General features: G+C 46.8%; 4 protein-coding genes across 4 annotated transcripts; 2 read left to right on the top strand and 2 right to left on the bottom strand.

Annotated features, from left to right (window-relative positions):
* The first annotated feature begins 14,007 nt into the window (after window positions 1–14,007).
* LOC126540894 (translationally-controlled tumor protein homolog) lies at window positions 14,008–16,928 on the top strand. The gene is made up of 2 exons (XM_055076441.2): window positions 14,008–16,185; window positions 16,671–16,928. Exons 1-2 carry the CDS (start codon window positions 15,817–15,819, stop codon window positions 16,926–16,928), a joined length of 627 nt encoding a protein of 208 aa, XP_054932416.1. The 5' UTR covers window positions 14,008–15,816.
* A 13,456-nt stretch (window positions 16,929–30,384) lies between these two features.
* On the bottom strand, window positions 30,385–54,836 carry LOC126540893 (kelch-like protein 10). Its single transcript, XM_055076440.2, has 8 exons — window positions 54,570–54,836; window positions 52,264–52,554; window positions 50,776–51,057; window positions 47,112–47,304; window positions 42,130–42,299; window positions 41,549–41,657; window positions 34,608–34,940; window positions 30,385–30,993 (listed from the first exon to the last, which is right to left on the bottom strand). The coding sequence occupies exons 1-8, from the start codon at window positions 54,740–54,742 to the stop codon at window positions 30,715–30,717; spliced, it is 1,830 nt and encodes a 609-aa protein (XP_054932415.2). The 5' UTR covers window positions 54,743–54,836; the 3' UTR covers window positions 30,385–30,714.
* LOC126540331 (uncharacterized) lies at window positions 35,954–38,692 on the top strand. Its single transcript, XM_050187125.2, has 2 exons — window positions 35,954–37,001; window positions 37,420–38,692. Exons 1-2 carry the CDS (start codon window positions 36,325–36,327, stop codon window positions 37,997–37,999), a joined length of 1,257 nt encoding a protein of 418 aa, XP_050043082.1. The 5' UTR covers window positions 35,954–36,324; the 3' UTR covers window positions 38,000–38,692.
* On the bottom strand, window positions 38,028–40,217 carry LOC126540336 (uncharacterized). The gene is made up of 3 exons (XM_050187130.1): window positions 39,596–40,217; window positions 38,708–38,870; window positions 38,028–38,348 (listed from the first exon to the last, which is right to left on the bottom strand). Exons 1-3 carry the CDS (start codon window positions 39,838–39,840, stop codon window positions 38,043–38,045), a joined length of 714 nt encoding a protein of 237 aa, XP_050043087.1. The 5' UTR covers window positions 39,841–40,217; the 3' UTR covers window positions 38,028–38,042.
* Window positions 54,837–71,332: the final 16,496 nt, after the last annotated feature.

The following is a 71,332-nucleotide window of genomic DNA, read 5'->3' on the forward strand; positions in this document are numbered from 1 at the left end:
AGCTTTTACAACACGGCGTGGAAATGCTCTGCGTGAGAGTTATGATGCATGATCATCAACCTGGCTCTGGTGTTCGCCCTTAACATCATCTCAGGCACGTTCAGGTGCTGCCCCGGAAGTTTTCGGTGAGTATCTCTACGAAGAAACACGCAGGCCAACAATACATACGCAAACACCGAACGGACAATTCGTGTGGTCATTTCTTCTCGACGTCGGTTGGATGACGCAGGGCTTTAAAAAAAAGTGCGCCATCTTGCAAATACGCTTCTTTGTTAATACTTGAGCGACGATAAATGTGGTAATAAATAAATGTCATGATAAATGTGAGGCGACAATGCAAGCACAGAAAATATATCATAAATTCGGTGACGTTAGAAATAAGATGCCCTAGAACTTGAGAACCGTATACGTTGTTGCACTCAAATGCTTCGTTCACGTCAACGTAGCTTTCCCAACGTGCGATGAAACCCTTTGCTGCCGCCCTTCACGCTCATTCAACCCGTTCCTTTAAGGGCGAAGCTTTTGCCGCAGTATAGGCATGTACACGGCGGTTGAAACGCTTCATAACGGAGCGAATATTCCGCTGAGAAACGGCCCCGCAGCCATAAATCGTGGCTAGAATATGAAACGCCTCTTAAGCCTCCCCTGCCCTCTCTCTCTCTTCTCTTCCTCTCCGCGCTTTGCTAACTCCCCGACACAACATTTTCCTCATCTCACGCGCTCGCTTACTTCGACGAAATCATTCGTTGTTTCTGCATCTTTCGTTCTTGGTCAGTTTTCGTCATATCTTTCTCGAAACCTCCATGATAGTGTCGAATCCTACTTACGAGAAACAGTCCAACTTGGCGCCCCTGCGCTTTATTAAGAGGCTTTCCAACGTCTTCTCTACTGTTCCCTTTTTTGGGGGGGAGGGGGAAGGGGCTTTTAGAGGGTGAGGAGGGGTGAAAACAAGGGCTGTGCTGGCAAACAAGGACGAAAGAGATTGCAAAACCTCGTGCTTGTGAAAAAACATAGCATGGGGCGCAGAGGCGGAAAGATGAAAAAAATGGAGAGAGAGAGAGATGTGTTCTTTTCACTTTCGGGTTCGATGTCCAGCGCGATATATAAAAACCGCTCGGCGAACGTTTCTCGATTTCTGAGGAAATAACGGCGCGGCGCCCTTCGCGCACCCCGAACGAGGGCTCGCCTCTGGGGTCACGAGAAAAGCTCTATGCGGAGTCAATCATTTTATGTTCGGTTTGAAGCTTGTTCTTTCTTTCATCACACTCCCACCCATACACCTCCTTTATTTTTGTTTTTGGGTTATAAGCCTAGAGCAAAGCTGGCCCAGCGCTAAGGCCGCACATGCGCGCTTCCTTGTTTTTGTGTTACGGCGTGGCTTCACTTTTTTTTGCCTACCTCTAGAATAACGGTGACTAAAAGCAAGTACAAACCGACCCTTTCTACATAACCTTCTATTTATATTTGCCTATTGTAAAGATGTAAATTCAGTGTACCTTTTTTTTAACAGGCGTTCCCAGTATTTTGTTTCAAAACACCTCTGCTCACTAAGCGACATGTTTCGAATCCTGAGTCGAAGATCTGCATTGAAATGAAAGTTCGAGCCTCAGCATAAGAAGCTCGCACAGCTTCGCTTGGAAAGCGCCGTACATTGTTTTATGCGAGCAGCGATCGTAAACAGTGAGGAATGAAAAATTCGTTCCCATGGCCACATGATATGTGACGTCCCAGTTGCAGCTACAGCGCCATGCTTGTGGGAAGGTATACGGTTAATGTGTCACGTCCCCGTGAGGAAACGCTGAGTAATGCAGAAGCGTATTTAACGCTAACTCTAAGAAATCAATTTCAGCACATATTACCTTGGCCTTTCATTTTTTTATATACCGAAGCTGTCGAATATTCCCACAAACGGGGATAACGGCATATATGACACACCGCACCCTCTGGGCACTATATGCCGTTGCCAGGACACGCACCGCTCGAATGGTCCATATGCTGCCTCCTTCGCCGCCACCTTCTTTAAGTACGATCTGCTTTTAGTAGCCCACTGATTAGGCATCTTAAGTTGTTAAATAAATAGTAAATGCCTGCATCAAGTTCTGCGGCAGCATAAACCACATTATTTTACAAAAAGAATAAAGAAATGCTGCCGATGCTCTTGAAGGGACACTAAAGGCTAATACTAAGTCGACGGGGACTGTTTAAATACCATTCTAGAAACCGCGCAACGCTCGTTTCGTGCCAAGAAAAGGCTTAGTTTACGAGAAAACTGCATCTGAAAGGTGTAAAAACCTTTATTGAAATTCGAATCTCCCGCCACCCAACCGGAGGAGCGGTTACGTTGCATACGCTATCACCACCCTTTAAAAACGGCGCCCGAGAAACGGCGGTACCGAGCCAAGACAGATAAAGTTAGGGGGGCGGATTCGCCGCTGCCGCTGCAGCTGCTTTTTGGCCAAGTGGCGCAGACCGCTCGGGAATCCCGTGACATCACATTAAAAGTTGAATTTTCTGCTACTTCCCGTTTGTGCGAGTTTCGTGATCCAGCAAAACTAGCGCAGCACTACGTGATAACTACTAAAACGCGAAAGCATGGGCGGTGCGGAGTCGAGAGAAAACGAAACCGTTCAACCGCCCGCGTCGTTGTCAAAGGCAATTTGAATGAGTTCATTTCTCTAAACTTGAAACACCACTGGACAAGTAACGAGAAGAAAGGGGGTTAACCAAGAGGCCGATTTTTATTAGTAATATCATAAGAAGCCAACAAACACTGACACCAAGGACAACATAGGGGAAATTACTTGTGCTTAATAAATGAAATAAAAAAACGATAAATAAATGGAAATTAAAGTGGATGAGAAAACAACTTGCCGCAGGTGGGAACCGAACCCACAACCTTCGCATTCTCGATTATTGAGGCTGTGCTCGCGATAATATTGACACCTCAGAGATTTTCGAGCACTAATTTATCACTTTAGCTTGACTTAATGTTTGACTTTAGTGTCCCTTTAAGTCCATAACATCCCTTTAAGCGTGATTATGCGCTAGGCCAATCAAGTCCACAAAGAACCGTTGGTCGTTAAAAACGAATATCACTATACTTGCGCAATATATCAGCGAAAATTACTTCTACAGCGGCGCTTTCTTGCCGAGTTCCAGGCAATTTTTCGTGCGTATCAAGCCTCTAACACCGAAGGCGTGTTAAGGGATGGCGTCGTGTAAGAACGGTTCATAGAAGTAGCTTACGAGCTTACCGTTTCGAGCATAGATGTTCATACCATAATTACCAGATAGAACTGCGGCGCTGTTGTTTACGAGAGCTGCAAGCAGGGTGATTCAGCCTTTCTTGGGACTGTTGGTTAGTGCATAAATTTGGCTAATTTAGTCCTATTGGCGTCAAACGAGTTTGCAAGCTCATCACTTCCGAGCAAGTACGGTGTTATAACTAATTAAATGGACGTTCATAATATTGTCCTATAGCAACGATTCCAGCTTCCCTGCATAGTATGACAAGGACGACGCCTGCGCAGGCGCGCCCAGAAGGCACAGGGGGCCCAAGAAGTACCGTTGGCGTGACTCCAGCCGTGGCAAGCGCGCCTGGACGCGCGCGTTTGCTGACACCAGCGGAGCGTCAACGCAGCCTCTCCTGAGGGCACCCCCGGTCTCGCTTCAGGGGCCGCTCCCACTCAAGAGGACCTTCGCGATCCAAGGTGTGCTCCCAATGCTGGGCGCGCGTCCAGGAAGTGCCCTCGTGGGCAAGCCGACTTAAGCCGAAGACGGACAAGATGCCGAAAAGGTAACGCTAGTAACATTGCCAGAGCACAGGGAAGGCCCCAGAGTAACGCAGCTCTTGCAAGAAAAAGCTACCATCAGGGCAGAAATCGAAACGATGAAGGCCGATTTCGAGGCCTTTCGGAAAGCAAACCTTCGACAAAGGAAAGAGTCCTCTTCGGGAGACGGAGAAGTGCAGGCGCGTATGGTTAAACGTTGGCCCGCGTCCTCACAGGACGTAGCCGGTCAGACTGACACGATGAAGACAGCGATGCAACGCGCGCTGGACCGTTTACGAAAATCCGATAATGAATTGATCATCATCATCATCATCATTAGCATGGTTACGCCCACTGCAGGGCAAAGGTATCTCCCATACTTCTCCAAATGCCCCGGTCATGTACTAATTGTGGCCATGTCGTCCCTACAAACTTCTCTTAATCTCATCCGCCCACTTAACTTTCTGCCGCCCCCTGCTACGCTTCCCTTCCTTAGGAAACCAGTCCGTAGCCCTTAATGACCATCGGTTATCCTTCCACCTCATTACATGTCCTGCCCATGCCCATTTTTTTTTCTTGATTTCAACTAGGATGTCACTAACTCGCGTTTGTTCCCTCACCCAATCTGCTCTTATCTTATCCTTAACGTTACACCCATCATTTTTCTTTCCATAACTCGTTGCGTCGTCCTCAATTTAAGTAGAACCCTTTTCGTAAGCCTCCAGGTTTCCGCCCCGTACGTGAGTACTGGTACGACACAGCTGTTATACACTTTTCTCTGAATTGATAAATTGATCAAGGGCAATCAAATGTTGCTCATCAGAGTCCACGTTCTAGAAAACGTGCAGACTAAGCGCGCTGAACCAATCAGTATAGAAGTCGCTTTAGCGGCAGCTAGAGAAGCTACAGATAGCGTCCTAGAAGGCCCTCTCAACCCAAAACATTAACAATGGCGGGCCACACTAAAGAATTTATCATATGGCAGTGGAACTGCGCCAGTTTTCACAGGCGAAAGGCCCCACTGCAGAAGTTTATTGCGGCACTGGCGAACAAACAATATCTTATCTCATTACCCCCAAAGAACCATAACTGAAATTTTATAATTTCCATGTAACCGAGCCATCTCGGCAACCGCAGAGCGCAGACCCTGCGTGGCGGTCCTCCTTTCATTTCATTTTTTTTTTAATTTTCATTTTCATTTTTATTTTCTTAAAGACCCCCTGTAGGGGGTTTTACATAAAGGGTAGGGTTAACATGAGAAAGTAAAACATTTCTTTTTCACGATGACAGGTGGAAGGAGCATAAATTGCAATTGGGCAACACAAGAGCGTAGCTAATGCTTATCGAAATCATTCTAGACAGCTGGCTTAAAAGCAGCGTTGTCGTTCTAAACATTTACAGTTCCCCGGGAGACCATCGCCAGGTATTCTTGTCGATTATAGCCAAGGCGGCGGCAAAAGCAAAGGATGCTCTGCTTGTGGTAGCTGGGGACTTCAACGTGGCGCATCAGGCGTGGGGTTATGTTTATGGTTATGGCACTCCCCTAAAGGAATAAATCTACTTCAAGTGGTTACAAACTGCTCACTAGAGCTAGTTACGGACCCACAGTTTCCCACGCGCATCGATAATTCATTGTCGCGGGGCACCACACCATATCTGACCTTCATTAAGAACGCCGCCTGTGTTAGTTGACACAATAAGCAAGAAAATCTGGGAAGTGATCACTTTATTGTGGAAAATTCTCTGCAAGTTAGCGCAGCTCACCTTAGGGCGTTCAGCGTAGTTGACTGGGACGCCATCCGTAAACGCCGGGGAGAGGACTCGGAGGAGTACGAGTCCTTTGAAGACCTCTTAAAGAGATTCAAATAGGACGTCGCGGCTGTAACTAAAACAGTCGAAAGGGACTTAAAGGCCAACAGTATGGATACGCACTTGGCGCGCCTGGTATTGGCCAAAAACTCCTTATGCGCCAGATGGAAAAATCAGAGACTTTATCGGAAGCTGCGTAAGAAAGTAGCGATGTTAAATTGGGAAATCGAAGCGTATTACCAGGAATTGAGCAAGCAATAATGGGGCGAGGTTTGCTCGGCAGTCGACGGACAGGTGCGTACGCGAAGCAAATGGAACCTGCTGACGCAACTGCAAGATGACTAACAAAAGCACAGAATGTACACCCCCAATATAATGCGGCTAGGAATTCTGCAACACAAACCAGATGCTCAAACCATTACGCCACGGACGCATGCGTCGGCAAGCGGCATAGTGTGCTCGCCGACGATTTTCTTGCGGGCAAGCCAGCACGTTGAGACGCGGGGCTCGTTTCGATCCGCTGTTACTCTAGAAGAAACCGACGCATCAGAAACACCACGAATGGAACACGACACTATGAATCACCCCTGAAACCTTAAAGAAATAAAATATATGTAAACGTACTGCATGTAAATATGTACACATAACATCCATCCCTTCTATATTTCACGGCAAATGAAATCATTTCTTAATTTAAACTGAATTATGGTATTTTACGCGTCAAATCCACGATCTTCTTATGAGGCACGCTGTAGGGGGGGAATCGGGACTAATTTTCACCACCTGGAATTCTTTAACATGCACCTAAACCTAAGTACAAAGGTGTTATACCAATCCGGCCCCATCGAAATGTGGCCGCCGTGGCCGGCATTAAGGAAAAAAAGTATTTCTTCCTAAAGAATTGGACCGTTTAATACAAATATTCATACCTCGAAAGCAACACTTCCTATGCTCTCATGCACGTTTCATGAGCCAATCACACCAAAAATGCTTCGATTTACGTCAATATCAAACTGGAGTGTGGTGTGCCTGTTTTTCCTCTTGCTTAACCCAACCGCACTTCATTTCACAATCTCGTAAAATGTTTTAAAAGGGTGCCCACTGAACCGGCGATTTCTTATGGCTACCGAAATAGACTCATACGCTTCAAGCTCTCGCCTTGAATCCTGCGTAGTACCTATACGACAGTTTTATTCCGATCCAATTTTTAGTACACAAAGGCATTATTTTAGGTTTTCTTAGATTATTTCAGTGCGCACCAATCAGAAAAGTTTGATTTTCTTTGTGACTATAACACATGCTATGTATCATGGTCATTAACTTCACACGTATGTTCTGCAATGTAACAGCTGCCTTTCATGAACCATTGATTTTTCACCTTGCATTTATTTCTCTTACCGTAATCACTTTATTTCAAGCTATTGGGTGGTTGTTATTTGCAATTTGAAAGACGGACGATTCCCTTTCACGGCCGAATTTAATGCACACCTTCCATCCTTCGCCTATACAGAAAGCACTCCTTGTTCGAAATGTCTGGTCCTATCATACGTCTAATTGAGGTGAATTAAGCGTGGACACATCGTACGTACTCCTTCGCAGCGCTTCTATATGTCCGACTGCCACTGATTCTAATACTCTTAATAACCTCGCTACAGGACAAAGCTTACCGTATTTACGTTTATACAGCTGGCGTAAATTGCATGGTGTGCTTCCCGTGTCGCACCTATCAGCTGTCATCAGACGTGCACACAGCTACACTTGTCGAAATTTCTGAATGCGACATGAAATTAATCATGGCACAAGCAACATGGAGATAGGAATGTTATCTCGTCCTTTCATGAGCAATGCAAAGATAGTAATATTATTTAGTACACTGTTCGCTTTCTAAACCCTATCTCCCAACTCCAGTGTAGGGTAGCAAACTGGAGACTAACATTTGGTTAACTACCCTGTCTTTCTTCTTCATCTCTCTCTCTCTCTCTCTCTCTCTGTGTGTGTGTGTGTCTGTACGCGTGGTGTGTAAGCAGAATGATTTCAAACAGGGAACACATTCACGCGAAGTGAATTTTAGCTTCTTTCCATTGAATACATTGCCTCCTGTTCTCTATGGCATGAAATATTCAGCCCTGCAATCAAGAACGTTCCGTGTAAACTTACTTTTGCTGCGTATGGCACCGGAATTTCGAGGTGTTCGGCTGTATACCAATGTTTCCACTCAATGCAATCGGATGATGTGTCTGCAACATAGCGTGCCTTGGACGAAAGCCAGAGTCGCCTAATTGTTGGGCGAAAACGAAATGTAAATACGGCGTCACTTCGCAACAAGCACGTAATTAAGACCGATTAATGTATGAAGCCGAACCCTTTGACGCAGTTAACAGACAACAAGCGCTAGGTGTTACTTTTTCTGCTGATATGCCGTAGCGGTATCATATTGAATCATTGATGAAATCCTTATGACGTGCAGCTGACTTTCTTGTACAATGCACACAGTTTCTTCTTGAAAGACCTAAAGTCCAGATTTGTCATGCGCTCTTTGCTACCCACTTGCATTATTGTTTACTAGTCCGCGGCACCACAACTTTGCGCATCGTAGATAGCAGTCTACTATTGCGAAAAGAAAAAAAAAATAACAATTTTGCATAATGAGAACGCCCCATGCAATGGCTACACAGACACATAGATTTATCGTTATAAAATAAGTAGAATTGAGTATATCTTTCATTGTCGTTTATTTTACTCTTACTTCTTTGTTAACGAACAATTTACAATGCGTAATAAATGATAATCTGAAATACGAAGACAACACAGTGATCTACGCACCGGCAACACCAACAGGTGGCTTGTTCCGTGTTGGCGCACGGGCTATTTTCTAAGATCACTAAGGATTTACACTGCCATTTTTCTAAGCAGATGTCCACAAAGAATATTTCATTTTCCTACGTGCACCAGAAAAAAAATGTGTAACTTTTTTAACTCTTGGTAATGATTCTTATTCTATATTCTCCTACTACCATTATGATGAGGTGCATTCGAACAAGGAATACCGCTTTAAAGTAACATTTTAACAAAAGGACTTGTATTCGTCAGGGCAGTAATTGCTTTCCTTAGGAGCATCTTCATGCACGCGTAGCTTGCCCTCCTCCATCCCCAATGGGAGAGGAGGAGGAGAATAGGCCATGCGTTACGTGGCGTAGCTCACATTTTAAGAAAAACAAAGAAAAAGCTAGAAGGATCGGAAATGATGAACGCGATAATATCCACGGGAACAAACAGTTTAGCCGACTTCTGCAGTAATTGCTTCGCCATGCTTCTAGGTATGGCTACTACATCGAAACACTAAGCAGCTCAACATTGCAAACTGCTTGAACGCTGCTTTTTGTATCACACGCGCACAAACATGCAAGACAAAAAACATGGCACCGGAGACCGCATCGAAATTCGCGCCACCTGGGAGAGTTTCCTCCATGAACTCCTTCCATATTACGAACAGGTTAAAGCTCTCCCATTTCCTTTTCTTCGTGTTTTCGCAGCGACGAAGCACACAGTGTCTGTGGCAAAAACTGGGTACACGGAACCGACAACAAGACCAATATCACTAGTATAACAAATAGGACTCCATTAAAGAAATTTTGTTTAGGATTCCCGGCTTCTACTTCTACTTTTTTAGCTTCTACTCCCTGTCATCACACACATGCGCCTGCAGCTCTTCCTGGCCTCTCCCGACCGGTCTATTTCCCGTCCGTCTGTTCTGCGAGCGCTGATTAAAAGACGAGCTTTTACACTTTTCTTCATCCTCAACCTGGGGGACAAGGCTGACTCAGCGCGTACTCGAGTGGCGCGAGACCAAGCTAATCGCTCCGGAGAGGTACGTGTGGACGCGTAGCCGACGAGATGACCGGAACCATGGACGGGAATTGAACACGGTTCGGGACGCGGTCCCCACTTTCGTCCGTCATCGGGTGGTTTCCGGAAGGGAGGTGTCAACCACGCCTGTCACGCGGCACATGTGGTAAGCGCTTCGGCGTCGGCCAACACTTCGGCGAGCCGTACTCGCTCCCCCGACGCGAGAAGAGGAGCCAGGGTCCGACAGTGCGGTGTATACGGTGACTCACTCGCGAAACTGCGTGGGCCGATTAGCTTCGCACCCGTTTTCTCTTTCCCCCGCGTTCCTCGTCTTTTCCGGCAAAACATGCCCGCAGTGATAGTCGGCTGGAGAAACGCCGGGGTCCAATTTCGTCGGAACATTGGTCGGGATTTCTCGAAGCGATTGAACTCGGCGTCCAGTGTGAGGCACTAGGCGGGAAAAGTGACTCGCGGACAGAGCGGCTTGCGAAAAGATTGCTCCGGTGCCTCGCTCAACTATTTGGTCTGCAAAAAAAAAAAAGCAATGCTCAGACCGTGTATGACTAAGCCTGCGTCGAAGATCACGTTTACTAAGTCTTTCTTGTCGTCGCGCGCGTGAACAACTTACGTGGACGTGATTAAAATGACAGCCCATATAAAAATTCCTACTGCTTTAGGTATGTTCGGGTCGAGCAGCATCACGCTGTTCTAGCATAGCGGTTGCGGCGTATGTGCTCATGCGAGCGTTTCAAGCGCGACATCCTATTCTTGATTATGTCAACTGCTCGTATGGGGCTGCAACAGGTTAGCTGTGAGGGTGTGTCACATCGTTTTAAGTCTTATTGAATATATAATTATTCACCAGAAGCAAAACTTACTTACATTAGGCGTAGTTTACTGATAATTTCATACTTGCTGCTTTAGAAATGCAGCAAGCATGTCAACTGAATATTTCAAACCTAGGCATGTGTATGTCGCATTTGGAAGGCGCACTTGTACTGCATACCATTTATGCCCGACAGAGAGATACGGCTCATTAAAGTGTGGTGCGACACAGCAATGCGCCTATGACAGAGGCCGTAGGGAAATGATCCGGAATTGGGTTCTTTTGTAACACCCTACTGCTTCTCAGTGTGCACATAAATCTAGGTACGCGACTTTTTTAGTATTTTTCATCCATCTAACTGCAGCCTTATCGCCTGGAGTTAAACCTGTGACATCCTGCTTAACGGTCTCACTCGTCGATCCGCTATCTACTGTGCACGCGCGCTACTCTTGTGCCAATGCCAACTAGCTCCTTCATTTACGCATTGAATTGATTTCTGGAGTATTACGTGCAAAAACAACGACCTGGATATGAAGCACGCCGTAGTGGGGGATTTCGGATTAGTTTTGACCACCAGGAGATTTTTGCCGTGCCCCCGGTGCACAGAACACGTGCGTTTTTTGCATAATTTACGCATTTGCCTCGTCCAATAGCAACAAGTTGCTTATGAAAGCGAGAGCGTGCCAATTTCGACCATTTCTTTTCCCTCGTGGCAGCAAGCGGTTTGAGACGCTATGTTAGACGGCGCCATGTTCGGGATCAGCCCGCGTTATCGAGCCCTCTGTTTGAAGCAGTTAGCGCTACTTAGGCACTGCGAGACATTGCACCTTCTTCGGGATCCGCCAACATCATAAAGCAATGGGTTGCAACGTTCCCTACCGGGAGCAGAAGAATATTTATCATCCTGCAGACGCTCTCACACTGTCAGGGTCGCCATGTTCTTGCTGTTGTCGCCACAGACATGCTCATGCCAGAATCGCTAGTCTCACACAAGCATGATGGCTAAACTGGTGACACTTTGCAGAACTCTATATGATACTTTATGATAACCTGCAAAATTCTACGCGTAACGTCGATTTAAGCAGTGCGTGGGACCTGTATTATTATTATTCGCTTTTTTTGTTTACTGGCGCTCGATTCTACGATGAAAGCTCCAAACTCGAGTGGCTTTGCAGCATTGTCGTACCTTGCTCGACATGACGCCCGGCCGTAGACTGTAGACGCACGTCAGGGCACGATCAATGTGACACTCGCGGGTCTCACCTGTAGAGATGCGCATGACAGTCGCCTATAGGTACTGGAAGAGAGATAGAAAAACTGTACTGTTTCAATTGATTCGGCTCTCGCAAGTTTTCTGTCCTGAAATAGTAGTCGTTTCTTCTACAATCAGGCAGGAGATCACAAAGACGCTTAGCGAGGCGCGTACATGTCGTCGAACTTTCCTACGGTAACAGAAAAATGCGCGTCTGGCCAAACACGTCCAACGGTGATTGACCACGAGCCAGCACAGGATGTCCGCTAAAGAAACAGGGCCCCGCAGGTCCCCACAACTCCCTCTTCCTTTGGATGTCTACCTTCTAAGCTGATATCTTTATTCCACTCATCACTTTCACTCCCATCCCCCAACCCTTACACATTTTTTTTATGAAAGCGAGAGCGTGTCTTAATTTCGACCATTTTTTTTCCCTCGTGGCAACAAGCGGTTTGAGGCGCTATGTTAGACGGCGCCGTGTTCGGGATCAGCCCGCGTTCTCCAGCCCTCTCTTTAAAGCAGTTAGCGCTACGTAGGCGCTGTGAGACATTGTACCTTCTTCGGGATCCGCCAACATCATAAAGCAATGGGTTGCAACGTTCCGTCCCACTCCCAAAAAACATGTCTCAAACTCACAGTGAAGGGAAGGCAGAATAAACACCCGAGCAGACTATCTCAAACGCACAGTGGGACGGAGCTCGAAGTTGGTCTACGTTGATGATGCCCTATATCAGTATATATCGAACGCAGCAGCAGCCATGGTGGTGGACTCTTCTTACACAGAAGTCTCCAGCATCTCCATTCCGCACTGTACACTCACAGAAGCGGAAGCTGCGGCGATTGTATTGGCTGTTCAATACGGGGACGCGACCAACCAAAAACTACAAGTAGTCACCGATTCAACAAGCGGCGTGTCGGCTCCTCCTAGCTGGCAGAATACCTCAAAATTAGCTAGATTCACGACTAATCCATTGGCTACAAATTCATCACTCAAACATCAGATTACGTGGGCCCCGGGGAACTCGGGGCTGGAGGATAACGAGACCGCGGACAGGCTAGCTCGAGGTCACCTAAACAGCGCGGCGACAATCCTCGATTCCACAACCACCCTCTCCGTCCCCGCGGCTTACGGCGCGAGACTTCAACACCTGCGCAAACAACGTCGGCTTTACCCCCCCACCACACAAGGGGCTAAACGCACAGGAAGCGCGGGACTGGAGACAGCTCCAGACCAACACTTTCCCCAACTTACACACCCAAATACAGCATCTTAGAACACTACAAAGACGCATGCCCCTGGTGTAACGAGCAGCCCACTGTCTACCCCGTCACGTGGGGGCGCACGGGCCCCAAACCGCCAGACAAACAAACATAACAACCGGAGGAGCAGTGGGAGGCCACTCCTGTCCAGCCCAGACCTAGAGACTCAGCGCGGACTCGTAATCCAGGCGAAAGTAGCAGCCAAGGCCACAGGGGTTTTGAAATGAAGACTCCACTCGCTGTACATTTTCTCTCCATATTTTTTTCTTTCTTTTGTGAATAAACTTTTTTCTACTACTACTACTACTAGCTTGACAACGCGGACGTATTCCGTATTGCCAATGGAGAGGCGCCACGCGCGTTGTTTGCTCCTAGTCTGACGTATTTTAATAGAATTGACGTGAGAGTTCGTCCAAAGCACATTACCAGCCACCCTCAACACTTCACTGGGCTATTATACGAAGATGTCTTAATAAGACTTCTTGCTGTGCTAGTTGTTACATGCTTCATACACTGACAAAGACGCAAGACACCAAGAAAAAGCCAGACGAAACGAAAGTCTGTGAAGCGCCCTTTCCTTTCCTTTGGTGTTCTGCGTCTTTTTTGGTGCATGAATCATACAGAGAGTCTGGCAGCCACAATGTAATCCCACCAACCTTCTTTTTCTGGTGCCTATCATGCCAAGCGAGACCTCATTTCAATGTAGTATCAAGCTGCCAACAAAAACGCAGCCTGTGAAAACGAGTACGCTGGCCTCGGTGCTCGCAAACTACCTCACACGAATTCATGCAACTTCAGTTTCCAAGGTTCAACAGCTTGAAGCAAGTGTGCGAAAAAGCCAGTGGAAAAAACTGGAACAAGAGCGTTCATGACCAGTATTCGCTGACGCTCTTTGTTTTCCTGTTGCCGGAGTGAGAGTGAAAGGATGCACAGAAAGTCAAGGAAGGTAAACCATGGGTAATTCCAGTTGGCTAGCTTGCACGGGTAAGCTTGCACGGGGGGAACTGGTAAGTGGGATGCGGAGAGAAAGAATAGAAAGGCACAGAAAGAGAGAAAGAGAGACGAGCACAAGCTAACCGCGTTATATATCGGTAGGTAGCGGCGTTCTTGGAGTCTATTGGGAAGGCCTGTAGACCGCCGAAGTCTTGGTAGCCCGAAAAATCCTTCTCTGCGGAAGTTATTTGGAAGCGCTGGCCTAGAGCATTTATTTCCGATAGTGGACGATTGTTTAATTGATCAAGCACACGGCAAATCACTTGCCTCTCGGTGCTATAGCGCCTGCAGGCACAGATAATTTGTGCGAGTGTCTCATCCTAGCTGCTTGTATCGCACGTGGGGCTGTTGGCCATTCCAATAAGGAAGGCATAAGAGTTTCCAAATGCGACGCCTAGCCACAGTCGGTACAGAATAGTGGTCTGTTCACGTCGCGGTAGCCCAGGTGCCAGAGAGCAGACACAGCGGCCGCGCAGACACCAATCGGCGCAGCCTCGCCTTTCTTTAGGTAGCGCCAAGAAAATCGCTGCCTGTGTTCTTAGGGAAAATGAAACATAAGCAAACTGCGGGGGAAGGGTGGGCTAACAACTATCAAGCACAGATGGGAGAGGGCGAGCAGAGATCAACGCCTCCGGCCAGAAGCAGGCGCTGCACAGAGCAGTGAAATTGGATTGGCTTGCGGGTTCATTCCCCATCCGCCAGCTTCCCGGTATCTGTACTTCGCCGTTCGTTAAATTTTTTTTTCCATTTCCACACCACCTTTGATACCGCTGTTATTCCTTTCTTCTTTTGAACCTTGTGATTTGTTCTTGTTTTTGTTTTTTGTTTTTTACCTTGCCACTGTCCCTGTAACAGCCTCCTTCTTTTTCCGCCTATTCTATTTTCGGTTGGCTGTCACGACGTAAAAGATCCCATTAATCGTCGTAACCATCAAAACCTGTGCGCCTGTTATGCTCTACCGAAACCTTCTCTTTATCACGAAATATTCTCGCTTCGCCCCAACACACACCTCGGAGCAAGTACTTCGAGAGTAAGGAAGCCTAAATATACTCTGCACCATAAGCGGCAAGGATGGCTAAATGTGATGCCGTCGGGTAATTCGATTGGTAGAGCCGAAAGTGATCGAGGCGCTTTAATCATGCCGCCCGGACCTAATTTTAGAAAGGTATATAAGACAGCGGAGATGAGAATGCCTCGTGCGGAAAATTTCGGGGAACCCCGCGGTTTAGTTTACCTAAATTTCCGCCGAGTGCTGTGATCTGTTATAGCTACTGCTTTTATTTTCTTGCGATATTAGAGAATGTAGTTGACCTCAGGCTAAAGGTTCTCAATTCATTGGTGCCTCGACTTGCTTTCATATATGTATTTCCTTTCTGCTACTCCTGCCCCTTTCATAATTTTAAACAACTCCCACTCGCTAGAAGGCGAAGCACCCGCTGATTGCGTTCACCGGTGTTGACCTCACATCCAAGTGATGACAAAATTAGAGAACCTTTTAAACACATGAGCGCCATTCTACTATTAAAATTATTTTATATGAAATTTTTGCGCTTATGTACATCCGGTCTACTCATGTTCTGCTCAAGTTTCTTCGTTATGGTGTAAGAGACGTTTTTTTTAGAGCGATAAATTCTGCAGGGAAACTTAAGGCTGCGTGCATGTAGGAATTTGAGAGCATTATGGTCCCTTTCCTGAATTGTTTTTTTTTTTTTCGCTCATTCCTCGTCAGTGCGAGCTCTCGCCTGCGTTCTGACTACGCCTCGGCAAGGCCAAATCAAAATGCGTCAAGCGTCTCAACGCACACAATTGCCCGCGAGGAGTTCATAACTCGAAGGACCGCTCAGTGCCGTTCAATTGGACAACAATGCTTTTCATTTCATACAATCATTTGTACACTTATTACGTGACGCCACCTGCACAACATTAGCTGCGCCCTCACGTGCGCAATGACGCACGCACTAGGCACGCCTTTAGTCGACTAAAACCATGGAGTCACCGTGGCGTCGCGGAAGTGTACTGTCTTGTAGCAGCGGGTGCAATCCCACTTCATCTAAATAGCCATGCTGATTTTTAAGGATATCTCCGGCGATAAGATGTTCACCGATTCCAGCAAGTACAAGTTGATGGACGACTGCACCTTCGAAATTGAATGTCACCATGGTACCCACAAGCAGGGCGAAATGCAGCTGGATGGTGCAAACCGTTCTGCCGAAGAGGTTTACGAGGGCACAGATGAGAATGCAGAGAGCAGCCTGGGCCTGGTACTGAATATGCGGCTCACAGAAACCTGCTTTACCAAGGCTGACTACAACAACTACCTCAAGACCTACACCAAGGTGCTTCAGGAGATGTGGCAGGAGGAGGGCAAGTGGCCTGAGGAGATCGAAGATACCAAGAGCAAGTTAACCACTGTTGTCAAAAAATTATGCGTGGCTCTGCTATCGCAAACACTAGAGACCGGTGCAGCGGGAAGACTGCCAGTAAAACAGTGTCAAACCGCTGACAAGACACGAGCACAAGCAACGTGTCCCTACCGCGTCCGCCAAGGCGTCTACTACGGCGTCCACGATTCGTGTGGCCCACGCCGTTGCCTGCACTGTGTACGGAGCGGCGGGCGAGGAACACCTCGAGGCACCCTAGTAGCCGCCCGAGAAGAACGACCCTCCTCCCTCGCCTGACGCCCCTGCCTTGTGCGCTGGAGGAGACGGCAGGCATCCGGGCCGCGTTTCTCGCTCGCGTGCGCGCCGCTCCTTCTCCCCTGCTAGGCTCGACCCAACCTTGCCGTGCCGCTATGCTGCGCGATGCTATTTTTATACTCTGCTTTCACTCTCTCTCAGCTCTCTCTCCTCCAGCTCGGCGAAGCTGCGCACGTCAAGAGAAACACAGCGAGCTTCTAACAGGTCCAGAGAAAAAGTTCTTGTCCAAGTTGGGTGACTACCAGTTCATTGGCGATCCCTGCAATGCTCAGGGCATTGTTGGTCCCCTGGAGTACCGTGAACAAGATAGCGGAGGGGAGACGGCGGTGATGATGATCTTCAAGCATCGTCTGGATGAAGAAAAAGATGTAAATGTATCGAGAGCTGAGATAGAAGACCTAGTCTGCAGCGAAGAATGGCCAATCAGTGGCAGCAGAGGCGTTGACAACTTCGTCCTCGGAAGCCCTTGGCCCTGAACATTATCTTACTGAGAAAACAGTGCAAGTGTACCCAAGCTGGATGACAAAAGGAACCTCTTGTGCCACTTGTCATATTATGTAAAGCTGCCTACCTAACAGAGGAGAGAGAGAGCAGTGGCCCCCACCTTCCGGTACATTAAACACTATTTATTATGTGCTTTTGGAACAGCTGGGCTGTGTATGGATTGAAGGAGTTGTAAATTCTAAAAACAAAAAAAAATCGGAGAAGTCGCTGTGGCGTCGGACGATCGTGCTTGTCTTGCAACCCGTAGGCCGGGGTTCGATTCCCGCCCAGACTTAAATTTACCAAACTTTGTTTTCAAAGCCATTCATTTAATTTGTTTACAGAAACCTTCAGGAGAAATTTGACGTTAATGCAAGCATTTTGTGACGCGTTCTTGCGCCGTCGGCCATTCTTCGTACCATCTTTCGGTCACACCAACTACGCCGACAGATCTTCGCCAAATGGGGCACATAATGATTTCGCATTAATTGTTACTAGAACGCCAGTCTATTTCGTGGCACACTTGGCGGCCGGATATATCAAAAGTGTCTCTAGTTATTTGCATTTCTACTAAATTAGTGTGACTCTGCTGCTTGACAGAATATATTTTCCGATTGCCAACGTTCCCTGAACGTTCTTCAATAAAACAAAATTAGTGTAGCTTTGGTAACCAGCGAGCTAAAATAATAATTTGTCGTGGAAGTACAATGCAACCTCGACAAACACATTATAGCTGTAGATGTCCGATTGCTCAGACACGGGTATTGTTGTTACTTTTGTCGATGTTGTTCTTATTTTTGTTCGCAATTCTAGTTTAAAAAGTAGGCAGCACACTTCAGGGATAGCTCCTTCAGGGATTGCTCCTCATTTACTGCGGCTGCGGCAAGTTCTCGCTGCAGACATCACCACCTAACTTTCACGAACAAAACAGCGATACGCGCCGAGTCATGTTTGTCCACTACGGTGTACTGCCTCCGAAATACACGCAGAAGCACTACCACATACGGAGAAGATTGTGCCACACTGCGTGCCTGGCATCGAGGCAATGGGCGTTCCCCCCTGCCACCTTGGTTATCTGAAGTGGTTGCCCTTGTGCTGGGCTTCAAACGTTCACTGACGACCTTCAATGTTCCGAGAAACTGCCGACCCTTTTCTGTACGTCAGACTGAGGAGCCCGGAGACACAGAGCACAATGGCGAATCCACTGACAGCGTTCAAAATTCATCAGAACTGCTGTCCCATTGTCCATGAGACCGGTGGTATGCAGCTTCGGCTTATACCGCGACGAAAGAGGAAGGCGACACGGTTGACGGCAGCACCCTTCTCGTCTCGCTCCTGCCAAATAGATTTAAGACAGAAGCGGCCAATTGTTAGAAAGTCGCCACCAGCCGCCCCGTCGGTCTGGTGCGCTCTTCGGGCCCCGCTACTTGTACGCTATTATGCTATACGTACATAGTCTATAAGAGTTTTTGCCTCCTCTTCGTCCGCTACAAGAACGTCTCGCGTCTCGCGAGAGTTTTATCAAGAATAAAGGTCACAGTGACACTCGTGTATTCGAACACTGAACCCATAGTTTGCCAGTCTAAAATCCTACCTCTCAGCCACTACGCCGACGCTCTTCTGTTGTAGCCTAGTCAGAACAATGACCTACAAGGCACACGAAACAACACGCAGCGCTGAACGACCAGCTGCGAACAGTCGTTTTAAAGGTCGAAGTGATTTTATATTACAAAACATGCGTATTACTTGCTCCTGTTAAAGACTGGTCAATAATGTCGTAACGGAAAGGTTTTTTTTGTTACATCTGAAAGATTATGAGGCGCATGCCACAATACCCGGCAGGAAACAACCCTGGGAGTCGCACCAGCCGCATTGTTGAAATCGCTATAGTGTAAAATGAGCCCTCTAAAAATTAGCATTGCGACGCGTGCCACTGCACCGATTTCTATTGATCCAGTCGCAGCATGTGAAACAGGCTTGAGAGGGCACAGGAGGGAATGGGCTCACGTTGTGCCGCCTGGCATCCGCGTGGACGGTAGCACCTGCGCCTCCGAGGGGAGGCCGGGTGCCCCAAACGAATGGCGCTAGAAAGCCATCTTGCGTCTTTCAACGCCTGTACCGCTGGTGGTGTTCAAAGGTTTATTCACATGTTCAAAATTTGACAGCTGCTTGTTCGGAGCATCCTTGAGCCAGATGAGAAAGTAGGCGTGAACACTGCATCGTAAGCATCGTATCTTTTCTTTTCCGTATTTACATTTTCCCCTTTGTCCCTCAAATGTATAGAGGAGCCAACGGGGCACGTCCTTGGTTAACCTACCCATCGTGATTACTTAGTGGCTATGGTGTTGGGCTGCTAAGCACGAGGTCGCGCGATCGCAACCCGGCAACGGCGGCCGCACTTCGATGGGGTGAAATACGAAAACAGCTGTGTACCTAGATTTAGGTGCACGTTAAGGAACGCCACGTGGTCGAAATTTCCGGAGTCCCCCACTACGGCGTTCCTTATAATGCGATCGGGATTTTAGCACGTAAAACCCCATAACTTATTTTTTTTCTGGTTAACCTCCCTGATTTTCCCTTTTCCTCTCTCTCTCTCTCCCTCTCTTGGATGAGATTTCGGCCACTTGGTCGGTAGGTGCAATTACGCCACGTGCATTGTTTTTATAGTAATCTATGTTATAATTTCTCAGCGTCATCCTTACTTCGTTTAACTTACAACTATGTACAGACAAATCTACCGACAGTGACATTTCATCCTTTTATTTATTTAGCTTTCTGTCGCTCTTTTCTTAAACTCAGAACTGGTTCCTAGTCGAGTTATATCTTTTCGATTCAAAAAGTTAGCTCTCACACAGCCGAACCCCCTTTGCTTTCAGGAATCGTGTCTTCAGAAGGCGCTGCAGACGTTTCTATTCGCATCATTTCAATAAAATATTCCACAAGCTAAAGTGAACGCTTAAGTGTTGTCTTCTGTTCTCCAGATTTATGAGCCCCTCCGAGCGTAAAGGGACTTTTTCAAAACTCCGTATGCTACTTTTGACGAAGCGTCGTCTATCCCTCGCTCTTAATTTAGTTTATCGTCTGCTGGCACATTCCGATTGCCAGCAGCGGCTGAATCCGCATGCCCCCGCCCGTCTAAGTCCGCTATCTCTAAAGACAAAACACTGTCAGGAATCAGCTCAACCTTCTTGGCCGAGCCAGTTCTAAATAGGCAGGGTATTTACAGATAGGTGAAAGTTTCCACCAGATGCATATGAAAGAATTGTATGCGTGCCAATCCAAGTTTGTCCAAGCCAGCGCGAGGACGCCATTATTATGATGCACCGTTATCTTCGTAAGGCGGCTGCAGCTTTTTTTTTTTTTTTTTTTTGCATGAGCGATGCAGCGTTTATTTTATAGCGTTCTTCATCCTTCTAAATTCGTCCTTTTCTTGTTTGTGTTCTTGTTGATTTGATTCATGTACCCCTTCGTTTATTATTGCGTCCCTGTTTCTCAATAACGCTGTTATTTGGAGACAAAATATACTTTCTAGAGCAGAATCTGTGTAGAAGTACAGGAAGTAAGTAAACAAAATTTGGAAACTCTTGCCCCCCCCGTCCCCCGTCCCCCGCCAACGTCAGGGAAATAAACCAAAAACCAAGCTTTCTATTCAATTGCCTATTCAGCGGGGCGTTTTTCTTTTATTTCTTTTCGAGAGCTTGCGTGAGCTTCTCTAGAACTTGCCTTTTGTGCGCTCAAAGCAAGGTTAGCTTCTCGGCTTCGGATACGGCTTTGACTCCTCTCGCTTCCTCGAGTTGACGCGCGTTCTTCAATGGCAAGCGGCGGCGAGGGAGTGCCCGCTGCTTTCGTCGGAGAGCGACGGAGCCAGCGCGACCCTCCGCTCGCCGTGCCACTCGTGGAGATCCCGAACTCTCGGGGTTCTGATCCCGGTATCAGTGCGCGAACAGAACTTCTGTCAGAACAAAGCCGATCCAGAAGAGGGCGCTCCGGGCGCGCGGGGCTCGCGGCCTCTTGTCCGCGCTCGCTCGGTTCGGCCGAATACTTCTTTAAAAGGGGAGACGAAAAAAAAAAACTTTCACGCCGGGAAGTACCTGGATTCTTTCTCGGTGTTTGGCTAGGTGCTTGTTTGTTTTGATGCCGCGCCGACTTCTGGTGCGTACTGCTCCGTGCGCGTGGCAGCTTCCTCCGAGAAGTTCGATTCAGCCGCTCCACCTTCTCCTCTGTCTCCAGCCTTTTCCGTCGGTGCCCGCCGTGGCACTTGTGTGTGCCGGCTTAAATTTGGAATTAAATTTATACTCCCTTCTCTGGTCTCGATCGCTTCAGAAGTCGAGTGTCGCGTTGCAGTGGAGATAAATCCAGTAAGTGAAAAGAAACAGCTCTCTAGAAATGAGACAGAAAGACTTCTTAATATTGGATCTGAAAAGAAAAAAGAATTATTCTACAGAAATAATGGCAAACTTGAAGATACGCCGTCGCGCATGCAAAACAACATGGTGACCTGCAGCAGCCAGATGGCAATTTTTAGCGGTAATTTTATTGATGTTGAAATGGGAAGCGACAAACGACCAAGGGTGCCTTATTTTGACGCACATCAATCGAGTCACGTCGGGCTCAGTTACTGCCAGTTACGGGCTCAATTTGGCAAAGAAAAGCTGCACAGACCACCCGTTTCTTTTCAATGTATGGTAATACTGCTTATTTCTTTATTCAAGCATTGATATCACGCAGAAACGTGGTTGGACTAATACTTTCGACAAGGAAAGTTACACGGCAACGGCTACAGCATTGCAGCGAACCCTACTCTACTGAACAGGCCATGACAAACACAATAAAAAGTTATAAACAAGATCAGGTACCATCCTCATTTATGCCTGCTCGCTGAACAAACAGTTCGAGAAAATCCATTAGAATGAAATAGCTTGTCCTTTACTCTGCGCAAATCGAGACCAGCTTCTTATTTTCAAATTACGGCAATAAGTGCAAATCTCCCACTGCGAGAAATCTTTATTGGCATTTACCTGCCGATGGACGCGCTTACTTACATTAATAACGCAGAAACTAAGCGACACAGCACGAGAGTCCGTGTTCCTTGTTCAAGAATTACTGACCGTGCAAGACCAAACCAAGCTAACTCGGTGCAAAAATAAGGAAGACCACAATGAAATCACGACACAATTCATAAGTCCTGATGGAAGACCGAAACGAACTCGGGAACTCCTGACAAGGCAAATACAATGCTATATCAACTGGGATTCAGAAAAACCACGCAATCGCGGGCGCACCAACGCCCGCACCTACGCCATTCCTTGAACTCCAAACTAAAGACAGAGCACATCTTCCTTGTCTTCAGCAGCACAAGTTTACTTGCGTCGCACGTAGAAGATCTCGACGAGCCTAAATTCTTGTTTTCAGGAAGAAGGAGAACCGCGAACCGCTAGTTTGCTAATAATGGTTAGTGGCACAGTGACTTCCGCTAGCTTGCATCGTTATTCTTGCCTTTCATGTCCCACGTGAAAGCGGACGCTACAGTCCACAATATGCTGCAATAAATAATCCGCGGAACACCTTTCTTGCTGTTTTCGAATTTAAGTAACGCCTTTTAAATGATAAATAGACTGCCTGAACTTGAAAAGAAACGTAAGCACACGCAATAAAGTTTAACGAGAGCACCGCTCAATTTATTCCATGGCGCGGTGGCCTTATTCGGACGTCGTTCATTTTCGCCAGAGAACAGCTCGAGCCGTGACGAGGGTGTTACGCCTTTGATATTTTACCGTCCTGGTAACCACAGCGTCCGCCCTGGCGTTATACGCATGCAGAGCGGCAATTTCACATAGGGACTGAAGCAAGGAGATCAGACGATTAGTTGGGAACGCAAGCTGCATATTACCAACCGCATCAGCAATAAATCATATCTTTTTCGGATTTCCAATGCATCGTCAGTGAAGGAATTAGTTTTCGCTCAGAGGCCTTAGGAAAAGATTTCGATCGTAGTCCGCTTTCTCACTCATTCTTTGACTTGAGGAAGGAGGCCGATGCCCGTGCTTATTCCACTCCTTATATCATCGGTTATGTAAAAATCTTCCGCCAAGGCTTTTGTTGCTGGGTGGTTGTCGGTGACATTAACGTACCTAACAGCGCTATAACCTTGCGAGTTCTTAGAAAATGCGCAACCTGAAGAACATACAAAATTGAGCGCGCGCATCCGCCTATGTATTTCTTCGAACATATTATTACAAGTCACTGACCATTCGCAAAAAAGTACAAAGTTTCGCGTTTCGGGATCTGCGTAGACCTCTTGTTCACAACGAGTCGGCCATTACAGGATTGGTATATATGTGCTTGAGCACTCGTACCGGCGTACAGGTCATCCAGGTCATCCTAGCAGCCTTGCGTCCCGTTGAGCGTGTGGTCAGTGGTTTGTATGACCAGCGATTCCAAGTGAAGCGTTGCTGACAAGTCCCTTTCCGTGATAATGGCATTTGGCTCGTCCCAGTTTCCCGCGTGGCGCGTGCTTTCAGCGTTCTCTGAGATGGTATTTCAGACGACGTGGTTCTTGGTGACGTCATCTTTGTATCGTTTCAGTCACCTTTACAATTTTTTCGTTTCTCCGATGTATACAGATTTTCAGTATGCGCAGGGAATGTTGAAAACACCTCCAGGAAACTTTGATCATGGGGAGGAGCATTTTAAATTGACGTGCTCAATCCTTAATTTGATCGTGGACACATGCGCAATCGGGACACCGTGTTATCCTAAAATATATTTACATCTGTTCGGTAATACCCTGAATATAGACAATCGACGCGCGACTTGGTTTCAAGAATCCTGGGGTGTGTTCTGCTTGCTCTCTTGGTTACTGGATTCTCGATTTGGCGCACGGTCTTCGGAATAAAACGCCTCGGTCGTCGCGGACTGTCTCGAGCTCCTGCTTTAAGGTTGCAGCCGTGAAGGTAGTCTCCATTAAGGGATGTTTGACCAGCACCGTAAATGACGGAACACTTTCAGGGAATACCCCCCAGAAAGCGGCGGCTTTTTCCAGACGGAGAAATTTAGACCGGCGTCCACGCGCGAAATCAGTGTCTGGCAAAGAAACCAATTCCACTAGTTTTTTCTCTAATGTGAATTATATGGAAGTCTTCATACTGTTTAGATGGCAAGTAATCGCTGAACGTCACCCTTCAGAATACAAAAGCATCCGTCCAGGTACCTCAGGAAGACTTTAGGTCAGGGCTTGAAGAAGCTCAGTGTCCTGGATTCGACAGTCTCCATCGTCAGGTTTACAGCAGATACAGAAATGAAAGAACCCTTTGCAGTTCCTTGCGTCTCCTTGTAGAAGTAATATTGTAGATGAAATATGTTTTCTCCAAGCAAAAGCGCAGCAGGCTGTAGAGTTCCATCGTGGAAAACGGGCCCTGTTCCTTTAACATCAAGCCGACGTTCAATGCCGTTTTTTTCCTAATTACGCTAAAACGAAACGTCCACACATTCTAGGCCCTTGTTGAAACATCTGTAGTCATTTTCGTGATTCGGTTGCACGAGTGCCTTACAAACTTTTCAACATTGTTTTAGTATGGCTATATAAATATATATCAATGTCTTTTAGCCTGTTCGTTCATTTCGTATAATCATCGCACATCCACTTTTACCTTTATTCCTACAAAAGCTTAAAAATAAGTCAAGTCAAGCATAGGCCATAGACTCTAGCGTGAGGAAAATCTAAATATAAAAACAATTCGGCAGGACGATTCACAATAAATGTCGACGTTAACGTGATCAGCATTGAAACAATGTGGCGACACACTGCAGTGTCAGCGTCGAAATTTCTACACAGCCCGGGTGCTCTGTCGCACCTCGCACTGCCCGCGCTGCGACTTCTAGCGGTGCTGCTGGGCGGACTGCGTGTACGTGAGTGCTCCCTGATGCGAATTCTCTGATGCTGTGCATCAGATAATCTTAAAAGATCATTTTCGGCATTGTAGAGCGGCACATCTCCAGTCGCACATCGCTAGTGACTCAAGTCGGGGTCAAAGGGGTTCACTGAAAAGTGTAACCTGCCCAGTGCCACATCTCCAAACCCCCGGTACCCCAAAGCCGCATCCCCGGTAACCTATACTCCGGCGTCAAAGAGTGCAGAATGACAGAGTGACACATACTGAGTTACCCAAGTTGGTCCGGTGGATGTTTTCCAACCTTGTTCCCTCAGCACAGTAGACCGATACACTACCCGTTCGACCATCGACTACCCGTGATCCTGTCCGTGAAAGGCACCATGTTGTATTCTTACTTTCTTTTTTTCACACCTGCTCCCCATATTGCTTTATGCTTCACGTGCGCGATACATTCGTTCATGAGTTGCGTCCAAAAGCACCGTTGGGGCTACGAGAGAGCCGTAGTGGATAGCTTCGGGGGAACTTGACCACGTGGGGATCATCAACGCGCGCCTCAATATAGGTGCGCGAGAGGTGTAGGCTGCTGCCTCCCTAGGGTGCGGCCGCGCCAGGGCTGGTAATTGCAGCCCAACGACATAGCCGCTGAGGGCCGAGGGACGCGTTTTAGTCGCCCGCCTGCTAGCTTAGCTCCCTTCCCTCCCTCTTCGCCGGCTACACGCGAATTAGGAGAGTGATACCACGTTTACTGAAGAGAGGATCCATTTGGTATCAGCGTACACCGCTTTGCAGCTACTCGTACACAAAACTGGCCTGTAGCCGCCGCGAGTATCCATGCTGCTGTAATTAAGAACGTTGATCGGGTGCATCGTATTAGTGTTTCTGCCAGACGCGTTAATGCGTCGCCTAAAGCGATCCTGTTTATTGTGTCGTTTATGGGTAGTCACCAGACGGGCGGCACCTCTCTCTGTCAACACATGGCGTCACATACATTCCTGATAGCTTTCCTACTTTCTGCTTTGTCAGCAGCGCACGGAATAAGCAAAAAAGAAGTTGAGTTTCTGTATGTGCGAGCCGTTACAAAAAGGAACGAGAAAAAACAACATGATCACGTCTGCAATTTAATTGCTCTGGTTCTCAGTCACTTTTCATTTCTAAACATGATTAGTAAAATATATGAAAAAGAAATCGTAACTTCGGAAAATCGCAGTTTTCGTGTGTTACCAATAATCTATGAAAACAATAAAATCACAACGCCACCTGCTCGACAAGCCAACATAAATTTACGGTGATTTATGTTGCAGGTGAGTAAGTAACGTAGATTCGAAGTACGGAAGACGCCGTATAGGGCGAGCAGCGTTCCAAGTCGGACTTATTTAACGCTACAGCGAAACAACGCCTTTCTTTTGATTATATTCCTGCGAGATCTTCGCCTGTGGACAAAGGGCGCCTTCGATTTTTAAGGCAAAGACTTGTTTAGCGAGTTTCCCCATCGTTTGTACGAACTCCGCAATCGCTTCATCAGAGATCGCGATCTTTGTTATCAGGCCTTTTGGGAATCTCCTCACGTCTCCTCGAATACGCTGCGCGCGACGGTATCCCCCATCCGTCAACTCGGGTGTACAGGAACTCCGAGACACAGCGGCGATAGCCAGACACACCCCTTCGACTAGTCAATTCGTTATTATCGGGGACGTTTGTTCTCTATAGAAAAGGATTTCACAATCGAACAACCTTTCCGTATAGAATCATGACGCCACAAAAGATCCTGATCTACATTGCTCTATGATTTCCTCTCTTCTTTTTTTTTTTCGGGGGGGGGGGGGGGGGGCGCTTGGTTGAGGGGCAATTACTACGCAGGATGTACGTATGCTTCGCTACCTCTTCTTCCCATACATCAACACGTGGGCGTATAACGAATAAATTATTAGCCTAGGCTTCGCGGGGCAGTCGTTATCTTTCAGATCATTCTTCTCATCCTTGAACAACCGGCACTTCGTCTCCTCGCATGTCCCGTCGTCAATGCATCCTTCGTGACCCAATTCGTACTAGTGCGTAAAAGGGGTGCGTAAAAAATATTTTATATTTCTAAGAGCTGCCATTCTTTTACGTCGCAGCATTATTCCACGTCGCTTTTCAGACAGCCCAAGGTAAGAGCGCGCACCTAATTGTCATAGGTGTCCTGCTTTTTTTTTTCTTCATGCATTCCAGTACCATTCACTACTGAAAGCATCCCTAAATTGCAGCTCCGTGTGTATGCCATATAAAGCGCCGCGCCATCAAATATGTCGGTCATAAATCGCAGTGCCTGCGCCCGTTCCCAAAGCGTAGCAATCATTGCGCGATGACGAAGTGTTTCTGCGATATCACGTTTGGAGAAGCTACGGGCAGGAATAGGCCTGCTTTCGTTCGGGTTTTTCGTTGACTTTATTCTGCTTCTGCGATTGATCTTGCGTTTTTATTTACTGCTGCTAGATTAAGTCATTTACGCTACGCAACTATGTCTCTGGACTACGTGCTATAAAGACAGCGAACGTGTGGTAACACCACAAAACAAGAACTCTGAATTTACAGGGGCGATTGAATTAAAGCCCATAAATATAAACTGTATACAACATCGGATGTGTACCTGCATGAGGGGGTTAAAGGGAAGCGTACGTCAGGATTCCAAGTCGGTGGTATTGAATGACCTGAGACTACGTGAGCGTAGATACGCCTAAACGTGATTACTAAACAACGGGACTGCTTGTATGATGATGATGATGGTGATCAATTGTCGGGTCAGTGAAGTTTAATTAGGTAGATGCGGCTTCTGCCACATGGTGAGGAACAGTTCGTACGTTGCAGTGATTCGAATTAACAGGCGCCGGCAAATTGTTATGGCGAATAAAGCAAATGATAACGGCAGTTCTTGTAAACGAAAAGCTTTGCAAGTTCAGTGCCGCCGCTCTGCCCAATCGTAAACTGCGAGCCCCAAATATACCTGGCACACCGACCTTATGGGTTAGGGTATTCATACACCTCAGAGATTCCTGAGCAAATTGACGGGGCCGCAGTTGTGGTACAACATATAAGGACGATCATCGTCCTCTAGCGTGTCCATCATGAACACTAAAAAAATGTTATTTTCCTTGTCTCCCTACGACACTTAACTGTATAGCACTTTATTTTCATTACTGCTCATTTCTCTCACCTAAGCGCCAAACTAGCTCAAATACGAGTCTCAGAGTTCTAAGCTTTTCTTGAAACATCATTCTTTCATGAGAGGCTAGGTTTCTCGCCCAGTGTACTCAACCTCACTTTTTAAAGATAAGAAAAAATACTCACCGACGACTACGATACTCCCTAAGGGGAAATGTGAGCGCAGCTTTATGCGTGTTTTCATTTCGTGATATATCGGCTGGCGCGGACAATCTGTCTTGTGCGGCACGTTGCAAAGGGGGCGAAGTGCGGTGCCACTGCCTCGCTAATTGGGAGATCGCGAAAAGCAGCGCGTGGATGACGCCTACGCGCAATGCACAACAGCCACCGCCAACAAACCTCCACTCATGCAGCGCTTTGTTTCCACATTTCTGACGCGCGCTACTCTGACGCCATTACCCGCCGTGGCTGCTTAGTATAGGTATGGTGTTAGGCTGCTAAGCATGAGGTCGCGGGATCTAATCCTGGCCACGGCGGCCGCATTTCTATGGGGCGAAATGCGAAAAACACCAGTGTACTTAGATTTATGTGCACGTTAAACAACCCCAGGTGGTTGAAATTTGCGAAGTCCCCCACTACGGCGTGCCTCATAATCAGAAAGTGGGTTTGGCACGTAAAACTCCCTAATTTAATTTTTACTCTGGCGCTATCTCCTAGTGATTGCCACCGCAGAGCCCTTGTTGCACGTCGCTAGGATTTTCTTCTCACGCTTTCGCCATACCCTCCTCATAGCAGCACGAGCGCTGAACAGATCGCAGAAGCAGACGACAGCGAACAGGCTATAACTAGCGCCACTCTGCTCGTACGTTCGGTCCCTAGCGGCAAAGGGGCGAGCTAGACCAGGCGTGCTGGAGCAGGGAGATCTGTGCAGGTCTAGAGTTCAGTAGGTCGCGAGCGCGTTATCATATGTCTGACACGCGCTACTCTGGCGCCATCTTGTAGCGATCGCCACCTCAAAGCCCTTCTTGCACGGCAATACCATTTTCTTCTCACGCTTTCGCCATACCCTCCTCAGCCGCTTCTCGTCTCCGCTCTCTTCGCTATCGCCGTCTTTCATCCACCGCTGCACTCCGCGTTCGCTGTTTCATCCTTCGCGGTGCTCGTTCGCTCCGTTACGAAGGATTCCGAGGGACGCGGAGGCACGCCAACGTTCAACGCAGGAAAGGAAGCCTAAAGGACAAACTGCACGTACGTTTGCCGGCGTGCGAAAGCTGGAGCACACGCGCCCCGCGCATGCGCAGATGATGCAAGACAGATCGTACGCGTCGAAGTGCGCCCAGATATCTTCTTCAGAGAAGTATCCGTGCTCGCGCTGCCTCAGAAAAAATACAACACGACAGCCACCAAGGCGTAAATAGGGAGCCAAGCGGGCACGCGCTGGCGCGTCTCTTGTAGGTCCGAACCATCGTTACTCGCGTAGCGCGGTAAGCACAAGGCGTGTCGGCGCAAGCCTCCGCGCGCTCGTGTAGTTTCGAAAAGAAAAATAAACCAGCGTCCGGCGGCGGGACGTGAACCTCGACCCAATAGTGCAGCAGCCCGATGGTCTCACCATTAAGCTGTATGAACGTATGTATACTTTAATAGTGCCAACACCAACTAGCTCTTTCGGATAGTCGCCACGTGTTGATTATGATCATGATTGCCATACCACGGCACACACAAACCACAGCAGGTCGGACAAGAGGCGTGTCTGCATTTTGATAATGATAATGATGATTTCCATACTGTGGTACATAACCAAAACGAAGGATTCGGCAAAAAACGTGTGTTCGCGTGTTTATTACGATCACGGTTTCCCTACTGCGGCACATAACGACAGTGCTCGATTCGCCGAGCCAGAAGCAGGCAGTATACATTGTGCAACCAAATATGATCACTGCGTGTTGTTGACTATAATTTCCATACAGTGGCACATGCCCTACAACGGGCGACCTGTAAAGGAGAGAGAGAGAGAGAGAAATAAACTTGCGTAGCACGGCTGCGTAAGAGCGCATGTGCGCGCCAGTTTCCCTTGCGCGAAAGACGCAGGAACGAAATGGGCCAAATTTATAGCATTTCAATACGCCCTTCACGAAAGCTTCGCTTCACAAATTCCACCATGCGCGTTCCATCTTCATACCTTTGTCTTTTTCCTTTTTCTAGATCGAACAACTCATGGTTACTTCCTCATTAATTTTATTATCATTATTTGTTCAAACGGCCCCCGTTGGCGTAGAAGTAAGAAACGCCACATACATGGTTATAACATTCCGCTAATTTTGTTCAATTGAACTGTGCGAGTCATAGATGTATATTTTTCTTAATTATACGTTATTTTGTAACAGTACTGACAACAACTCTTATGAATCCACCAGGCGCATCGAGCGTGAAAACGCTTTAATTTCATCATCAAGAAATCGCTACGGAAGCCGACACGTGTATTTCTACAAATATAAATGGAATAAATACTAATTTCGCGTACCGTACACCGGCGGGAGTTATAAACGCCATATTCAATCGACGTCCAAGTTTTCAGCCCCACCGGAGAAATGGCGTCCGCAAGTTACGTCACTAAAAGCAACGCGTAACTAACGCGTAAGTGTCTTCGCACCAACGGAACAAACTCGTAGCTACGACGAGCGGAGCGGCGGGCGTCAGTTCTCAACCTCCGTCCGTCCCTCAATTTCTTTTTTTTCTTCATCTTTTTCTTCTACGCGTTCTTGTCGTCACGGTTCACGTGACGTGTTCGGTGCTTCAGGATGTCGAGCATCTTCTGGCGCTTCTCCTCCATCAGGTTGTCGCGGCGCTGGTGGACGTACTCGCGAATGTTGGGCAGGCCGGAAATGACGCAAGCGGCAAGCGCGGAGCGAGACTCGTTCATGTCCGTGGCCTCGTACCACTGGTCTGTGGTCGGGTCGTAGCACTCGGCGAGGTTGGTCGTGCTCTCGCCGTTGAAGCCGCCGATCGCGAACACCAGGTTGTCGATTATCTATTAAAAGTCACGCGACACGCGCAAGAGAAAAAAAAGCAGTTAGCGTTCTCGATAAGCACAGGTCGTCAGTTCATGAACACCTTCTGAAGTTCGATAAAACGATGCACTAAGCGATTCCTTGTACGAAAGCTTAACGTCAGCTCCTTGACATTAGTATTGACATGGCATCTTTGACTTTGTATTTATTTATTTATTTATTTATTTATTTATTTATTTACTTATTTATATATTTGTTTGTTTAGTTACTGCATTATATAAGGGTCCAATCCCTCTTCACTCATAAAATATTACTGGCAGGTGGCGGAGCACACCCAATATTTCCTCTACGCACCAGTTTCGGTTTCCATAGGCTTACCTTTCAGGTGTCGAACCTTTACAGCCAGCCTGAATACTATACGACGTGAGCAAGCTTCCAACTTAAAGACGACGAGAAAGTGGTTCTCGAAGACCTATGTCCTATAGGTCTTTTCCAGCCTGCTTAATTGCCACGTGTCATCGTTTTGGGCAGGAAAAGCGTGTGGTATACTACTTCTACAACCTTAAATATGTGCCAGCCCTCTGCCGCCCAACACAGCAGCACTGCGTGTCATTCTTTCTCGTTGGCCAGCCAAATGTACTGAAGCGCGGTAGACAACGAACGGAGAGAGAGACCACTCACGACATAAGCACCCAGATCGAATGCGTGAATGCTGCTCCTTTACAAACAATAGGTTCGCCGCATTCGCGACCAGGAGGTCTTGCATACGTCTAAGGCCCCACATATTTTCCTCGAAAAACATCACTAGAAGGAACTCTAGCACTGCAATCGTTCTGCTATACTAGGGGAATGATATCACACATATTTGTTTATAACGTTTTCCCTTGTGGCTTCAAACGTTCTTCCGACGTCATTCATGACGCTTTAACTTGCAAGTTGTACCGCCGTTGTTTTCAGCATGACCTTCGGCGGACAAAGACAATCCCATTTGCATCGACGGTCATCACAAGGTTGACATGCCGTCACACAACACAAAATACCCGCTTTTATCATCAGTTGTTGCCTCGTGCCTCGCAGTAGCGGAACCGCCACAAGTTCGGTCAAGTCTTAGCCATCGTTCTATAATTATGGGCTTTTGTGTGACTTAAGTGTATGCTGAGTGATTTCTGCTTATTTGCTTCATAGATAAACCACCCTCCTCTACATAATAGGCAATTAGGTTTAAAAAATGTAGATACATATATAAGCACTCATACTTCTTTAAGCACAGCAAGCCAGTCGCTTTTGGCCAGCATGCGTAATGAATGCGAAATGCTGCATTGTCTAACATGTTTTATTTCCTGCGTTACATAGCCGTTTCAAGCTAGAAAAACAAAGCTTAGGAAAACGCACACGATGCCCATTATCTCCCGTGCTGGCTGAACCAGCATATACTTACCACTCCCGTAGACACTAGCACGAATATTTCCTAGAGCAATCTTTGCAGCGAAGACTATGTCACGTCCCAAACCTTCGCCGTTGTAAGCTTACTGGTGGCAAACGCTACGGATCCTGTTAGGTGGACGTGGAAAGCAACGGCAAATGGTACCTGGCGCTTCACGGCAAGCTTTCAAATCTACTAGCATTTTCATTACACCGGCCTTATGTGAATGAATCGAAAGTTTTAGCCCGATTAAAGCCTTTCGGCAAGAGCTTCCTTCGCGAAGTATTGCACTTATTAACATGGTTCATACTGGGTGCGGTATACTGCTATCTGATCTCTTTCGCTATTGTAAAGAGCCCATAGAAACCCTAGCAAATATGAACGTTATGGTCCTGATTTAAGCTCGCCCCTTCGTACGTTTACGCGTTTTGTGTATCGCCAGTGCTCATGCCAAGAGTGCACGTAATAAAGAAAGCATAAGTACCTATCGATGACTGTAGTGCCAGGCATAGTGAAACATTGAGTAAGTTACTATTGTCGCATCAGTCACCTCTATCCCATCCAAAACAATGTTGCTCTTTTATTACCTGGACTGTAGGAGTTATCATCATCCTTGCAACAGTTCCCAAGAGCATTCGTATCATTTCATAACGTATTTTTATCCCATAAACGAAAATTTCGCAGCTTTTGGTGAGCTCAAAAGCAACGTTAGCAGAGGGCTTATGCCACTCGTTGTAATTTTATGGTTTGCGGAATAACGATGCACCACAAGCGTAGAGCTACAGTGGCAGCCCCTTGGAATACCGGGCGCTCGTCCGGTTGACCTCCATGTCCTTCCTGTCCTTGCTCTCTCTCTCTCTCTCTCTCTCTCTTAATTGGTGACAACACGTTAAATATATTCCTTCCACGCAAACGCGCTCTAGTAAACAAACAAATTTAGAGGGCACAATGCACATATCGAACATATAGTGGCACATTTTTACGCCAGCAACTAAAACCCATATGTATATGTGATGATACTTGTGCATAAATGTGCTTAAATCCAAAGCAAATGTAATCCGATTCATTGGTAATGACGTTCAATAGATCAAATGAGCATACATTCTTGCGGTACCACGTACAGAGCAAACGTTATAATTGCTTCCGAAACTTGGTAATGACTATGAGTTGAATGGGACAAATCTGTCACAGTGGATGGGGAAACCATTATATTGTAGCAGTATACTTACGTTAAATTACTTCATATAGTTATGGTAGCCATCTAAAATTTCCATGTCACGTTCCCACAAATACGTCAGCGATATTTATCCATACAAACTCACAATTTATGAGCCGGGTACGAATCCATTCAGTTGCGTACAAACAAAACGGACGCAGTACCGGATCACGAATAACACTCACAAGTGCTTATCTATCACTGATCAGGTAAAGCTCATAGCAGCTTAGTATTTGAACAATAAACGCCCGCTGGAAAGTTGCAACATATTATTTCAAATGTTCTGCCGTATTTTCTCTGCTTGTGTTTGTGACACGGGGCTCTTCCGTACAGATTATATATGTTAGGTACTGAAACACATTCGAATGAATTGCCCTAAATTCAAGATAGTTTGATTGTGAGTGGTGCTATCGCCTAATGGTTATAACTATCACCGTGAAGCAGCAAACTACTGATATTGAATCCGAATGTAATTCCATTATAATGTCAATCTATTTTTCGTTGTGACCGGCATCACGGCAAAGTATCAACAAAATATCATTTCTGGGGTTCGTCCATAAATAGACCTTTGGTCACAGTTTTTAAGAGTACGAGGGAGTGTTTATTGGAGCACGACGTGATAGAATGGAGAGACTGCAGTCAAACATTCTTTCCAAGTACTCAACTCCCGTTCGGCTCAAGGTTTTCACTACAACAGCTCAGCAAATGTATCTTATACTCTTCCCCAAGTTCTAGCGTACGAACACCGCGAACTTTAAGAGAGCTTAGAGGGCTCATAAGGGCCTACAAAACTGCAGCATCAAATATGTGACAGTTTCTTGCGGCCTGCGCTGGCGAAAAAAGCGACGGCATCGTGATAAGAGACGAGAGTGCAACCTCTCATTTCATTCGTACATGCTTTTGTTTCCGCAAGCACAATATTTGAACCATTGCATCTCGCGAATTAGCGTAACGCTCGATTATTCTTTGCGAAGCGTGGTCGTGTCGCTACTCACGGCCACGGCGAAGTTGCTTCTGGGTGTGTACATGTTGGGCAGACTGGTCCACATGTTGGTCTCCGGATTGTACTTCTCGGCCGAGGCCAGCCTGGTGGTCCCGTTGAAGCCGCCGATTGCATAGACGCAGTTGCGAAAGCCTATGCAGCCGACCCCGCTGCGCCGGAACCGCATGCCCGAAATCGTGGTCCACTGGTCGGTCGTCGGGTCGTACCGCTCGGCCGAGCTGAGGCACTCGTTGCCGCTGAATCCGCCAGTCACGTACACGTAGCCGTCGTGCGTGGTGGCGCACGCGTCGCTACGTTGCATGTTCATGGGCGCGATCATCGTCCACTGCGAGTGACCAACAAGTGCAGCGCGATCGCAAAGGGGACCGCCGCCGGCCGCGGTGGTGTGTTGTTCATGAATGAAAACCCAGACCGCAGATAACACGAAAAGGGGAGGGTATTTAAAATGTAAACGACTGCGGCTTACGCGGTCTTTATCGAGGCTGAATCCCCTGAGACTAGCGATCGCGACTAATTTGTCTTCGTGGCTCGCTTTTAGATAAAACCACTTCACATCGTATCTGTAAGACGAGACTACAGGGAACAAATTCCTAAGATGGCATGCCGAACTTCTTTACATTTTTCCAAAGCAATCCAAACTACTCCCCCCGAATAACACATTTTACTGCCTGATTTGCTTGGGCTTCTTGTGGAATGTGTGCAAGTCCATATTGAACTTGTTCTCAATATAACTGATTAATAACTGCCCAGAATCTGAACCATTTGCCCTGGTGATTTCACTGTACTGTTTTTTTTTTCATTAATGCTCTACTTACTTGAGTAAAAATGTTAGCAAATTCATTTTTTTAATTTTCTATTTGTTTTTCACGCGTACTCCTGACTGTTTTTCGGGATTGTGGTTTCACCACTGATGCGTTGTGTAATATTGTTAGCCCTTCTACTGGCCTCAACCACAACTAAACCTTCGTACATGAGGTCCTGTACACAGTAAGCATCTGTACAAAATGCAGTTACTTAATGAATGACACTAAATCCGGAATCATTCCCCGGCTTGCCCTGTGCAGTTGTTTCCATTTCGCTTTATCGACAAAGCCAGGCACCATGGCCTCCGAGATCTCCGGCATGACCGTTGTCGGTTTTAGCGCACCCAATTTCGGAGGGTGTGCATAGGCAGCTTTTTGCACCCGTTCACTCTCGCGTGTTGTCACTGCGTTAGACAGCCTGCTAACCCACCTGCTATACCACGTGCCCTGACGAAACGCGAGGGAAAAGCCAAGATAGCCGAAATATACGCACGAATGCGCACACCGTCACTGGCCCTTAAGGAGACTAATACCTCTGTCACACAAGCACGCAAAAACTCTTTTACCTAAGCGGTCCTTTACCGAGTTGAAAGACCTCTAATTAAAAGGAGTTGCGCTGCAGACACACGGCGCGGGCGATCTCCTTTTATCGTTTCCTTCCGAACACGCTATGGAAAGCATGGCGCTAGATTCTGAAACAAAACCAGTTAGAATAAACCAACGTATTTCAATATAGAAATTAGAAACGTACTATAATATGCTTGTTTTAGTGAATTTAGATACAGTTTATTCGAAAAGGTTAAATTAAAGAAGATTTAATAAGGTAGCTTCAAGAGTCTTCGCAGAAGTAGCAAATTTTACATGTTCGTCTAGCAACCTTGGGCCACTGTTTACATCGGAGTCAACATGGAGGTCGAGAATATGGGGGACTGCACGGACACGAAGGAAAAAGTCGAAATAGCATGCATTTTGGCAAGGATTCTTGCTGCAGAGAGCGAAGCAGACGCCGCAAAGGCAGTCAAAGACCGTATTAAGCGGCAGTTGCTACTCAACGGGTGTACATTTTATGCCTTGGCGCTTCCCACGAGAGTCTGCAACCGATCGACGTGGGCTTTCATCCGCCACGAAAAGTGGTTCGAGGAGACTGTGCCTCACCTCGGTGGCCACAACTTCAAGCAGTCGTTTCGAGTGAACCCCTCAACGTTCCGGTTTCTCGTGGAAAGTCTGCGCCATGTGCTCGAAAAACAAGTTACCAACATGCGTGACCCGATCACTGCGGAAAAGCGTGTCGCCATTGGCCTCTACAAATTGTGCTCTTCTGCCGAAGATAGAACTGTGGCAAACCTCTTCGGCGTTGGGCGCTCATCCGTCAACGTCATTTACAGAGAGTTTTGCGCAGCTGTTGTCTCTGTGCTCGAAAGTGACTGGATCAGAATGATTACTGAAGAGGAAATGCCTAGGCACATCCAAGAGTTCGAAGCCGTGTGCGATTTCCCTCAAGCTGTCGGTGCCCTTGATGGCTGCCATTTCCCTATTTCGCCTCCAAAGAAGTACGCCACCGACTACTACAACTACAAGGGTTGGTAAGTGGCCACGATTTAACTTATTTCATGTAAGTGTTCTGTTTGGGCCCATTTTTATAGTAGTAAAAAAAAGTAACTGACTGACCCATATTTTATTGCTAAGTAAAATGTTATTCAATTTTACCAGCAGCTCTTAAGAAAACGCGTAATTTGGTTCGCAGTCTTGCAGTGTTTAGCAGCGACAATTTTAATGCGACGACGAAAAGAGTTCTCCGCAGGACTGCAACTCCTATACGATGTAGAGTACGCTAACAGCGACCGGTTGTGGCATTATGTGAAATAATGTAATCCGAGCTGCACTCACAGCTATTAATAAAAGCAAACTGTAAAATCGCATCACAGTAACTAAAGGCAGTGAACTCAGCAGTGCCATGCTGCACTAACCTTTATTCACTTTGCACTTTGTTTTTTCTTGCAGGCACAGTATTATCCTACTAGCATTGGTCGACCACAAGTATCGATTCAGATACTGCAATGTCGGTGCCCCAGGACGCTGCCACGACGCACATGTGTTTGGTGTTTCACGGCTGTCGAAGATTGTCAACAGTCCCCTTTTCAAAGCACCTGTTGCCGCAGTGGGTACCACAGCAGTCCCACCGATAATATTATGCGATCAAGCATTTCCACTAACCCCAAACCTCATGAAGCCATTTGGACACCGAACTGTCATCAGTGAAGCTGAAAGGAATTTCAACTGTCATTTATCTGGAGCAAGGAGGATAGTTGAAAACGCATTCGGAAGGCTAAAGGCCCGGTTCCGTTTCATTGCGAAAAGAATGGAGTGTTCTGTTGGCAATGCCCGTTTGGCTATACGAGCATGCTGCGTGCTCAATAACATTTGCGAGCACTTCAACGACAGTGTCCACCCACAGTGGTTAAGTGAGGTGCAGCAGTCCAATGCTACATTTCCACAGCCATCACGCAGAACAGAAGCTGAAATTGGAAATGCATCCGCCATCAGGACAGCACTTGTGGAATATTACAAGCGAAGGAACTGAACGCAAGAGTCCCAAGAATCAGCAACAATTGTGGAACACCATGTCAGTTTTTACTAAAAAACTTCAACATTGCATCTACAAGTTTCTCTTGCAACTTGAGCCCCTCTTTACGGAGATCCATTTCCATTTTGTGCGCATCAGCAAACTGCTCTCTCTGCCGTCGCTGCTCCTCAAGCATCCTTTCTTGAAAGTCGCCAGCCGGTTGCCTTCTCTTCCTGCGGGCACATTCGGAACTGCCACTTGCGAGGTTCCTGGATTCAACCTGTTGTACTGGCGACTCGGAAGGTGAACAATCTTCGGCGACGTCTTCACAAGAAGCAGAGCCGGAATCAAGCATGTCGAAGATCAGCTGCGTTTGAAGAAGGGATCCGAAATACATTGACCACATTAGTTGATGTGTGAAGCGGTAAACAATTAGTTCAGGGTTTTTACTTGCAAGAGAGCTGCCTCTCCTTGCGTGTATGTATTCACGTTTTTTTATTTTAGAGTCTGCATTTTTTTTATTCTCCAAACAGCGCACTGCCAAGCTTGCAAAATGAACAGCGCGTGAGCACAAGCAGAAATGAACCACAGTATTAACAAGAGCAGTCCGCTACACTGCAGGGTTGTGCAGATTATGGGCTTGGCAGCACAGCTGATGCTACATTATGTCTTGAAATTTAGTTGACTGTAATAAAGCATATATAGTCTCCACTATGCATTTCTTACTTCTTCGACGGAGGCAGTGCTGCTTGTTGTGCTCTCGCTGCACCCAGCCTCTTCCATTAAAGATGTATCGTGAACAGGCAGGGATCCTAGAAACCTATGGACTTCGGAGAAGAATGGCCAGCTCGGCGGTGATGACCCTGTTGTCATGTGTTTCAGGCAGCTCCTGGATAAGAAAACGAAAGAACTAAAATTTTATATACTCAAAATGTAAAGATATACACAGAGCAAAACGTTTGCCGATAGATACAAACGCGACTTGATGGTACAGAAAGCCTGAGAAGCGAAGGTAACCCTTTTTACTCGAAAAAATTTAAAGTTTCTCATGTTTTCTTGTCTGAGAACAACGCTTGCGCATGGTCCGAGAAAAATGCAAACCGTAGTCACATCTGCAGAAATGAAAACATGCAGACGACTTCCTGCTTCGTATTATATGTTGCCGTGAGAAGGCGTACAATATAATGTGAAATGCGCCTGTCCATAAGTTAAGGTTCCCGTTATCTTGTGACGAACGAAATCATGCTATTGACGACCTGCGCGGGTTGTCATTCTTCGCCGCATGTGAAGGCGAATTTGCGTTTACTCAGACCGACTCGCACTGTAAAGGAATTGCAGAAACAGCCTTTAGCGCGTCGTCGACTTTCGTGTGTGCAGGGCGCAGTTCAGCCCTGCAAAATTCGACGCTAGCTGAAATGAAGGGTCTCTGCCTTAAAACCTTCGTTACTACGGCTCCGTCCGCTAGATTAGGGTTCCGTCGCTGCCTACTACGGAAACAACGTTCGATGCTGAGGTCGCGACACCACAAACGAGAGCTTGCAGCTTGCGACCACAGCCTGAAGCCGCTTCAAGGTAAATTTAGCGCTCACAGCTTACTGCTGTGCTTTGTCTTACCTGTAGGTCTGTCCCAGGTTCTCTATCTTGCTGTGCACTTGCGCCTTTGTGCGAGGTACACCCATGCTCGTCAATGCTTGTGCAATGCCATCGTAAACGCCTCCGTTGTGCTTCTGCGCACGCAGCGAGGGCAGGTTGTCTTCCCATAACTTGATTAACGCCCAGGTGTCTCTCTCCGACCACTGTACCCGCGGTTTTCTTTGGCGTGCCGGAGGCTGTTCGTCGGTACCGCTCGCCGTAGCCATGGTCGCAGAAAATGGCGCGAATTTGCATCGTCTGTTAGCGTCACGTGATATTTTCGAACTGCTTACGAGAGTGCCGTGCAAAAAGTGCAAAACTGCGCCTACTTAAGGTTCAACGAAAGACAAAACCCTTTTTTGTGATGTGTACACTTGAAATAAAAATGCACTTTTGCTTCGTTTCTTTATTGCATGATAATTACTGGTGCCCACTGCGTTGGAGGCTACGCCTTTCCAGCCGTAAAAGAGATCGGTGATCTCCGGTTTCGGAAAAGACCGCTTCTGAAAAAGAGATTAAACTTTGGCGTGTGTCTGCGGATGCAACTCCTTTGTGTGAGATGTCTTTTTCTTCAAATGCCTTTAAAGTGCTCGTGTGACAGGGGTATAAGATTGTGGTGTTCTCACAAGCCCTAGCAGAGCTTTAGTAGCCGTATGTCTGGCATGTGTCCTTTCGTATCCGACCGTCAGTTAGAGCCCACTCCTAGGCAGGCTGCGCTTTCTATTATTTAATTGCTAAACTCCGATTCATTCGATTCCCGACCGATTGCCTGATACTAGCTTAAATAATAAAGAACCACCGGAGCTAAGATCTGCGACCACTTGACTACTATAGCAAGTAACTTCTACTTCGTTATTCGTCCCGAGTGCAGTAGTGCGTCCGTGCAATCTCCAGCTTAACCATGCCATGAAGTGTGACAAGTGCGACCAAAATCTCCCAATCAAAGGTACTTTGAAATGCCACTAGGTACTTCCGTTAATTAAATACAAAAATGCGATGGAAGAATGCGACTAGCAAAAAGAGGTGTGTGCGAGTGTGTGGAGGTGGGGGTGCAACGCACAAATCTCTGCCGAATGAATCATCGGTATGCACAGGCCGTGACCTGGCGTCTCAATCAGCCAAACCAATATTCTCAACACGTCATAAACGATCAATGAGACTGCATGGCTTTGTATCGCGCATCTTTACCCACCATACGCCAATTGCAGTGGCGTTAGTTGCCGTAGCAACATCCATCTAATGATATCTGACCATATTTTGCAGGTGGTTGTTAATACGCAGTTCAGACAGTGGCCCTAAACCAAACTACAGAGAAACCAAACTTAGGGTTTGGGCTCTCATTCGTCCCTTACCCAAAATTTTAAGTATAGCTTGGGCGCCTATAAGCTCTGAGTTAAAAAGCATGGAAACACCGACAAAAAAAGGCGGTTTTCAAATTGCCCCAAACCTTACCTGAACTGAACACTCATACGAGACGAATGGCGATTCATATATTCTCACATAAATGGAAAATATTCAACCACAACTCGCCGCAATTTTCGAGGCGGCTTGTCGATGTTCGTACTACTAAACCGCAAAACATTTCCTCTTGCGTGCCCTCATCTGGATTGTCTTGACTTCAAACATCTAGGCGAAACTATTTACCTAGGGACTATGTCGTTGGCAATTATCACATTTCAGTTAGTGGTTTAAATGTGTAACCAGTTTAACGTAGTGTCATAATTGATTATTTTGGCCCTCAATCACTATACCTAAAATTTTCGTTTGAAACTCGAGGCGCGATGCAAGCGCACGGCAATAACGGAAGCCAGGAACAGAAGGGATATTCCGGGAACGTGACACGGTCGCCTTTCAGGGCTAGCCCCACGTTTTCAAAAATATCTCTTAGCGAAATGCAGGCTGAATGCCTGTAAAAGAAAATCGAGGTCGTGTTACCTGGTTTGTGAGGTGGTCGAACTTCTCTGCTGTGTTTTGCCTGTGACGACCGTCGTATCCGCCCATGGCGTAGATTGTCTCATTCAGCACTGCCACGCTCACATAACACCTGGGAAATCGGAGTGGTCGTCTTAGCCTTTGAGTATTTAGCGCAGATTCGATTTCCGCAGCATTTCTCACAAGCCTTTTATTTCCACACTTCGAGGTTACTGAATAGCTGCTTTCCCTCCATGCTTTTGTACTCAACTGATGGGGACGGAATGCAAACATCCTCGTATAAACATAATTAGGTTCTCCTGGAGAAACTGAAATGCTCTGACAATTTAAAACCCTCCTCTATTGCGTCCTTCATGAACCACAGTGCAGATCTATGGTATCAAACTTTATATAACGTTTTTTTTAGCACGATTTGAGCTTTAGCTACTTTGATTTTACTCATTTTGCAGTCATTTTACGACTTTGTTAAATTCCTAACTAGTTTAATGAACCGCTGTAGACTTCTAATGCTACCCTTAGTAGGCCGATTTTTGAGAACTTCTTCGGATGTCACTTCTTTCGGATGTCCCTATGCTGAAGCCCACCTCTTAACGTGCATCGGTGTGACAGATCGCCATTTCTTTGTGTGCGCGTTGAAGCATCGCACGCTGCTGAAGTAGTCCTCGCCGTTGAAGCCCCCGATGACGTAGATGTCGTTGCCGATGGCCGCGCACTTGTGGTACGCCCGGGGACCCTCGGGATCCACGGCCTCGACCTGTGCGTCCAGAACAATAGCAACGACTCCTTTTTGGATTCCTGTGGTGCTTTAAGGCTCCACGTTGGCCTGTGCGGAATGAATTAACGGTCTCGCGATAAAGCAGAAAAAAACCAACGTCAACGACACAGCATTTGTATCGTGCCTTCCCCGCTCCAATTTTTACCGTCGCAACCGTCTGCGATGGCTGATCTATCGCGAGTGTGTTATTCGCCAGAGTAAAGCTGACCTGGAGTATGCCACGAAGGAAAACAGAGTTGCCGATAACCTCATGCATGAATGCGAAGTGTCTGCTGCTACTTGAACCGTTGAGCAGACCAAGCCGCGATTCCTTTTGATATGAAGTGCTTGGAAGCACTGTGTTAACACGTGTCAAACATGATTCGTTCTCTTGTGTTACGTCATAGGCAAGCAGCCTATATATATAGTTCGCTGTCTCTGAAATAAAGGTTGTGCGTTTGCTGTTGGGCCGTCTCCGTCACTCTGCCACCCGCTACAATAGTGGCGACGAGGCTAACCACCCCACGGAGCCCCCGCCACCAACAGTGGCGTCTCGGTAGTGCTGGGAGTCCGGCTGGGTACTGGACGTAATCGAGTCTACGGAGCGTCGGCGGTCATGGCCCTGGCTATGAACCTCGGTACCCCAAGTTTCGACGAAAATCAAGATAAGTTGGACATTAACTTTACTCGACTGGAAGCAGTCTTTCAAGCGAGTTATATTATGACAGATGATAAGAAAAGGGTGCTCTTGGTTTCGACACTGTCAACGAAGACGGTAGGCATTCTTGTTGGATACTGCGCCCCGGAAAGTAAATGGCCTGAGTTACAAGGAAGCAGTTGCCTTCCTAAATTACCACTATGCGCCGAAGTACAATGAGGTTGCCGCAAGTTACAAGTTCTCTACAACGTACCAGGCTGCAAGCGAATCTGCCCAGGACTATGCTGTTTTGCTACGCAAGCTTGCGGAAAAGTGTAACTTTCTGAACCAGTGTAACCAGCTTGAACCGCATGTTACGGTACCGCATTGTTTGTGGCATACGAAATCATGCGGTGAAGCAGACTCTTCTTGAAAGAAGTGAGCTCATACTTGCCCAAGCTGAAGCGATTGCCACAGCGACAGAGAAAGCCGCACTGGAAGTAAGCGCCATGACCAAACCTGATAATGAGGTAGTGGTGTGCAGTGTAGCGAGGAAATCTCGCCCATATCAGACCTTCACCAGAGATAAGCAAAGCCATACCGATTGCGTACGCTGCGTAAACTACGATCACGAAGCAAGCGACTATCCGCACAAAAGAGCGCAGTGTTTTCACTGTCGGAAGACTGCTGCTCATTTCGCAAGGAAATGCCGCTCCCAATCGGTGCTCCGGGAAGGTTGTGGGCGCGATGACGTCGCTAACGCAGTTCATTGTGAGAGCGCTGTATCAGAAACGGAGGAAAGCGATATTTTAACAGTATTCACGTTCAACGAATCACGACAGAAGAAATGTTTGCTCCAGGCGGTCCGCAGAGTTATCCGCTGGGGTGGCGTGCCCTTGAACAGGATTAGTGACGCGGCATCACCATTTTCTATCCCTCTGCAGGAAGTAAAGCACCGTCTGAGTTGGCCACGCTTATCGAAATGCAAACACACGCTCAGCTTTTACATGGGCAAGCTACCCATTGTCGGTGAACTGCACCTTCGAGCCCATGTTGCGGGGAAGGCTGTACCTGCCACACTGATTGTTATAGGCTGTTCGGGTCCCAGCCTTTGCGGAAGGGACGTATTTCATGTGTTTCCACTTCAGCGGCCCCGTTTTCTCGCTACAGTTCAATCGACGTCAGCCGATCGCGACAGCCTCAGGACCGAGCTTTCTGCCCTTTTCGAGCCAGGGCTCGGAAACATTCAGGGGCCACCTGTGAAATTCCACATTCGAGAAGGCGCCCAACTGAGGTTCCACAAGGCGCGGTCAATCTCTCATGCTATTTGTGCAAAAGTGGAAATGATGCTGGACCGTTTAGTGGAGCACGGCATATTATCGCCCATAGCACATTCTGATTGGGCGTTGCCAATCATAACAGTACTGAAGATGGGTCCCTTCGCATCTGCGGCGATTTCAAAACCACAATCAATGCTGCCTGTATAACTGAGCAGTGCCCTTTACTAAACATTGAAGACATTTACAACACAACACTGTTTTTCACAACACTGGACCTTAAGGATTCACATAACCAAGTCCCTTTGGATGACGAGGCAAGGAAGCTGGCCGTGATAAAACCTCACAAGGGGTTGTTCTGTTAGAACTGTCGTCCATTTAGAGTTGCCTCGCTCCCGCGATTTTTCGGCTGCGCATGAAAACGGTCCTGGCCAGCGTTCCAGCCGTGCAGGTGTACTCGTACGATGTATTGATAGCGGAACGTCAAGACGATAACGGCTCAGTGCTTCGGGACGTCTTGCGCGGGCTTCAAGAGAATGTATCAAGCTGAAGGCCGAAAAATGCCGTTTTTGCAAAGACACCATCGTCTACCTGGGCCATCGAATCAACAAAGACGGCAATCAACAAATACGCGACTCACCACGGCCTACGAATGGGAGCAAACTGCGCTCGTTTTTGGGTCTGTTGACTTATCACCAGTTCTTGCCACACATGTCAACGATGTTGGCCCCGTTGTATCTTCTGCTTGAAAAAGAGCATAAATGGCACTGGGGAACGGCGTGGGAAAGTTCATATCTCATGGCGAAACAAACACGTCTGAGTTCGTCTGTTCTGACGTATTTCGATGCCAACCAACCTGTGCGCTTGGAATGTGACGCGTCGCCTTCGGGTTTGGGTGCCGTAATCTCGCAGCGAATTCGAAAATTGGATAAGCCCAATGCGCCTTCCGTTCACGCACGTTAACACACGCCGAAAAGAATTATTCTCAGCTCGGGAAGGAAGCTCTCGCACTGGTGTTCGGAGCAACAGTTTCGAGACTCCCTGTTTGTTTCGAGACTCCCGCGAGTTTGTATTCGTCACGGACCACCAACCACTAGTGGGACTTCTACGGCAAGACCGACCTGTGCCCCCAATGACGTCGGCACGTTTTCAGAGATGGGCTCTGTTTATAAGCCAATATCGGTACCGCAGCTTGCCCGTGCCAATACCAGATGCTTGTCGATCGGGCACCTTACCAGAATACGTGCGGTCTTTAGAGAACCTTGACAGCTCGTTCATGCCAGCGGGTGCCACACTAGTGCTGGCGATCGCAGATGAATACCTCAGCGTTGTGCAGCACATTGTACTTAATTGATGGCCTAAACGCTTGTCGACGTGTCACAATCACCTTCAACCTTATTTTTGCAGAAGACTGGAGCTGTCAAGCCTAGGCCTGCTCCACTGGTGTCATCGCATCATCGTACCTTGCAAAGCGGGAGTCTCCATGCTCGCTGAGCTACGTCGGTTACACCAGGGTGTATCTGCGATGAAAAGACTGGCTCGGACGCTGTTCTGGTGGCCTGGGTTGGATGGTGAGATCGAAAGCCTTGCACGTTCGTGCATCTCATGTGTACAAGCGCAGCCAATGCCACATTGCCAGGGATTGGCTGCGTCTCCTATCTGTTGGCCAGAAACGGGGACCATGTGGTCACGGCTTCACATTGATTATGCCTGACCAATAGAGGGACGCATGCTCTTGATAGTCGTCGACTTGCACACTAAATGGATCGAGGCAGTTCCCGTCAGGTCGGCGACCACGCAAGTCATAATCGCGCGGCTTTGCGAATTGTTGGCTCGTTTTGGCTTGCCGCAAATGGTTGTATCAGATAACGGGCCTTAGTTTGCAAGTCAGTTCCCAGTTCATGACTGCAAACAACATAACTCATCTACGCAGTGCGCCGTACCACCCACATTCTAATGGTCTGGCAGCGCGCGGGGTCCGAACAATAAAGGATGGCCTTCTCAAGCACTCGATGGGGAATATTCTCGAAACAGAACTAGCGCGAGTGCTGCTAGGCTGTCGACGTACACCACTACCGTATGGCGAGTGCCCTACAGAAATGCTCCTGACCTAAGAAATTATTTCACGCTTGGATATTTGTGTCCCTTTTCTACCTAGAAGTTACTCGTAGCCTCCCAGATTTCAGTCCGGTAACCAGGTGTTGGTGCGCAACTTTCGCCAAGGGAGTCGTTGGCGTACAGGCATCGTCAAGAGCACCGAGCGTTCACGGCTGATAATGATCGACACTCCAAATGGCCTAGCCTGGCGTCACTTGGACCAAATTTTCCGTCGGGTGCCGGTGTCACCCATGACCCCACAAGCGGAGGCTCCCGACTGGCTTCAACCCAGCGCGTACAACAAGAATCGGCCGACGTCGACGCGAGAAGGCCGGCCCAGTTCGGTCACTCCCGAACCAACTAGTGCCGTGCCTGTTCCTTCGACAACACCTCCAACATCCCTCCCAGCCGAACAGACTCTGTCCCCCCAAGCCCGCCGGTCTTGCGGAGGTCTACCCAACAAAGACCCGTGCAAAGACTAGTTATAAAAAAAAAGAGGAAGAAGTGATACAAAATGCTTGGAAGTGCTATGCTAACACGTGTCAAACATTATTCGTTCTTTTGTGTTACGTCATAGGCAAGCAGCCTATATATATAGTTCGTTGTCTCTGAAATAATCATTGTTGTGCGTTTGCTCTAGGCAGTCTCCGTCACCCGCTACAACGAGCGCGTTCGCCAGAGTAAAGCTGCTCTGGAGTATGCCACGAAGGAAAACAGTTACCGATAACCACCTGCATGGACGCGAAGCGTCTGCTGCTCCTCGAACCATCGAGCAGAGCAAGCCGCGATGCCTTTACCAACCTTGATCCACCTGTCGGCCTTGGTGTCGTAGCTCTCAATGTAGGCGGTGGGTCCTCCCGCCATCCAGCCGCCGATGACGAACATCACCTCGTGCGGTATGCGCGGTCGCGCGAACATAGGCGTTGGCACTTCGTCGTTGTGCACCACCACGTCCAGGTCGTACAGAAACCGCAGCGTGTCGATTACTAACGGCCTGTGCGAGAGATGAAGGGGAAAAAACGTCGGGCTACCAAGCCCGTCACCCTAACGTAAACTCACGGACTTGACATTCACCGACATCAGGTGCGGTATAATTTGTAACTGTCAAGAATAGTAGCGTGAGGACCACGACACGGACATTGAACTATTTGGTGGCCATGGCTTGCTAAATTACCGGTTGCTATCCGTTAATTAAAATTACTTTTGGGGGCGCCCTGGCCCTCTCCGAAATTAAGCGGCTACGCCCCCCACCTACGCCACCACTCCTCACACCCGTTCCTAAAGCTCCGCAAAATCAAACTTGAGACTTGACAGCTATTTGGAAGTCAACATTTCATGCCTTTTTCACTCCTTTTAGGTGGCGGTAGTTATCGGCACCTCCTGGGGTGTGAAGGCCAGTTTTCTCCTCGTTCGGTGCCCGCGCGATTAACTCGAGATGCGTTCAGTTGTCACCATCTATTCGACGGTCACGCGCATCGTTGTTGCTTCGTTAGTTAACCCTTCCTTGTTTTAACTGTTCCAAGAAAGGGATTTGTTTCGTGGTCAGCTGGTCTGTGTACTCGTAGCACCAGTTGTGGCGAGAGAAAACAGTTGCGTTTAACTTTTCCTATCGCTTCCTTATTTCCTCGAGTGACAGCTCGCCGCGACGCTGGCAGATACTCAGGACCGTATACCCGCGATACCGGTTAGATAAAGTGGAAAATAATGCCAGGCAGCGTCCATGATCAAACCCTGCAATAATCCTTAAACCCACAAGCAATATGACTATCGCCCGTTACCTCGTCTGGTTTACCGTAATTGTACAGCACTTTTCGCGCAAGATTGGCGACTGCAAACAGTTGCCGCAAGGAATTGAGAAATTAAGCGATGTACTAAGGGAGAGCGCCACGGCAACAGCCAAACGGGAAGGAAAAGCGAAAAGTAACAAATTGAACCATTGTTTATGAAAAATCTATATGGATCAGCATCTGTTTACTTAAAAAGTAGACAAATGGCCGCCGGAAGGGATAATTCCGTGTATATTGTACGACGCTTCTACAGTAATCCGTCCAGCCGCCTGACGTAGACACTTCTCTGCTGTGCTTATATGTGCGTGTTTTTCTATCCTTCCGCGGTGGGCGCAGTTCGTCTAAAGTTGCCGCGTCCTGCGCTCTACACGGCTGTACGGGACGGGCGGCCACGCATCGTTACGCAACTTCGCACATAACAATGAGTCGGTTTGGGCACTTAACTTGGTAGATCAGTAAACGAGGGTTCCAAAATAACTGATTGTTCCGCAAATATATATTGCTCTATAATTCTTTCAGACCTAATTCAAAAAACGCGGCTATATTTGGATGCAACTTAAGCCTGCAGTGAAGTCCCGCCCACGCCCTCATAATCGCCAGCCACTGTTCCTCCGCGAGGCTACAAATAATTCATAATTCAAACTTTTCCTGTTACCCCAAAAAAAGGCGGTAACTACAAAAATAAAATTATTTGCAGGTAATTTGACACGTTTTCGCTCGCCTATTATAGTGGAATGACGAAAGCTAAACACTTTAGTGAACTGAAATAAAATGCTTGCTTCTCTGGAAATATTTGTTGTCAAGTTTCACTTCAGCTGGAAGTTTCATGAGTAAAACGGGTTCAGCAGTGAAATGAACTGTATACGCGGACTTTTGAAGAGCGAAATGCTCAGATTCCATACACTTTGTCCATGTTTGTTACACACCTCATTACTTGGGCATATCAAAGGCTCTTCAAGAACGGCAGACGTTCCGGAGGTATCAGGTACGACGCCATTTTCAAAAGGCAGTATGATTACTATTTTGTTTGCTTCTGTGATTGCCTGGCGGAGTAACACAATCCCGCGCACACCGTGGGCCTTGGTTCGCAACTGCTTTCTTTTTTTAGGTTGCATTCTACTATAGTAATCCTTATATTGGCTTCTTTTCAGCGTGAGTCCTTTCGACGTGGTTCCTTGTTCGCCAAGTAAAAGAGGTGTATCCCAGAGGCACACCTGTGAGATACAGTTCTTCATTTCTCTTTTCAGACTTTACACGTCTTTATGGCGAATCCTGGACGTTCTTTATATTTGTACTAGTAAAGGTGCAACCCCCCTCATTTGCATAGAAAAGTTACCTTGGGTTGTGCCCTCCCACCCCCCCCCCCCCCGAACAAGAATCCTGGGTACGTGCCTGGTTAAATATATTCTATATATATATATATATATATATATATATATATATATATATATATATATATATATCTTGTCCTGTTAAAGGCCCGGCTCAAACAGAAACGTCGACATGCATTAAACGCTTGCTTTTTAAAAGTGCATCAATTTTTCAATCACAACCATGGAGCCACGGTGCATACGTCTTTTTCATCATCAAGCTTTGTTTGTTTGATGGATGGGTGGCTGTAAAGGACTCAACAAAAACAAAATTCTTTGCTCGCCAAGATTTGCGGCTCAGGCGCCATATTCACGCGTAACATCTTCATACACTTAAATACCACGCTTCAATTTCTCGTTTGCAAGCCCAGCGCCCATGTCGCCAATGCGAAATGTGAGCCTGTCCCTACTCAAGGCATGATAATTTAGTACGATTCCTTAGACCAACGACACCTTCGGCAAGTTACACTTGTAGAACAGGTTTCTTTTTTTTTACCTTCGTTGCTTTTTTTTTTCTGTTCGGCACTTCATAAATTCTTCGTGTGAAGAAGGATGCGTTCAATTCAGAAAGCTTTGGGGACAGGTATTCTAAAATAGGAGCTAGTCTCACGATATATACTAAATCGGAATGTCCTTTAACTAGACATCATTGGCCTGTATTAGCCGTGCTGCTCGTATAGTGCGATGAAGCTAATGATTACGAACATATTAGAGAAGACATAGTCATTTCGCCTTTAATCTTCTACTTTTGAAAAGCAGAGAGAAGTTTGGCTGAAACAACCGGCCCGCAAGAATAAGAAATCGCTCTGTCAACTTATGAATAAACGTATTTGAAATTCAGAAATAGTGCAAGGAATTGAAAAAGGAAAGAAAAGGTGTCTCCCTTTCTTGTCCCATTTCCTAGCGTGGTTTTTAAATTTAGACATACGAACCAATTAGCCCAACAGCAAACTCTCCTAAATATGAGAGGTCACAGCCAAACACGCAGGACTATTTGATTCGTTTGAAACGTGGACATTTCATATTAATATACTTTGGCTCCAGCGTTTGCACTTACTTCTTTCACTGCATCAAACCGCTCCACGAGCAAGATACGGAAAATCCGTGATCAAATTGACCACAAGATTTGCTTGTCATTAGCCCCACACATTAGCAAATATTAGAACGCTCGCTGTTGCTGGCGCTCATTTTCACGAAACACATTAGCGTATTAATCATCTCGTGAGTACCAGACACGTATTGCAAGTAAGCCATGTTAGTAGCCCAACGCCGCCTAAGCGTTCCCCCGGTATCGATCGAGGCGCGCACCTGCAGGACTCGTTGTCCGAGACGAACTTGTGCGACTTGATCTTCTCCACGAAGAAGTTCGTGTCCACAAGGCCCGTGCGCACACATCGCAGCAGCCGGGCAATGTGCTGCTGCCGGTTGGCGGGATCGAACTCGATCCAGCGAACCACCGCTTTCCACACGGTCTCCTCCTTGATGACGTTCAGGTTCTCGTCGGAGAGGATGGCCTCCACTTCGTCAATCTCCAGGCTGAGCAGCTCTTCGCTGCGCTTCGACACCTCGATGAAGTGCTGCATCAGGTAGCTGCAAGAGAAGCGACAGAGACGAAACGAGACTCCCGTGGTTGACCTTGAGAATGGCCCCACACTTCGCCGTGATTTTTGTAGTCACGAACTCCGAAACGAGCTGTCCATGCACGTTTGTATACTCGTCAGTATATCGTCAGTATATCGCCACCTTTGTCACCGCGACGAAAGATGGCGATGCTCTGGTTATCGCTCCGCCTATACAGTGTTCCTCATTTCTATACAGGTATACCCTTCTTTCGGTGCGTCACAGCCCGCTGTCAAATGAGCACGTAAAGGTAAGTAGTCGGCCGAAATTATATCTTACTGCGAACAATAACTGTCAGTAGTAAACACGTTAAACGGTTACTTCCGTTCCCAACGAAAAAAAAAAAGACATAAGGAACATATGCACCCATAACTTCCATATCTAATCATACCACATGATATATGGAAGCACTCGAGTTTTTACACAGAAACTCGCATGTTATTATCCGATCATCCAATATGGGTGTTTGGGGAAATGTGGGTTTTCTGGACAAGGTGGACTGAAAAGAGCGAGGCCCATTCATTTAGCCGTAAGAATGAAAAAATGCCGGCATAGCAGATGCGAAGTAGCGGGTAGATGGCTGCAGTAGCCGAAACGCACGCTTAGAAAACACTAGGCATAAGCTGGTGCAGTTGCAGGAGCATGAAAAGGAGCGCCAGTTGTGAGCTACATGGCGGGTTGCACGCGTTTCTCCTACACTGCAGGAGTTTCTTGAAGCTTCACGTTGTAAGAAGAACGTCAACAGGACCTTGCGCAGATTATAAATAAAGTAAGATTGCAAGAGTCATGTGTCCCTTGCTACAGAATCAAACTGAAGATTCTCAAGGAAATTTTGCTTAACCTTGCTTCCGACAAGTGCGCTGGATCGGCCGTTATTTATCTTTATTTAACGCGAAGATATCTACATACCTTAGCGCTGTTCGTGCTCACGTCAGGCATGACACCACGCATTGTCTGTGGTTTTATGAGCTGTTTTTATGCTAGGTTTTTTGTGGAGTACGTATTACGTCAGATTGCTACACAATGAGCCTCCATAGTCTTTACCATTCAACCAAGCTTTCTAACCTAAGCCAGTAGTACGTTGGCTCTAGAGAAGCAGTACAGAAGAGCACATCATCCCATAATGCGCCCGACTTGGAAAACACTTTCTAGTGGTTACTGGTTATCTCGACTCACTTATATGCCTTGGCGGTGAGGTCGAAACAGTTGTACAGCTTGGCCACGTTGTGGATGGAGATGCAGTTCTCGGGCGCCATGATGGAAAGCAGGAAGTCGCAGCAGTCCTTGACCATGCCCATGACGCAGAGGTAGTCGGCCGCCTCCAGCAGGCTCTCGACGTTGTCGCAGCCCACCCACGTGACACGCTTGTACGCGAACTCCACGATGATGGCCATAGTCGCCTTGGAAACTCCGGGCACCAAGACCTCCGTGCGCGGAACCTTGTTCAGGGGGCTCCCGAAAAGCGCCCTGAAAGGCAGTCGATTTCCGTGAGAAGCGCGACTTAAGCCAAGCTGCAGCTCTGTCCACAGCTGTTGGGCACCAGTCGCTAGCCCGATTGTGTCTGCAGCCTCATCCGTAGTGGCATGCAAGCGGTCACGCCAACAAACATGGCATATGCAGACCCACGTCAATCGCCTGTAAGCTCCAGAAAAATTCTGATAAATCACCCACACTCATTACTGTTCTTGCAGCAGATCTACAGTCACACAGTTCGGTTGGAGAAGCGTTTAGCGAACTGTAAAAAACGGTATAGGACTGATAAATGGACGATAATATTCGTGGTTGAGAATTGTCGAAAATCTCTCACTATTTTTCATGACCATCAACTCCGAGATTATTAAATCAGTCTTGGTGTACGCTGATGATCTTGGCAACGAAGTAACAAAATTAACATCAAGCATTTTAGGACAACCTAGCATAATCTAACGTTGTTCTTCGAATCATCGAATTGATTCATCGAATCCCGGCCACAGCGGCAGACTTTCGATGAGGCCGAAAACACCCGTGCACTTAATTTTAGGTGCGCGTTAAAAAACGCCATGTGATCCAAATATCCGGAGCCTCTCACTACGGTGTGCCTCATAATCAGGTCGTGGTTTTGGCACGTAATACCTCATACCTTAATTAATTTTTAATCCCACATTATTACGTAATACGCAGTATAGTTTGATTATTACTCTGGCTGTTTAGGCAATTTCCAATAGGAAGACTGTCCTTTTCTATCCTCGCGATTTTCGCAACCAATGCATTGTTGCTAGCGACAATTGCAAACCCTCTTTTTTTTACCGCACCACACTTCTACCTAAAATATATAGGGTGTCCCAGCTAACTTTAGCCAAACATTAAAGATATGCAAATGCCACGTCGCTGGACAGAACAAAGGTAATGTTGTTTGCCTTCGCTTGAGGCTACTCAAATTATTTATTTCATAGCGCCAAATCAGATAATTTGTATTAATTAAGGAACTTCTCAAATATTGTAATTAGATTAAAACTGTCAATGAGAAAATTCTAGAACGACATGAAAAACTCCTGATACAGTTTTCTGTGGCTCAATACGTGCTACATTCAGGTGTTTTTGCGAGCGTGAAACAAGCCCGCCAGTGCACGCGAAATTACCGCGCGACTGGCCACTCGAGCCACATTGCGTTCCATCCCATCGTCAGACAGTGCGCTTCTTTCTCCATTGAATAGGCATGAAATGATGCGAAATTAGAACCTACCTACCACAAAGTGGTAGAGTACTGCGTTTTATAAAAGGAGGCATGCTTCTGGAGAAAGCACGAAATCTACTCTCCACTCCTATATAAGAGAAGCTAGGAGTGGAACGTCGCCTAGGCCACATAGTTGAACTATAGGGCCAAAAAAAATTAAATTATGGGGTTTTACGTGCCAAAACCACTTTCTGATTATGAGGCACGCCGTAGCGGAGGACTCCGGAAATTTCGACCACCTGGGGTTCTTTAACGTGCACCTAAGTCTAAGTACACGGGTGTTTTCGCCTTTCGCCCCCATCGAGATGCGGCCACCGTGGCCGGGATTCGATCCACCGACCTCGTGCTCAGCAGCCCAACACCATAGCCACTGAGCAACCACGGCGGGTAACTAATGGGCAAGGGAGCCTCTGTAGCGGCAAGGGTAGCTTGCCTCATAAATTGCTTCGGTAGAACGCCCACTGAGTCGTTGCCGTAGAACTTGGATCAGAAAGGCTTCCGATGAGTCCTCAGACGGACACCTAATAAAATTTGGTCAGCGCACTAACCAGCAAGCCAAAGGCCCACAGCAGCTGTCACTATACAAAGTACAAATCTTTCTTCAACGTTTATTTAGCATCCGTTCAGACACAGTGAAACCGCTCACATCTCCAGATCCTTATATGGCATTAGAGTAGATTTGCTACCAGCAATAAAAAATGTCATCAACGCTTGCCCGCTAAAAAAGACAAAACAGTTAGCGCGCGCGGTCGCAGGTATCGCACCGCACCTGAAATACTCGCTGCAGCTGGCCATGACCACTCTGTGCACGGGGAACTCCCCGCCGTCCGAGGTCTTGAGGAGGCCGTCGCAGAGCAGGCCCGCCCCGCGCATGTCCCACAGTGCCTCCAGGGTCTCCTGGCTCAGCATCTCGTCGGGCCCGTCCCCGCAGCTGCCCGCCATCGTGACGGGTCGCGCTGCCGCTGCCCACCAGCCCGGCCTGGCGTCGTTGCAGCCGTGCGTCAGCGGCCGCGTGGAGGGCTCGCAGCCGCTTCCTCCTCGCGCTTCCCTTTGGTGACGACGTCGACGACGACGACGATGATGATGATCATGATGATGATGATGATGATGGTGGTGGCGGTGGTGGTGGTGGTGGTGGTGATGATGACGCGGCCACAGCATTTTGAAGCGAGCCACCACACGAGTTGATCAAGCCCTAAAATGAGCCAAAGAAAAAGTTACAGTTCTCCAAACAGTGCCTATCGCTCCATCACCTCTACTGACATTGGTTTGTCATAGTCTATGCTACTGTTCTTGTTGTTCTTAATGATGATGATGATGATGATGAAGACGAAGAAGATGATGATGATTCCAAGACTATGTGGGAGACATACCCTTGTCGGAGCAATTAAGAAGAAGCATGTAGTACATTTAAAAAGAAATAAATAAATTAAAAATGAATAAATGAAGAAAGGCCAGAAACAAAGTAAATAACAATGGAGCCATCGTGCAGGATTGCTTGCTGATGAATGAAACAAAACTCAAAATTTGCCTTAGAATTCGCAATAAAAGTAAGTACAGGTCCAATACACGTGTTGGAATGTATCTGAAGCGAAGCATACGTAAATGCTTCAAAAGTAACCGCGACGCGTATAATTTCGTTTACTTTCATGGTATACAATGTGTAATTTCATGAAATACTTGTGCTTATCCATAACAAGGCAACAACATTATTGTGATGCAATTTTTACGCTCATCGCTCACAAGCTAGGCCGAAATGTATAGTGTCAGACGCTTACGCAGAGATGTCACAACGCCTAAGACGACGTGTGGCGCTTGTTGAGAGTAGAATTATACGAAAAGTGTGATAGAAAAGTGCGACGCGTATAAAACTACATTTATGGATTCTGCACCTCTAGTGTATTGGTGGGACCATGCCCGTCTTGCAGAATGTTGTTGTTGTTGTTGTTGTTGTTGTTGGCTGTCACACGTGTGGCTCCTACCCACGGTGGGGGATCGGCAAAAAATAGGTGGATTATTCCAAATTAATATGAAGCACAAATTTCCTAATATCTATAAAATTAGCCTTGAATAGCTTAGAATTACCTGTTAAAATAAAATCAGGAAAATCATATGGAATGAGTAATACATAATTTAAAATTAAAAAAATATATATAATTTAGCAGGGCATTCGTTAAGATTCTGTCAGGAATGTTTGGACAGCGAAGCAAGCATACCTATGGCTGAATCCGAAAGTGGACGTCCCGAACGAAAGAATAGCAGGTTCTGTCAAGTCCAGGCCAATTCTTCGAAAAGGTATTTTCAACAATATTGGCCAAGAACGAGCGCAGCCGCAATGGCGCAAACTCGGTAGCTAAATCAACGAAAATAAAGTGAATCAAGGAATCCGGTAAATAAAATTCAACATTGTATTAACAGATGGGCGGTGCCTTGCGCATACTTCTGAGTTTATCATAAATGTTAATGCTTTATGTAGAAAGTTACCTTTTCTTTGTTTGTTTGTTTTTGTTTGTTTGTTTGTTTGTTTGTTTGTTTGTTTGTTTGTTTGTTTGTTTGTTTGTTTGTTTGTTTGTTTGTTTGTTTGTTTGTTTGTTTGTTTGTTTGTTTGTTTGGTTGGTTGGTTGGTTGGTTGGTTGGTTTTTACACAGACCAGTAGCTGGAAATAACTGGTCAGCATGCACGTGTTACACAGGGTGCGCCGTAATTACTGTCAGGCAATTTGTTTTATAATTATCCATAATTCTTTTTACATTTTTTCACGCAGTTTATTCAAATACTCATTCAATATTCCCTCTGTAGTTGGACCACGTTTCATGATGTTTTGTTGATATTTGGAAAAATGGCAAGCCCTAGATCACATCAACCCGCAGTCTCGTCCTCAGCGAGTCCGACATTCTCCTTCTGAGGTCGCCAAAATCCTAAAAAATCCCCTCAACCTTCTTCACTGGGCTCTCAAAAGTGGAACACACAAGGACTTATGCCGTAGTCGTAGTACTCCCAGTGTGGCCACTTCTCACTTTCAAGAAAATTGTAAGGAAGGGAATCTCATACCAGTCCTGAAGAGCCATCAGAAGACTTGCCTTGGTGCTTAATGTGTAGGCAACAACAACGAGAAAAGCCATGCGACGGGACCTTAAGGTGTTTCTCTACAAGTTCCAGAGAAGACATGAACCAACGGATGCGCAGTAAAAGGCAAGATGGGACTAATACGGGCTGCGGTTGACATCAGTCACGAATGGGGAACACTTGGGCACTGTCTTCGCAGATGAGAAAATTTTCATGGCGCCAGACCGTAACAGAATTCTCTGTGCTTGCTCCGACGTCAGAGCTTGCTGCTGGTACAACCAGATGGACACATTTTGGAAGCTCCCATGCTGCGTCGGTCACTGTTGGAGCTCACAAAACCACCACTGGCTGCATTCATCTTGTTTTTGTGACACAAGACACGAAGATCGACACTCACATACACATAAGCATGTTCTAGAGTGTCATCAGCCGGCCATCGTCCCAGTCCCACTTTTACGAGTAATCTTGGAATCCGCATCAGAACAGCGCTTCAGCACAAAACAATCGAACAGCAAGTCAACGCCACAGCAGTGTGTTGCGCTCTCACGCACGACTTGATTTCAGGTGGAGAGTGACTGACGAGCGACCCTGACCGAAACTATGTGAACTTATGTGTGTGGGCTATTCTTGAAGGGTAGGCCCGCACCGATAAGCACACCAGCATAGTGGCCCTGAAAGCATCGCTGGAACGAGAATGGAGAAAACATTCCCTGGGAATACCTCGGCCACCGCGATGGAAACGTACCCAACTCGTTTCAAAGTCATGTTCAAGGCCAAGAGCGGACACATTGAATAAAATGTTTTATGTTACATTCCAAATATGCCAGGGTAAATTCCCTACAAGAGATCTCCTAAAATTGTTTCATTCCTAACAAAAATATTAGGCACAACCCTTGTGACACTACTTATTGCGCACCCTGTATAAGCCACAACGGGGGTACCTTCATACAACCTTTCTGTATATATGTACACAAATATATGCACTGGCATAGTGGCCGACCTGACATCACCCAACAGCCAGGCAGCCATGCTAAATCCCAGAAATCAGGCAAACAAAGTTTGGCTTCAGAAGCCTAGTGTCAAATACCGCAGCATCTTTTTCATGTTACAAGTTTAATCACACATCGCCTAGGAAAACAAGGGCCTTTTTACAACCGAAACTTAAGGAATTCATTTTTGAACAAAAACAAGAAGGCTTAGAATAAAGTTCGTAATGAAAAAAAAATTGCTGGCTCTCCTGTAATCGAGAGTAGATATAAGCATGTAATAACCGGCAAAGAAGATTGGTAGGAGATTATACTAGCCGCAATTTTAAATTGGGGGTAGTGCATGCTGGCAATGGCACACCCCGCTACACCCCGCCACGTCATACTGTGCATTGGTCCATATGGACGCTGCCCAGCTAGAAAAAGAAAACCGGTTGAAGGCCGCACGACAAACAGCTAAAGACGCCAGGGAGACCAAGCGCATTGCCTAGGTAGAGGAAGAATCAATTGAATTCTGGGGTTTTACGTGCAAAAATCACGATTTGATTATGAGGCGCGCTGCAATGAGGGAGTCAAGAATAATTTTGACCACCAGGGGATCTTTAAAGCGCCGGAAATGCACGTGTCATGGGCGTTTTTGCATTTCGCCTCCATCAAAATGCGTGCACCGTGGCTGGGATTTGATTGCGCGACCTCGGGCTTAGCAGCGCGACACCATAACCGCTAAGCCACCGCAACGGGTAAAAGCGCCTGACGGAGGGGCCACGCAGCGTCCGCCATTTCTGAAGGAGACGTAAATGCCCCGCTGCGGTACTCGCGGGTCGCTGGCGTTCAGCGCTCATCGCCATAATAAGACGATGAAGTCTATGGTACCCTGTATCAGCCTTTTTAACGTCGCTATTCTAACTGACAAATACAACTTCAGCGTACTAGAAGTGACAGCTTAAGCGATATTGTGAAGAAACCTAAGGAAGAAGTCATAAGCAATATTTTTTGTAACTTTTTTGGGCCGTAGCTTACGTATGAAATGTGAAATGTAGAGTAGCAGACTAGAGCGCACTAGCTCAGGTCGACCTCTCTGTCTTTCCTATATAAATTCTATTCATTCAGTAGTCCTGTACAAAAGTTTGGGGACCAGAGACCGCATTTTTGAAGTTTTGACTGGTTGCCAAGATGACCTCGTTTGAGTGCCCGATAACGGCTCTGGCTTTTAGCTCAAGGTTGTCTGCTGCCAGTATCGGTCTTTCTTGTTCCCCAGAAAAATCCTAACTACTACTCATCAGACCTCGTAATCGCTGCTCCCCATGCTCCCCCATCCCGATCGATCTGGATGGACGCCCAGTGCCGGAGGTTGAAACCCACCGCATACTGGGACTCCATATCCAGAGTGATGGTAAAAACACCACCACCCTCAAGAAACTCAAGCAGATTGCAGGTGCGATTTCACACCTCATTCTCTGGGTTTCAGCCCACCACAGAGGCATGAAGGAGCGCTACCTATGTCGCCTCATCCATCCCTTCGTCCTCAGCCGTGTGCTTTACACAGCCCCATATTTACACTTATACCGACACAATACTAATGCACTAGATGCCTTAATACGCAAGGCGTACAAAGTAGCACTAAAACTACCCCTTAACACACCCACAGACCGACTACTCGGCCTGGGCCTCCACAACACTGTCAGGGCACTTGTAGACGCCCACCGACAGGCGCAATACATTCGCCTGGCACAGACATCCACGGGGCGGCACATCCTGGACTCCCTCGGGATCCGGATACCGGCCAATGACCCTACACTACTCGCCACCCCACGCCACATCCACCGGGAGCTGCTTATGAAGGCGCTCCCGAGGACCATGCACCCACAACATCACGAGGAGCGCCGCCGAGCTCGAGCTAAGGCGCTCCATCGCTATTACGGCCCCGAACCGGACGCCGTATGCATGGGAGAGCAAGTGGTTGCCGCCGTGGTGGACTCCTCCCTCTCCCCACTCATCACACTACCCCTTCCACCACACACTTCCCCAGATGCTGCAGAGGAAGCTGCGATTGCCATTGCCATCACCCATGCAGAAGCCCGGTACATAATATCAGATTCAAAAACGGCTATACTGAATTTTGCACGAGGACGAGTCCATGTTCCTGCTTTTTGCATACTGGACTCGCCCGTTGCACCTCCACCCCGCCATGTGGAGCTGATATGGGTGCCTGCGCACTCAGGGAATCCCGGAAACGAGGCTGCCAACCTTTTAGCCCGAGGTTCTATTAACCGGGCTCAGGTGGCCTCCGATCCGGGATTCACGAAGGACCACATGCACTCTTTCAGCGATCTGACCCAGGCTTATAGAGCCGTACGTCATATCTACCCCTCACCTCACCCATCCCTAGACAAGAGACATGCGACACTCTGGAGGCGACTCCAGACCCACACACTCCCCTCCCCTGTCACCCTATCCCATTACCATCGCTCTTTCCCCACCCCCGCCTGCGCCCTCTATCCCGAACCGTTCGCATCCGCCATCCACATCCTCTCACTTTGCCCTGCGGACCCTCTCCCGCGGGGCCTGGAGCACCTCACATCGTGGAGGACTGGGAGACCGAGCTCCGCTCTGAGGACCCGGCAATGCAAAACATCGCGACCAGCCGGGCTGCCAGTCTTATGGACCTACGGAACAAACACTTGAGTGGAGTACGGTCGTGCGGGGGCCCAGGGGCCTGCGTGCCCCGAACACCTTTGTTTGATTAAAGTTTTTAACAACATACATTCCTCCGGCTAACGTCATCGTCCTGGCCGTCCGGCGTGCCCGCGACCGGGCCGGTGGGCTGGACCTGCCGGTCCCGACGTGGGACTAGCCGGGTGCGCGACGAGTTCGCGTCCTCGCCGGACCTACAATAAAGTTTATTCACTCACTCAACGTCATCGTCTCCTTCTCTTCTTGATTACCCCGCTGGCGATGTGGATCGCCACGCACTCCCAATCAGTTGTCCTGGCCCCCACGATGATAATACGGTAGCACGTTCCCAATTGAAGCCTTTTCAACTTTTCCACTGTGTCCTTGATAGTATATTGTCTTCAACTGTCCTTGTTATCTAGCTGTCTTGATGACGTAGTAAGGTCCTGTAAACGGCGTTTTCCAATCAAGTCCCTTTCGGACCAGAATCAGCGGAACTGGTTCAATCTCCGGCATCTTTGTGCAGTGTCTGCGGTCAAAGTTCTTTTGCATTGTCGCTCTATATTTTTATCGCTGCATAGAAGTCTTGGGATGTTCCTCTAGATCAATCTGTTTCACTAAGCCCATTTCGTGGCCCGCTGGCAGCCATGAGCTCGTTCCAAATGCCGCAAAATGTGGGGTGCATCCCAGGCCTGCTGTATATGATATGTTGTGATGTGCAATGGCGGCTTCCAAGGCGTTTCTAATATTTCTTGAAGTTCTTGTCTTAGCCATACTTTCTTTTCATGGCTGAGACTATACGGATTTTTTCTGACGACTGTGCTGTCGCGCAACAATGACGGCACCTCAATCGTGTTTGTGGCTTCGGGATATGGCCCAATGCGGATTAACTCGGCGAACTTCAGCGGCACGTCTTCTGCGCATGACGGCTTTCCTTCGTCGGGTATCCCCTTCAAACATATATCTTGCTCAGTTTTTTCTATAGTCACCTCGTCATTCCATAGTATGTTGATCTTCATATTCTTCATGTCAGGTCGTGATAAAAAAAAGGCGAAGTTCACCGCTGACACGACGAGTACTTCCACCTTGAACTTCTGACCTTCAACCTCAAGAGCTGCCGTTGTCCATTTATGGTAATTCCGAGATGAACCATCCTAGCTACACACGCGAATAGGCTTTCCGGATATGGTGTTGGTTGATTCCACAATAGTTTCATTAATAAGGCTCAGGGAAGCACCAGTTTCAATCAATGCTGAGACTTTTCAGTTGTTTTCAAGCATCGGCACTGTCAGAACGCCTGATTTAACAAGGAACACCGTTTCTTCAGCATATTGGCGAGATTCGGTAGTGCCTGGACTTTTGGAGGTATGGCTGGTTGTGAAGTACCGAGTCACGCGTGGATTTGTGGCTCAGTAAAGAGTTCTGACTCTTGTCTCTCTTGATGACACATTAAGATTTTTCCTCATGATGTACGCCAGTGACTGAAGCAGTTGGTGCATTGTGCTTGGCGACCTAGCTAGAACTTGTTTCTGGCACTCTCTTGTCATACCGTGTATAATGAGGGCGATAACTGACGATTCTGGAAGCTTCGACTTGGCTGTGCAAATTAAATGCCACTTTGTCAACACATACTCTCAATGTTTATTGCTTTCTGTCTGCAGAATATGGCATTATTCCAAAGTTCCACGGGATCATTCTTTAGTGCTCTGGAGAAACTCTCCTTCCACTTATTCCATGGTTCAAGCATCTGTGAACTTAACCGAAGATCGTACCATTTGCGTGCGTTGCCAGACAGAAATGTCCGCATGTTCTGTATGCGATTTGCGTCACTCAACCATTGGTTCGTGGAACAAGCATACTCATAAAAATGAAGCCAGGTATGCACACCGGACGAATTGCCATCAGATATGTCTGGTTTTACGAAAGGCTGTTCTCTCTTGTTTCCTGACCTTGACAGCGTAACAAGGTCTACCAGCTGCTCCTGTTGCTTCATCTGGCATTTCTGAAGGTCAAGCAGTGCGTTCACCACCCTTATATCACTTTCTGGTGGCGTTACAGCTAGCTGAGTTTCATGAGTTAAGATGGGTCCTTTAAAACAAATTTCAGACTCGTCTTCTTCACTGGGTGAAGTGACGGTGTGATTCTAAGTGACGGTGTCGTCAGCCGTAAACCTGGAGGCACTTGGAACGCTCCATAGAACATCAGGCGTGCTGACATACTCCAGTGGTTCGGCATGTTGTTCGTTACTTGCTTTGTAGCCTTCCATGGTAGCTCGTCCTTCGTTGAACGCGACGTTCATCTTCTTCTCCACAGGTTCCTGTTTTCGACTGCGCCAATGTATAGATTTCACTTGGGTGCTGCCGGTAGAACCTTAGTGAAATCTTTACATTCCTCCGGCTAACCTCGTCCTTTTCTTTTTTATTACACCGCTGGCGATGTGGATCGCCACAAAGGTCAATTGAAGGTTACCGACAACGGGAGCTAAAAGAATATCATGCTTTAGAATCCCTGTGGCTACAGTCGAGAGTTGAGACACCCACATAAATTAAAATTGTGGATGTCAATGAAAGTCTAAGTTGATGCAATAGTGCTTCGAGAAACCTTATGTAAGGTTTTAAGGTCCTATCGCGTTGCTGATCTCCTAAACACCCTACGTACAAGTGGATTAAACCCGGATACTACGCCTCCTCGTTCCTTTTTAACTTATTTCCTTTAGCAAAATCCCGCTGTGTGTGTGTGATTCTTGTATTTGATTGTTGCACAGATATCATTGTGCATGAGCATGTGAATTCCTACCTATGGGCGCGTATATGACTACATATATATATATATATATATATATATATATATATATATATATATATATATATATATATATATATATATATATATATATATATATATATGGATATATGCACATATACGTACGTCGTCTATGTATATCGAGTTTGATGCGTCTGATGTATTCATTTTTGTTTTCATTTTCCTTTTAGCTGCATTGTGCCAGCTCATTTTCTGAAAAGATTTTATATGGGCCTCTCTGATACTGTCTCTTCTTTCATTTTTATATGTGCTACACAAAAAAGAACAATTTACTCTCTGCACATCAATGTTACGGTTTCTTTTTTTCTTCACATATTCCGTAAAGTGCCCAGAGTTATGTTGTTATGCACCTATGTTACAGCTGCACACTGTAGAATTGTACCATAAGGGGCCGGGCTTAGTCAAGCTGTAGTAATGCAGCTTTTTCCCGCCACCCCTTTTTCTCTCTGTGTTGGCAGATGAAATAAACGTTTTTATTTGATTTTGATTTTATTTAATTTGAAAGCCTTATGCAGCTCCTGGGTCAAAAAATCCGGTGTCCGGCATTACCGAAAAATTGACAATCTGGCGTTAAGGCACCAAAATTCAATGGCATCAAAATTGATCGTGCCACCATTGATGTCCGAGCCCACTACCGTTGTTGTTAATTACGGCGAAGTTAATCAGGGTTCTGTTAATTTATATAGAGTTTATTCAGGCTCTCGGACCCCCGACCATTGGTGGGTCCGAGTGCCTTATAGGAGGTATAGGTACAAGTTATAGGAAGTAATAACGCATTCGAACCAGAATGTCAAGTAATTTAATTAATGGCTCGTGAGTGTGCTGGCTTTCGCCTCCGACCTCTTTAGCGTAGGCTAAAGTAACTGTCAACTTTTTTTTGTATCGGCAATCGACAACAGAACAACAACGTTATGCAGATTCCACGTACTGCGGTAATCAATGTTGTGCCAACCATATTGCAGGCAGTTGGCTATCAAGCACCGTTTGGGGCTCTTCAAGGAGTTAACAGGTGGGCGAGCGTGTCTGGGGAAAGTAATCAATTATGCTTGTTTCGAGCGGTTCCATGTGACGACAGAAGCAAGATGACAACATTTCACGTTATTCATGTGATGTCATACGTGCTTGTCAAGTCAGGCATATTCGGACATATACCCAGATAAACGAAAAATTACAGGGTCTCTTAAGATCTCTCTTAAGAGGTAAACGGTGAAAGCTATTTCAGTAATTATTAGTCATTGCTGGTCATTACTAAGCATTTTTAGTCATTTGGAGTGAATTGTCGTCAATGCAAACCGTCGTTAGGCATATTGATCATTTCGTAGTCATTAGTAATCATTACAAGTCATTACTAGTCATTTTATTCTTTACTACTCATTACTAGACATTTCTTGTCATTTTGATCAATTGTGGTCACTACAAGCCGTCGTTAGACATATTGGTCATTTTGGAGTCAAAAGTAGTCATTACAATAATTAGCAGTCATTATTAGTCATTACTTGTCAATATTAACCTCTACCAATCTCTACGTTATCATTCACTAACTTTCACTATCAATCATTTTTTGTTCTTAATTCTGTCTTTCATCTGTATTCATATGGCGTGATGACGCTTCGGCGGACACTTCGGCGGTCAAGTCTGCTGGCGCAAACTTCACCATGAGCCTAGAAAGGCTTCCGCCTTAAAAGCCCACGACCTCATCATAAAGGCGTCAGAGGCTAGGGCACCATATGCATGTCATAGCAATCATGTCATGCAAGTCATGTCACGCGTATCCTTATATATATCCAGTTAAAGAAGCGGCCATGACGGCATCATGATGGCGTAAGGTGCTAGATAGAAAGATAGACTCGAAGTGATTAAAATTGGCAAAACAATGCTTCACTTTAAAAGGAATGATCAATTGCCTCAGATTTATTTTAAAATATCACAGAGAGGGTAATGCGTCGGACACGCCCTATGCAAATGCACATTTCACTCCTTCGGGAAAAATGGCGGCGGATCCATGAATCATATACGTGTTTCAGTATAGGTGAGCCCGAAGAACCAGCAAATTACACTAAATTCTCCTACACTGTTCCAGCAAGAGCTTGATAGGGATACCTGCGTTCTCCCTTTCGTGCTACGCCCATATTGTATACTGTTTGCGAATTTTTTTTCATGTTAAGCAAGGTGTTGTTACCGCTATCGTAACATTTATTATAGTAGCCGAGCAAATTGCGACAAGACGACGAAATAAGCAAGGCTATGACCCAGGGTTCTGGCCAGTCATTCGCAATGGTCATGCAACATTCTTAGATGGTATAGAGGGCTGAACAAGAAACATCGTGGCTGAAAAGTGTCGACAAAAGCCTAAATTCTGTAGTTGCACAGGGTCACATTGCCGAAGGTAATCACAATCGTCACCTTAAAAGGCCAGTCACGGCATCATCATAATCATTGTGACCATCAGCATCACACTGCGAAGGTGCGTGAAAGAAGCTAGCTGGCAACTGTCACCAAGAGTTGTGCGCCTCCTCGTGACAGTTGCCAGCTAGCTTCTCTCGCGCACCTTCGCACTGTGATGCTGATGGTGACGACGATTATGATGATGCCGAGGCTGGCCTTTGAAGGTGACGATTGCGATTACCTTCTGCAATCTCACCTTGTGCAACTACAGAATTTAGGCTTTTGTCACCAAGAGTCGTGCGCCTCCTATACTTGCCACCACTTTGAACGTTACGCTTGCACGCCACCCGATAAAAAAGACAACACTCACAGATTGGACAGCTTTTCGCAAAGGGCGAGCGGATGACTCCTCAACGGGTATGACGGATCTCAAGCAGTGAGTACGAAAGCTCCAACAAGACGTAGCCAGACATTGAAAACAGATCACACTCACCACAGACATACCGGCCGTAGACCCGCACCTTCTTCACTTCTGGGAAGCACGTCGAGGCCTCGTTAGGCGATGGAAGCGCCAAAAACATAATCGTAAATTGAAACTACTTATAGCGAAACTCACGGCAACCGCGGAATTTTATGCTGGGGAGCTCACCCGTCACAACTGGCGACCACTATGCAACACGTTGCAGGGCAATCTTAGCACGGCCAAAACATGGTCGCTGCTACGCCATCTTCTTGACCCCGCACAAAGCAAGGCAATTAGCCAGCAAACAATCCAACGTATCCTCCACAACCATCCGGGTTCAGATGACGAAATCCTGGAGGAGTTGCGGGCGCGGTACATATACAAGGACAACCTCCAACCTACAGCGGGAGCGACAATTACAACCTCGACAAGCCGATCACTATCACTGAGGTGCAACAAGCACTCCATGCACTCACACGAAACACCACCGCAGGTGAGGACAAAATAAATAACAAGCTCCTGCGCAATCTGGATGATGGCAACATTCAATCTCTTACTGACCTCTTTAATCATCACTGGGAAACGGGTACGCTACCAGCAGACTGGAAGCATCGGGGCATCATACTCATTCCGAAGCCAGGCAAACTCTCCAGCTTAGAAAATATGAGACCGATCTCACTGACTTCATGCCTAGGCAAGCTTCTGGAACATGTCATTCTGAACCGGCTTCAACCTTACCTAGAATCCAGCGACCTCTTTCCCGAAACAATGTTCGGATTCCGGCCCCACCTTTCTACCCACGACATCCTTCTTCAGCTGAACGAACAAGTCCTTGAACACATCTCACCGCACAGCACTGGAGCGATTCTAGCACTCGATCTCAAAGACCCTTTCGACAATGTGGCTCACCATACCATCCTTACAAACCTAAGCCTCACGAACTGTGGTCGCAATACTTACAATTATATACGCGCCTTTCTAAGCAACCGCACGGCCACGATAAGCATTGGCTCACTCCGAACCCCGACGTTACCTACCCGCAACAAAGGAACCCCACAAGGTGCTGTTCTATCACCCACCCTTTTCAATATTGCTATGACTCCGGCGGCGGCTGCGTATGGCGCGGCCGCGTGGGCCTTTAACGCCATCTGCGATGAGGAAAGAATGCACCGAGGGCTAATAGCTTCGTGTGCGCTGCGTTCTCACCACTTAATTCGCGTTGAAGTGAGAGGCAGCACGAAGGTCAGTTCGCTCGATGCTTCGCCTTTCGGACGAAACTGCGGCTTTTTTTTTCAGGCTAATGTGCTCAGCTGCACATGAAAATGCTTTCAACCTCGGCAGTTTTCTTTTTCCTCACTCGCCCTCCTTAATGTCAGCCAGGAAGGACATACATCGTGCCGGTGTACCGTATCAAAAGGATGTCGGTGATGGCACTATCGATATGATTTATTCAAATGTCCCGAGGCTAACTTTACAGTTGATCCCTACTTATGTGTCTTTGCAATGCCCTTCTTTTGAAGAAGCCCATTTGCCATGGCGCTTCCTTTGATTCGCATATAACCAAACTTTGCGCCTATAGAATGTTATTAAGCACGAAATCCTCGAAGACCTTTTCATCACTATATGTACGGAGACAAGTTCGTTAGCGTGCCTTCTCTTTTTTATGTTAGGATGACATTCACTTGTCAGTTAGTTATCCGTAAGTCATTGAGAACGTTGCAGTAAGAGCAGGAGCGCAGTCACGTCGTTTAATTTCATATTTTGCGGGCTTTTTTTACTTGCCGAAAAAAATCCCCACGCAACATCTACGTTGCCACAAGAAGTTGGATTGGTCATATCTGAGCCCCTCTAGTACTTAACGAAATGCATTTGGTCCTGAAATTAATTAAAAATTTTGAATAATTAATCTCAGTTAGCTAACTAACTAGGCGTAATATAAAAATGTCTTGAGGAGCGCCACATGACAGCAAACCGAATGTCGTTTGTTTCCCCCAGCTGTGATCAACTGTTTTTTTTAAATCCTTGGTTCGAGTTACATGAAACACTGTTTCCATACAAAAAGAACGAAAGATTGTCCGCATAACCGCAATAATAAATAATCTCGTACACGAGGAGTCAACATAGGTGACAATAATGGTTTACCATTCTTTCTTTCACCTCTTTCCAGCTAATGTTTGCTAGTCTTAGGTACAAATACGTACACAAAGAAAAAAGAGAGAGAGAGAGAGATATTTAATGACAGAAAGATGGAGAGGTCGGCCTGAGTGAAATGCCTCTAGCCTGCTACTCCACGCTGGGCAAGGGGTTTGGGGAATAAGAGAGATAGGATGTGAAGAGGAAGGAAGGTGGTGGTATGGTGAATATGATGACGACTGCACAGCATATTGTTTCTGTGTAATGCGTACATGCACACTTCACAGCACAGCACAGTCATCTTCGCGGGCCGAGGTAGAAGTTATGGCAGCGTAACGAAGAGACTGTCTATAGTGTTCATAATTTTTGCTGCTGTTAGCGCCACTGGCGTACTTAAACCGAACAGTAGCAGCTGCAAGGCGGCGATTATTTGTCGCAGCATGGCTTTGATGACAGAGTCAGATGGTGATATCTGAGTGAAAATATATACCAATCGATGCTGCTGCAGAATATGTTGCTTAAAAGAGAACAGAAATAAGATCAAATGGCATGGTACAGACAACTGTTTACAGCATGAAGACAAGGGAAGGTAGAAAAAAGTGGAGTGTAAACATTTAATGTCGCCTTATAGGTTTCTGTCGAAAAAAAGAATGCCAAACAAACGAAACAATCATGGCCCGCACCATCCTCTCTCTATAATTAAACTGCCTGAGCGCGAATGCAACGGCTACTGACGAACAGTCACTAAATTTATCGATAGCCACTGTGAAATAGTGCCACGTGGTAGTGACGTTGAAGAACACAGTAGCAGTACTGTGAAAGACAAAACTAACTTTTATTGGACGAACCTGCGCCCACAAAAGCAGGCTACACTTATAGCACAACGATAGCGGCGAACGCGGTCGGCGATCGTCGAAAATCTGATCAGCGGGTCAAGCGCATCGGCTTTTATATATCAGTCGTGGAATGTTCGAGAGTAATGGCTGGGACCCACGTGCCTTCCACAAAATAGTTCTACGCCATTCGCGTCGCGCATACGTGCAATCAGATTACGCAAGGTTCGGCGACAACAGACAGCAGATAGAAGCATCGATAACATTCTAGAAACTTCCGATACATGTATACGCGTCCTGCGCTGAGCGTTAATATTTCGTGGACGGTAAAAGCGCTCACCCGTAAAAGATAAACGAGTTCACGTGTCAAAAGTATGTATTCGCCGCTTTACCTTGTTTGTAGCCTGTCATCTCAAGTATCCAGCTTTGACACATACTAGAACTGGTTAGGCTAAATGACGGTGCTAACGCTAGCAGCATGTTTATTCTTTTATATGGATTAGTGAGTTGATTACTTCATTGTTCAGAGGTCACGGTCCCTAGCTAATGGGAGTTAGGCCAGCAAACAGCCACACATTACAACAACCTGCTGTTGCAGCTTGACATTGTGCGACTTAAGTGGTATAAATGATCGAAAGTGGTAGTGCAGTGGTTGTGACGTACAACGAGAAATGGTTGTCGCGGCATGCTTATAACACCCCTTGTCAAGCACCAACTGCTATTTTAAAATGCTCGCGTCAAAAGGATCCACCAGCTGAACTTTTATTGATTAAGTATTCGATTTAAATTCAATATGATAGAAAGTTTACAGCATCTGGTGTAAAACATCTCTTTAAAAAAGCAGCGCAGGATTGTGAGACGTGCTAAGTCAAAATATGAAAAGTATCAATCCAGGATTCAAAGTAGCGCACGCAACGTATATGTGCCCTGTCTTTTTAATTGCTATTTTAATTGCTATTTAATTTGAAGCGTCTGCATGTGCTTCAAGCAAGTTACGCTCAAAGTTTGTCAACGTGACGCCACAGTGCGATTACGAAGAAAGGACTCAAATTATGTTATTATGCGAGTTATTTTGCTAGCATTGTTTTAATGGAAGCAATCCTCCACACACTCTTCATGTCTTTGTTCTGCTCTGTTTACGTCATTGGGTCTTCGAGCTTTTCAATCTACCAAATCTTACTCACCGTGGTGGTTTAGCGGCTATGGTATTGCGCTGCTAAGTACATGGTGGCGGGATCAAATCCCTGCCGCCGCGGCAGCATTTCGATGGGGGCGAACTTCAAAACGCCTGCGGCCCGTGCACTGAGAGCAATTTAAAGATGCCCTGTTAATCAACATTACCCCGGAGTCCCCCACTACGGCATACCTCATAATCAAATCATGGTTTGTCAGATAAAACGCCAGCATTCTATTCTACCAAACCTTACCTTTACTCTCTGCACCTCTGCCTGTAGAAATAAACGAAATTGATTGATTGATTGAAATCTGGCACCCAGGAATAGTAAATACCGCATTAGGACGCACTTAACGGTATTCAATGAATAAGCATGTTGGCAACTCATAATAAGAACTGCGCTCAAAACGTTGGTACAATACATCAAAGAACGACCTTCGTTCTTCTGTTGGCATCAGGCAGAGCCTTGCCAAGCGTATGCCTTCTGTGTTACGTATAGCCCCTGTTATGCTAACGGAAACAACGTAATACATGGCTTTGTACTTGTTACGTCATATCTCCGTCAAATTTTCAGATGTATCCTGCCCCCTTGCTTAAATTGACTTTTTGCGAATGCAACTTTTTTAATTAGGTGGACTCCCACGACGCATATATAGAAAATCCCAGGATGTCCCTAGCTATCGCCTAAGAAACGCTAAGGCGAAAGCCTTGTAAAGCTTACTGTATTACACCTTAATCCTCCTTAATGCACTTTAATATTCCACCTTAATCCAGCTTCTTTCCCATAATCCATCTTAATCCACGTCAATTCATCTTAAACCTCCCCCTTTATCCACCCTAATCCACCTTATCGCACCTTATCGCACCTTAATTCAATCACTAATCGTTCATCAACTTTGGTAATCGTTAGTCATCTCTCTTACACGGTTGGACATGCTTTGGTTCGCTTCTAGCCTTCCACAACGCGACGTTGAAACAGAGATATAAGGGTGTCGC

Source organism: Dermacentor andersoni, chromosome 2 (genome assembly GCF_023375885.2).
Source record: "Dermacentor andersoni chromosome 2, qqDerAnde1_hic_scaffold, whole genome shotgun sequence".
In the NCBI taxonomy this organism is placed as follows: domain Eukaryota; kingdom Metazoa; phylum Arthropoda; class Arachnida; order Ixodida; family Ixodidae; genus Dermacentor; species Dermacentor andersoni.

Coding starts and splice junctions, on each gene's coding strand:
- LOC126540331 (XM_050187125.2), top strand. CDS start 36,325: ATGGAGGTCGAGAATATGGGGGACTGCACGGACACGAAGGAAAAAGTC. Junction 37,002..37,419: donor TACTACAACTACAAGGGTTG/GTAAGTGGCCAC, acceptor TTTTTCTTGCAG/GCACAGTATTATCCTACTAG.
- LOC126540893 (XM_055076440.2), bottom strand. CDS start 54,742: ATGGCGGGCAGCTGCGGGGACGGGCCCGACGAGATGCTGAGCCAGGAG. Junction 52,555..54,569: donor AGCTGCAGCGAGTATTTCAG/GTGCGGTGCGAT, acceptor ACTGCCTTTCAG/GGCGCTTTTCGGGAGCCCCC. Junction 41,658..42,129: donor ACACCGATGCACGTTAAGAG/GTGGGCTTCAGC, acceptor CCGATTTCCCAG/GTGTTATGTGAGCGTGGCAG.
- LOC126540336 (XM_050187130.1), bottom strand. CDS start 39,840: ATGGCTACGGCGAGCGGTACCGACGAACAGCCTCCGGCACGCCAAAGA. Junction 38,871..39,595: donor AACCTGGGACAGACCTACAG/GTAAGACAAAGC, acceptor TTTCTTATCCAG/GAGCTGCCTGAAACACATGA. Junction 38,349..38,707: donor GCACTGCCTCCGTCGAAGAA/GTAAGAAATGCA, acceptor CTTCAAACGCAG/CTGATCTTCGACATGCTTGA.
- LOC126540894 (XM_055076441.2), top strand. CDS start 15,817: ATGCTGATTTTTAAGGATATCTCCGGCGATAAGATGTTCACCGATTCC. Junction 16,186..16,670: donor CTGTTGTCAAAAAATTATGC/GTGGCTCTGCTA, acceptor CCAGAGAAAAAG/TTCTTGTCCAAGTTGGGTGA.